A 72,089-nucleotide genomic window follows, 5' to 3' on the forward strand; every position below is an offset into this window, starting at 1 on the left:
ATCTAGGAATCTAGAAAATCAGGACACTTGGGAGGTAATTGAGTAGGTTCTGTCTGAACTTCCAGTTCACTCTAGAAAAGCCCTATGGGAGGGACTTTATTGTTTATGATCTCTGCATATCAGCAGCATTGTGAACTTGAATATGAGCACAGCTTTGATGGCCTGCTCTATAAAAACTCTAAACATCTCTGAGGATATAACACTCCAGGATATAATTATTACCCTGTTGTCACAAAGACCTCCTTACAAAAAAGAACATCCACTCAATGAATATGTCAATGGAAGACTTGAATAAAACCTTAAAAAAGACAACTTTTTTTGTTGCTACCAGTCTACCTCCACTTATACCTCCACATGCTGAGTGTTCACCTTGAGTCTGGGATGGAACTAGTATGTGTCACTGTCAGATGTCCACTCATCACTCTGTTGCCCCCCACCCACTGCCAACATGCCTCCAGATAAACATAATCTTTGGTAATTAGGTGTATATCACCTTTTTCTTTTACTTTTCTTATACTAACAATCCAGTATGGACATTATTTATTCCACCTGTTTATTCCAAATATCTCAGTAAAATATATATACATCATTCCTGGCAGATAAAATATTTATGCTCTTTTTAATAAGTAATGCATATAATTAATATAACTGATTAAATTATTCCAGGATTTTAATTTTTTTGCATATGATTTAAGTATTAGAAAATAGTGAAAGTGTTTGGTTTTTTTATCATGCACTGTTGAGAATATGGTCAGCAATGTGCTTGACAGCCAACATGGTTTCTTCACAGGTATCTTTGATCTGGGACTCTGGAAGTAAAAAGCCATATGTTCCCAAGTCACGGAGCTCAAACGTGTATGAATATTTTATACCTACGTCATAAGCCCAGTCATCTGAGCATCCTGATGAAAGGTCTGGTAAGAGAAACAATGAAATATTGTTAGGACAGATATAAATATCTTTGTAAATGTCAAAGGATTTAGCATGTTAACAAGATCAAAAGGTTCAGATAATATATTATAAATGTATTATAAAATTAATTCTGCACTTGTGCTGCAATAATACTTATATGTTTGTATATATATATATATATATATATATATATACATATATATATATATATATATATATATACTGTATATCCAAATAAATCATGCACTTGTTGCAAAGATCAAAGATCCACTGTATGGTCCTAGGAATAAACTATTAATCTATGTGTGAGGACCTGTGAGTGCGTGATTTCTTCGGATAGTACACCACAACCACATCCAGCCAGTTTGGACGGATCTACATCAAAAGGCTGAGTTCAGAGATTTTGCATCTTCGGTTCTTTGGTTAATAGGAGCTTCTTGGGATCCACGTTTCATTTTTTGTTTGTTTTAATCCATTATCACCTTACCCTGGGTATGTCAGGTGACTTTTACAAACATTTGCAAGTTGCAGATGAATAAATCTGCAAGCTACGTGCTTTTTTGTAACTCTCATCCACTCTGTAAGTGTGGAAGTTGTATTGGGTGTTTTACAAGTGCTAATGCGAGTTGGCTAAGTAAATTTGTCGACCTTTTTTACAATCAGTACAGGTTTGCCGCTGAGCCCAATTTAGTAAATAAATCAACCAAAGAAACATCCACCATAAAAAAACATTGAATTTGGCAGCAGATAAAACACCTTATTTTGTTCTTGGTGTTGTCTTATATTCGGGATTTGATACAAGGGCACTCAGATCATACAGATTTATTATATAGCAAAAGCAAATATAAATATAATCATTACAAAACAGTGTTTATGATAACCGCTTAGTGAGCAAGAAAAAAAAAGCAAAAACACCACCTTAAGAACATTGGGTATGCATGGAGATCCTGGATACCTCCCTATATTTCGGCTATTAGTCTTTGTCAAGGGAGTATCCTTTATATTATTCATGAATGTTTAAATTCTGTTGGAAGGAGGTTCCACTTATCTTCCACCCACTCAAGAAATAAAACTTGGGGGGGGGCGTGGCCAACTGAGCTCCAAGATGGACGCGTGAGTTGTGAGCTCCGTGTACCCTCACTTTATAATCCCACCGTTCAGGTCATTTAATTGAGGATGGGCAAGCCTAACAGGTCCGCGGCAACGCCGAGGTCGCAGGGGGCTAAGGACAAGCAACCACTCACCTCGGTGCGCTCCTATTTTCAAGGGGCCGTCGACCAAGACTTGCGGGACTCGTTCCCTAGGCCTCTCTCCGCTCCCGGTAGCCCGCAGAGTGGCGTATCAGAGGACATCGGTCCGGCTCTTCCACCCGGGGACCGTTCTACCCCTCCTCTGGACTCACCTTGGCAAGAGGCTCTTAAACACCTGCCGTCGAAAGCAGATCTTATGGAGGTCGTCGACCGTGCGACACGTGGTATTCACGATGTGCTCACTGAGATCAGGTCAGATGTGAAGCACATTGGCGACCGGGTGGCCACGCTTGAAACGGACACAACCAAGATCTCCTCCACTGTCGATCTTCTATCTGCCCAGCTCCAGGATCAGGCGAGTACTATTGTTGGTCTTACTCGACGCCTCGACGACATAGACAATAGAGGCCGCAGAAATAATTTGAGAGTGCGGGGTGTCCCTGAGACTGTGGAGCTACCTGACATTATTCCCACTCTGCGTAAGATTTTTAACACCCTACTGCAACGTCCGTTGGACGCGGATATCAAATTTGACCGGGCTCACAGGGCCCTTCGACCGCGATCGGATGATACACAACCGCCTCGTGACATCATTTGCCGACTGCATGACTTCCCTGTCAAGGAATCCATCTTGGCACGCTATCGGCCAACGAATTCCGTCTCCTGGGAAGGCCATAAAATCTTGCTCTTTCCTGACCTCTCACCGCAAACGCTGCAGTTTCGGCGTCATTTACGCCCGGTTACTGACCTGCTCCGTCGCTCGGCGACTCCCTATCAGTGGGGTTTTCCTGCGGCTCTGCTGGTTCGGAGGGATGGCCGTACCTTCTCCATTCGGCGGGCGTCCGATGTGCCGGACTTTCTTGATCGTCTGGACCTCCCTCAGGTGCAGGTAGAGGATTGGGAGTACAGCTTTTCAGCACCGCCGCGCTTGTCGGATCCTGCCCGGGCCTGGACTCTGGGCCCCCAGCGCCGTAAGCGTCAGCGCCATCAGAAGGCTCCGTCACCGGCTTGAAGGACCTCTTCTTCATCGTTCCTTTGGAGGAGCTTCCAGTTCTCTCTGTTGGTTTTCTGCCTCGTTGCTGTCGGTGTTGCCGGGACTTGGACTATCTCCGCGTCGCTTCGTTTTTCTATTATTATTTCTATTGACTTACCTTATTCCGACGTTTTGCTTTTCCGTCTCGTCCCGTATCCGTTTCGTCCGTTCCGTCCGTTTAGCTCTTGATACTGCACCCCTGTGGGGGTAGGTTGCGTCTCATGTTGCCGTGGAGGTCTTTTTTTTTCCTCCCTGTATTGGTGCCCTCTTCTTTTTCTTTATTTGATTTTTATTTGTTTTGTTTACCTTTTTATTTTATCCCTTTCTCTTGCTTTGTTTACATAATTGTGTTCTGTTGTACTTATGTCTCCCTATACACTTTAGTGCCCTTGGGCCATATTTCTGGTCCCTCACGCTTCCGTCACGCATGTACTGCCCCCTACTGGCGGTTGCAGTACTCTACTCGCACCACACTACACTACAATTTTTTTTTTTTTTTTTTTTTTCTCGGTTACCCTGGTCGGTGGTTTTCCTAACCTCCTATTATATTTTCATGAGGGTATCTGCTCTGAATGTGTGTTGGTTTTTTTTTTTATTTATTATGATTACTCTTGGTTTGTTTGTTGGCCGTTGCTGCCCTGCCGGAGCCTGCCGTCCCCGGGCGTCTTGCCTGGTGGTCCTGGTTTTGGATCGTCTTTTCGATCTACTGGCTCATTCTTCAATGCGATTGCATTTGACGATTGCTTCGTCTTGGTTTGGTTATTTGTTATTTTGTTTCTGTTTTCTCCTCACTTTTTTTTGTTGTTGTGCGGTGTCGACGTCATTGCTGAGGGGTCCCTGCCATTCTCTCCATGTCTCCTGAGTTGATCCGTTTTACTTCTCTCAATGTTAGGGGGCTCAATAAGCCGCAGCAGCGTTCCAAATTGTTATATGTTTTACGCTCCCTGAAAACTAAGATTGCTTACATTCAAGAAACGCATTTTCTGGCCTCCAAACAGTTTAAGTTGTCTGATAGATATTTCCACTCGGTCTACTTCGCCAGTAGTCCGGACTCCAAAACTAAGGGAGTCGCTATCTTGATTCACAAAGACATTCCCTTTAAGGAGCTGGAGGTATGGCGGGACCCTGAGGGACGCTGTCTGTTTATTAAATGTTTTATTGGTCAACAAAAGGTCACCTTGGCTAACCTCTATGCCCCAAACCAGAATCAAGCTGCGTTCATAGTGCAAGTTTTAACTAAGTTGTCTGCCTTTCAGGAGGGCCTCACCGTCCTGGGGGGAGACTTCAATATGGTCCTAAATCCTGCCATGGATTGCTCTGCCTCGACTTCTCACATTTCCTTTTCTAGCATTAATAAGGTTAAGAGGCATTTGCACCTTGGCCAGTTGGTGGACGTGTGGAGGGCGCAGCATCCCCGGGATCGTGATTATACTTACTTTTCTGCTCTACATAAACGCTACACCAGAATTGATATGTTTTTTCTTTCCCACCATCACCTGTCCCTTCTTTTTAAGACAGACATTGGTATCCAATCCTTAAGTGATCATGCCCCTGTCTGTCTTTCCCTCTCCCTCCCCAGCCTGCCTACGAGACTTTGGTCGTGGCGCCTGAATGACAATCTTCTGGGGCATCCTCAGGATGTTGCGGACCTGTCCGGTCATCTTCGTGCCTACTTTCAGGAAAACACCTCCCCTGACACCCCCTTCCCTACTGTGTGGGAGGCCCATAAAGCGGTCATTCGGGGCCACCTGATCAAATTGGGTTCTCGGTACAAGAGGTTGGAATTGGCTTCTATTTTAAGTCTTAACCAACGTATTGCCCAATTGGAGCTGCGCCATAAGCGCACTGGGGATGATGCTCTCCTTCTCCAATTGCAGGCACTTCGCGACCACCTGGCTACCCTTTTAAATGATAAAGTTAAGCGTAACTTCCTGCTTCTGAGGAAGCACTTTTTTGAGCTAGGGGATAAGCCCGGTAAGTCCCTGGCCAGGGCTCTTCGACATAAACGCTCGGCCACGTATATACCTAAAATCCGTGACGCGCAGGGGACCCTCCACTACCATTCTGAGCGAATCGCTCAATGTTTTCGATCCTTTTATCAAAAGTTGTATAACCTGCCATCCTCTTCGGACAGCTCCGTTCGTGATGCCATAGATACATATTTATCCAAATATCAGAGGCTCAGTATTTCCGGAGACGATAGGGCGGCATTGGACGCCCCTATTACCTTGGAGGAGGTGGATCAGGCCCTGAAGCTCCTGCCGCGGGGCAAATGCCTGGGGCCGGATGGTTTCTCCCCGGTCTATTACCGCACATTCTTCCCTGTATTAGGCCCGCATTTGTTGAAGCTCTTTGGGGTTCTGTCTGATGGATCCCCTTTACACCCTTCTTCCAACACTGCTGTGATCACTGTGGTCCCCAAGCCTGGTAGGGATAATGAATGTTGTGGCAGCTATCGGCCAATTTCGCTCATAAATACTGATCTGAAGCTGCTGGCCAAGATACTTGCGCTCCGGCTCCAGCCTCTGATTCCCTCCCTTGTCCACCTTGACCAGGTGGGCTTTGTTCCTGGCAGGGAGGCACGGGATAATACGATTCGTCTACTTAATCTCATGGCGTACTCTCAATACCATAAAACTCCCTCTGTTTTGCTATCTATGGACACGGAAAAGGCCTTTGACAGGGTGGCCTGGCCCTTCCTATTTGCGGTGCTGGCTAAGGTGGGTCTGGGTCCCGTTTACTTGTCCCTCGTTGGGTCCCTGTACACCAATCCGTCGGCCCAGGTTAGAGTGAATGGTGTCCTTTCGGGCCGGGTCGCCCTGTCGAATGGCACCCGTCAGGGATGCCCCCTCTCCCCTTTATTGTTTATTTTGTCCATGGAACCGTTGCTTACTGCTATACGTCTTAACCCCAATATCTTGGGCTTGCGGATAGGAGGCGTTGATCATAAAGTTCTGGCCTATGCAGATGACGTGCTCTGCTTCATACAAGACCCACTTCTGTCCATTTCTCACCTGCTTGCTGAATTGCGCGCATTCCAGACCCTGTCTAATTATAAGATAAACCTTCAAAAGTCAGACGTCCTGGGTCTTAATGTAGACAAATCGCTCCGTGTCCGCTGTTCTGCTTCCTTCCCCTTTCATTGGCGTTCCGATCATATTAAATATCTTGGTCTTCTTTTTTCCCCTGACCTTTCTGACCTCGCCTCTCTTAATTTCATCAGACTCCTCCGCTCCATTGATTTTGATCTGAGGAGATGGTCGTTCCCCCATCTCTCCTGGTTTGGTCGAATGGGGGTCCTTAAAATGAATGTCCTCCCTAGGTTACTCTATCCCATCCAGTCCCTCCCCATTTTCTTGCCGAGGTCGTTCTTTAGGGCCTGCCAGAGGCTTTTTACTGGTTATGTTTGGAGGGGTAAGGCCCCTAGGCTCTCTTATTCTCATTTGACTAGACCGAAGTTGTCGGGTGGTGTGGGGCTCCCTAACATCGAGCTTTATTGGATGGCCTCCCATCTCCGGCGGCTTGTAGAGTGGTCCATCTTTGCGCCTAAACTCTGGGTTGTTATGGAGCATTCGATTTTTGCCCAACATATCTCAGTTGTCCCTTGGGTTCCTGAGCCATCTCGCCACCTGCATATCCCACGTCACCCTACCGTCTCACCTACCTTGAGGGTTCTTAAGAGAGTCCTATCCAGGGGTCATCTCCTTACTCATCCTGGTCCCCTCACGCCTGTCTCGCATAACCCGGCTTTTGTCCCGGGTTTGTCTCTGGCACACCTGGGGGCATTGCTGCCTGCCGGGTCGTCTGTACTCCGGCTGCATCATGTCCTCGCGGGTTCCTCTTTGCGCCCGCTCCTTGACCTATGCACACTCCGTCCTGTTCCTAAGCACTTTAATTTTTTTTATGTCCAACTTAGGCATTTTGTTTCAGGCTTGCTCCGCGATCCCCGGGTGCTGCGTCCTCTCACGACCTTTGAATCTCTGTGTGATGTTGGCAAGGAGACCCCTCATCTTTTGTCTCTTTTGTATGCTGCCCTGCTGGACACCACTTGTAAGACCAAACCGTATTACTATAGCTTCTGGGAGGGCGAGTTGGGGCTTCGGTTTTCGGATCAGGAGTGGGGCAACATTGCTTACCTTACACACAAGGGGTCCATTTCTAGTAAGACGCAAGAACTGGCGTTTAAGATACTCACCAGGTGGTATAGGGTCCCTGTGGAACTCCATAAGTTCTTGCCTCAGGTTTCTGCGTTGTGCTGGCGCTGCGAGTCGTCTGCGGGTTCCTATGTTCACATTTGGTGGGACTGTCCCCGGGTACGCCCGTTCTGGTCTGTGGTGTTTGCGATTATTAAAGAGGTTTGTGACCCGGATTACCAGTTGACGCCTCAGCTGGTTCTCTTACAGGCCCCTCCCATTCCGATTGGTCGCTATAAGCGTTCCTTGACCCTACACTTTTTGAACGCAGCCAGGGCCCTGATTCCTCAGCTCTGGAGATCACATTCCATACCTCCGATTAGGCTGTGGGTGCAGAAGGTTAACTTTCTTTGCCAGATGGAGTCCCTGGTTATGGCTTCTAAGGGCTTGTCGCATAAGCATGAACTGCGCTGGTTTCATTGGAAGACCTTCCTCCTGTCTCCGAGGTTCCCTGCCATAGTGGGTGTGGATGCCCCACCGTCTCTCTGAGTGTTCTGCTCTCCCTACTCTGCATATGCCCACTCTCCTGCACCTTTGATTACTTACCCCTTATCGTTCCTGATTTTTTCCTTTCATTTTTGTCATTATTGTCGATGCCGCTCACGTTTTGTCGTTTATTGTTTGTTTGTTCTGATTAATGCCTCACATTCTGTGGTTTTACGCGCTGAGGCGGTGTGCGCTCGCAAATTGCCAGTACCTACTCGATTCTCATAGGCCTTTGCATACACTGCTCTTGCTTTCTCAATTGAACCGCATATTGTGCTACTTACCTGGTGTCATTCTATCGTTAAGGTTACGGGTACTTTGTATTGCATGCCTATTTGCCTATGGCATTCTGCTGTGGTTTCATATCATGTTTTGTATATCTGGGTATGTCTGTACCTGTGTTCCTCGTATGTTCACTCACTTTGTGACTGTGTACCGTTGTGGTTCTCTTTGCAATAAACGGAATTGATAAAAAAAGAAATAAAACTTCCATATATTACATTGAAGCCAGTATTTGTTTGCCTTTGTTGAAGCTTATGTTATCATAGTTCAGGCTTGCACTGGTACTGAGACAACTTGCACTAAAACAACATACCATATTGGCTCGGATATGGGCCGCCCCCGTATATAGGCCGCACCCTAAAAGTTTGGTGCTTTTTTAAAGAAAAAGTTTTTTTCTTTAAAAAAGCACCAAAAAAACATGCTGCCACTCTGTCTCCTCCCCCCCGAGATATGCTGCCACTGTCCTCCCCCCCGAGATATGCTGCCACTGTCCTCCCCCCCGAGATATGCTGCCACTGTCCCCCTCCCCCCGAGATATGCTACCACTGTCCTCCTCCCTCCCCGCCCGAGATATGCTGCCACTGTCCCCCTCCCCCACGAGATATGCTGCCACTGTCCTCCTCCTCCTCCCCCCCGATATATGCTGCCACTGTCCTCCTCCTCCCCCCCCGAGATATGCTGCCACTCTGCCCCCCCCCGACTTACCAGAGCAGACTCCCGGGTGTCTTGCAGGGCCGGCTGGGGACATCTACGCAATACGCGTATACACGTAAGTTGTATACGCGTATACACGCAATACGCGTAAGTTGTATACGCGTATTGCGTAGATGTCCCCCGCCAGCCCCGCAAGACACCCGGGAGTCTGCTCTGGTAAGTCTTGGGGGCAGAGGTAAAACGCATCGTGCGGACGGTCACCGGCTGCGGCGATGCGGGTAAACAACCTCTGCAGCAGGTGACCGTCCGCACGATGCGCTTAGACAACCTCCCGTGCCGGCACCCCCCCCTGCACTGCATGTCCCGGGCGTCGGGCGCTAGACCCCGAATATAGGCCGCACCCCTGCTTTAAAGATTTAAAGTGGGGGGAAAAAGTGCGGCCTATATTCAAGCCAATACGGTACTTCAGTTCCCCAGACTCTAGTATTTCCCCATTTGACTTTTTTAGTAACTTGGATACATGCTTGATTTCCAAAAGTAGATATTTTTCAAAGAAATAGAAGTACAAATTCAAAACAATGATAAGTGCCAAATAAATGAGATAAAAAAAATAGATGCACTTACAAGCATGGTGCATCTGCACTGAAATGCTGGCCATTATTCACTAAACACTAACAAGTGCAAATGTTTCTTACTCATGATATGCCAACAATGAAAGTGTATTCTTTAGAACACTGAAGACTGTCAGAATGGTCTTATCACAAACATAATGTATTCTAGTTCAAGGATTTTGCTTATTCCTTTGGGTTCTTTGTACTACCTTAAGGCAAGGCATCAGATGTCCTGAAAGCTTATGTAACTTTGAATCTTTTTTAAAAAAATCCCACTTATCCAATTAAACCGAGCTTTGAGGAAAGATGAGAGGGGATATGATGGACAACTTCAAATGCATTTAAGGATTCAACAAAGTACACAAAGGAAGTGTATCTAACAGGAGAAGAGGAAATTGGACAAGAGGCCATAGTCTACAACTAGGGCATCATCATCAAGTTTTGGGAATGTGGAAGTGGAATGGCCTTCCGACAGGAGTGGTAAATGTTAATACAGTCATGGAATTTAACCATTAAAAAAATATATCGTCATTGTAAAACAAGACTACAGACCAAAAATTTTTTTTAAACAACTATAAAAACACCCGGACTGGATGGACAGATTGGTTCTTATGTGCAGACAAATGCTGTGCTTTTGCAATACGTAATAGCCATGTAGACAATATAACCAAGCATCACCCCAGACCATGCTTCACACATTTAATTTAATAAATATGAAGAAATTAAGAAGACTTACAGATTGTTTTCCCACCAGGGCCATATGTGTATGCAGTTCCATAAAGTGAAGCCAGTTTCTCAACTGCACTTTTGGCAAGGCTGTCCTGGAATAAACAAAACGTCAAAAACAAGACCATCAGGTACACAGTGCCTACATGACTCTATGCACTGCGTATGTCCAGACGTAATATGTCTACATGCCAGCCATAAGCCATGATGAGTGATACATGAGTATGCATTCAACATTGAGTGTGCATGCCCCATAGACCCTGGTGGTATTGCGTTCCAGGGGGTGCCAGAAGCAACAGGGAAAATAAACAAGTAATGTTACTCCATAAAACAATCCTGTTTCACTAAAAGACTGTTAGCTTCAATGATGCCTGTAGACAGGAAATATGTGTTGTTGCCCCTGCAATTAACTCCACACTCACCAGCTCTGTGTAATCATTGGGAAGGGTGTTTTGGTATGAATATGGATAGAGTAACATCTGCGAATAGGAATGGATTGTCAGATAGCCCTTGATTGAAGAGAGGTTGCTTCGTATGAAGTCAGCCAGAGCCCTAGTTTCACTTTCAGATTCAGGAGCAGAACCACAATACACATCGCTGCAAGGGCTTGAAGAAGATCCAGCAGCTTTAACAAAATAGCAAAAAAATATAATTTTCTCTTTCATTTTATGTTTTATATCAATTCATATATGGATTGTTGATGTGAATGGAAATACTCACTGCACCATGCAGCAGCAAAGTTTCTGTTTGGATCAGTACCAACACACTTGTCATTCCTGTTGATAGAACGGGTCTTCCTCCACAATCGGTTCTACAGGAAATATAAACTAATTTAGTGGAGGTTATGTTATTCAAACCCTCAGAGAAAGCCATAGCAACCCAAAATAATACATACGGTTGTCCAGGTGTAAACATATCCATCCACATTCAAAACTGGTAGAACATAGAAGTCCAAGTTGTCAAGAAGATTGGTGAACTGAGCATCAGAGCCATACGAGTTCACAGCCTATGGTGAAAGATAAAAAAATCATGTACGTAATAAAGACATTATGAGTGAAGGTGAGATATCAAGATGGTTCAGCCAGCCTGTTGTGCCAAACTCAAGCTTAGCCAGGCTTTGTCCCGACTCACTAGGCCCAATGCATTTGTGAGCTAAGCTGGCTTATTCACTAAACATGAAGTTTTAGCTAGCTGGACTGAAATGATGGGGCAAATAGTGGTGCAATAGGCAAATGGTAATGTTATGAATGAAGGGGCAATGTTTAAACATTATGGGTAGAGGTATAATAGACAGAATTTGAGATTTTTGCTACATATAATTTAATTCCACTGAGGTTTTGTGGTGGAATTAACGGTGCTACTATTACTAAATCTCTACAGATGAGATTCATAAACAATGTTTTAGTGTTATATACTGTATGTTTGGTATTTTGGTTAGTGTTGGTGATGGCAGTTTGCATATTGTCTAATGGTGGTGTTTCTATTGCTTACAAGGGACTAAATTAAATATTTCATTGTGTATTATGGTGTTTTATTATTGTTGATTCTGGATCTGTCCACTGCTTTTCTTCAGCTGACATTTGGCTTGCATAAGAAAGTATCCAGGAGGCCGGAGCTCAATGGGGTCATGAACAGCAATGTCGCAAAACCACAGACTACCAGTGTAGCAGCGCTGTCTGGGGTAGTTTGAGTTTGCATTCGTTTTGCTAAGGGTGGTCTTATTAATCAGTTGTCAGGTAAAATTGATTGTGTTATCTCTTAATTGACAGTATAAAAAGCTCTTTAGAAAACAATTACACAAACCTTGTTTCTGTCCTTGCGGGACAGCAACAGTGTCTGAAACTTTAGGATCTGATAGTGTGTATGGACATTGTTGGCCCTGCCCACAAGGACAGAGAAAAAGGCATGCAGCATCGAGTGATCAGTAGAAGGTAAGCAGCTTTGGTTTTCTATTTAATTTCTTCACACAGCAAGTATGCAAACCTCACTTTCAATATAAAACAAGCCTAATTATCTTCTCAAGAGCTAAAAAACCTTTACAGTCATTTTTAACTACTACTACTACTACTACTGGAGATGATGGGGTTTTTATTATAGGGGCTAGGACTCAATCCAGCTCAGGATAACAGAAGATAAAAGGTCCATCAAGCAATGAACATTTTAAGCAACATGTCAGTTTATCTGTGAACATCAGCCCTATATCTTTACATCTTAATACAAGATGGATACAGGAGTAATACATGGTGATAGATCTCGTATTTCTGTATGTGAAAAATGTAGCTTTAGGTATTCACTCACCTCTTTCACAAACCACTGACAGAAAGCAGGAGTGATCCATTCTCTTGCATGGAATCCACAGTCAATGAAAATAGCCTTTTTGTTTAATCCACTTTTTCCAACCTAAAAATAATAAAATAATAAAATAGAAATATTACCGGCTCTGTAGCAGTTTCACACAACAGTACAAGGGATTCTAGAATTAGAATAATGCTTTTTTAACATTTTCTGTCAGTCATCTGTCATATTGTCATGTAGCACACTTATATACCAGTATTTTTACTTAATTAACCTTGAAAGTTTGTGTTAATTAAAGACAACATTACGATTGCCATATTTCATTGGCCATTAAACATCACATGTGGGTGCCCAGTAGATGATGTTGCAGAGTTTGAAATCTAAGTGTGAGATCCATTGTTGATAAAGTAAAAGTATGAATAGCTTCAAAATAATTTGAAAACTAAAGGCAACTTAGAAATGAGTGAATTGGATCTGGAAATAGACTCAGCCATTAAAATCATAGCTGACTGGGCCTAGTCAACAAAAGTTTAAAGCGAAGATAGTAGCAATCAAAGATTTGAAACAAATTTTTTATTTTTTTATGTACGTGTAAAATATTGTCTTGTTTTTTTCTTGCCCCAAAACAATATAACATAACATCTATTATGGAATTTTAAATAAAAAAAAAATTATTGACAGAACAAAACAGCCTTGAGGCATAAGGAGCACTAGCTACTCAAATGCAAGTACATATTTTTAGTGAGCCTTTCTCATTATCGCAGTACATTGAGTGCAGAAGTCTAAAAGCTGTGTGTTTAATAAGATCAAAGCAAACATCCGCCAATACAACTAAGATCAAGTCATTTAGAAATGAAGCTCACTTATGTTAAATATGCCCTATGAATGTGTAGATATCCTTATTAAGTTAATCTTACTAAAACTAAAATGTGTGAAGCTCCTTCGACAAATAAAGTATTTTTTACGTCGCCCCACCTCAATTGAAATAACTACTTTAATGCTATTTTATTGAATAACTTTCAACAAAATAACAATTTTCATTTATACATTTTATATGTGTAACAAGAAGTCCATATACATAGCTTGCGAAGTGGGGTTTCACCAATTAGGCTTTATGTCAGAAATGTTTCAATCTTAATTGATGGAAATGAAGCAATTCTATTGAATTGAGCAGTGATACTTGTGGCATTAAGCCAAAAAATATGTCTGAAGTCTATTAGATAGTCTTATCCTGTGACTGGTTTACACAGTAAATTTACAGTAAGATATGGTTTATATGGTTATACCCTTTCAAAAACCCTGGTGGATATTTAAATGGACAATTCGGTGTTCCAGAAAGCCCCCTAAATAAACAATGCATATGAAAATATAATATAAATCAGTGGCAGGAAGGTGGAGCACTTTCCACGCATGCACATGTGGTCTTAATAGACCCCCGAGCCCATATATCATGTTCCAGGATATCTTCTGCAAAGAAAATAGCTGAGAGTTTCTGCATGATCCCCCATGCATTTAGGGGGGCACCATGTAAATTTAAAGGGAACTCTCAGCTATCACATGCATTAAAGTGATTATGATGGCTGAAGTGTCCCTTTAATGTTTTGGCTATGAAGTTTAAAAGGTTAAATTAGCCACATTATACTGTCTGTACGCTCTTTTGTTCATGTGCTAATTAATTGGTTGACCTTCTACTGTACATTTATTTAGTTCAAACCTGTCTAAATACTTCTAGATAGAGTTTTTGATTGTATAGATATTACGAGTAAAATGTATCAGTTTATGACCTGGAAATACTCTGCACGTCTCAATTAATTGATGATCTGTTTGTAGCTTTTTAAGCGGTCTACACTTAACAACTGAAAAATTATTTGTAAACTTGTAGTTGAACCTTAAACAAAATATATATTTTACCTTTGTTAACACCAATGTAGGTTTAGACGGTTCACCTAAACTGTAAATCACTGTAAACCAGTATAGCTGTATTTAAAGACTTAAAGCTTTAATACAAAATAAAAGAACATGAATATCGACTTCAAATTAACAACAATAAATTACTTTATTGGTATATATATTGTGACAAAAGGTGTGGTATAGTGATAGATGGCAGATATATTAGACCAGCCTTGGTCAATAGTAGCCTACTTTAACCCCTTCGAGACAAAGGCTGATTTTACTTTTTGTACCCTTTGTGACAATGGCCTTTTTAACATTTCTGCGCTGCTCGTGTTTAGCTGTAATTTTCTTCTTTCCCGTTTACTGAACCCACACACATTAGATATTGTTTTTTTCAGGACAAGAAGGGCTTTCTTTAGATGACATTGTTTTGATTGTATCATATTATTTACTATTAAAAAAATTATAAAATATGGTGAAAAATTTAGAAAAAAATGACTGTTTCTAACTTTTAGTTGAAAAATCTTTTACTCATCTATAAAAGGTAATGAAAAAACCTGCTAAATAGATTCTACTATTTGTCCTGAGTTTAGAAATACCCAATGTTTTTATGTTTTTTTGCTTTTTTCTACCCATTATGGGGCAATAAGTACAGGTAGCGTTTTGCTATTTCAAAGCCATTTTTTCCAAATCTGGTAATTCTTCCCCCCATGTGCCATTTCGGGTATCTTTGAACCCGGCCAATGCAATTTACCCCATCAAGTCATATATTTTTGAAAACTAGACAGCCCAGGGTATTCCAAATGCTAGTATTTTAACTCTTTCCATGCACCATATCTACCACCAGTCTTTGTCAAACTTTATGGTAGTCATTTTTTTGCATTTGTTTTGTCATACACATTTTACTTCAGGTATGAATTAAAATGTTCTAGTTTATGTCACTATCACAAAACACCCCAATATGTGTTCAGCAACATCTCCTGAGCGCAGCGATACCCCACATGAATGATTTTGCCTGGCTGTTTGGGGGCAAAAGGGCCACATTTGGGGCATGCGCATTTTTCAATGTTGAACTTTGGCATTTGGGGATCCACTGCCCATGCCCTATTTGGTACATCTTTGAGCCGGGCCATTTCAGTGTGCCCAATAAACCCATATATTTTTGAAAACTAGACACCCCAGGGTATTTCAAATGCTAGTATTTTAACTCTTTCCATGCACCATATCTACCACCAGTCTTTGTCAAACTTTGTGGTAGTCATTTTTTTGCATTTGGTTTTCCACACACATTTTAATTCAGGTATGAATTAAAATGTTCTCGTATATGTCACTATCACAAAACACCCCAATATGTGTTCAGCAACATCTCCTGAGTACAGCGATACCTCACATGAATGATTTTGCCTGGCTGTTTTGGGGCAAAAGGGCCACATTTGGGGCATGCGCTTTTTTCAATGTTGAACTTTGGCATTTGGGATCCACTGCCCATGCCCTATTTGGTACATCTTTGAGCCAGGCCATTTCAGTGTGCCCAACAAAACCATATATTTTTCAAAACTAGACACCACAGGGTATTTTAAATGCTGGTATTTTAACTCTTTGCATGCACATATTTTACCACCAGCATTTTTTCAAAGTTTGCAGTAATATTTTTGTGTGTGTATTTTTCCCACACACACCTACTTTATGTATGAATTTACAGCTCCTGGTATATGCCGCTGTCACACGACACCCCATAATGTGTTCAGCAACATCTCCTGAGTGCAGTGATACCCCACATGCATGGGTGTGTCATTTTTTGGGGGAACTAAAAGGCCACATTTGGTACGTGTGCATTTTTCTAATTGGAAATTAGATGTGTGGCCATCCTTCCCCCCGTGTTAATTGGGACGTTGTTGAACCTGGCCCATTCAATTTACCCCATCAAATCATACATTTTTTTAAAGTAGACACCCCACGGGCATTTAATATGCCAGTATTTTAACTCTTTCCATGCGAGAATTGTTTTAAGCTAATATGCTAATTTTAGGACTTGCTCACAAAAATATATTTTTTATATATATATATATATATTTTTTTTTTTTTTTTTTTTTTTAAATTAACATTTTTTTTCAACTTGGAGGTTCCCCTGATAGTGACATCAGTGGGAAATGATTTTTACATTTTACTGTTTTTTTACTATTTTTTTCTAATTATTATTAATTTTATTTTATTTTTTAATTTATTTTTACTAATCACACTGTGATTCGAAAGCTGGGCTCCATTGACTTGCATGGTGAATGCAGTACCTGTATTCAACCTGCAAGTGGAGCCAAAGTTCTCTAGATGGTCTGGACTATCTAGCGAACTTTTAAAATTTGTGGTTCCTGTTACAGGACGGCGGCCATCTTCCTTGATGGCGAAGATTGCCGGCAGCTGCGGCTGTGACCGCTCTCCGGAGCGGTCACAGCCCATCAAAAGGTTAGTGTTTGGTGTCGCTGGATGCCTCCTGATCGAGGCATTCCAGCGACACCATTTAAGTTTAGGAGGCGATCGTCAAAGTATGGCGGATGTTGACGCCCCGTGGAGGGGCCAGAGATGGCCCCTTCGTGCCGATCGCAGCGTTGCTGAATGCCTCGAGGTCGAGGCATTCAGCAACGCTTTTTGGGTGCAGAAAGCGATAGTAGATCGCTTTCTGCACCCGTTTAAAGACGTGCCGGTCCTGGCACGTCAATTGTCGTAAAGCACATGCTTTTCCGTGCCGTGCCAGGACCGGCAATTGTCATTAAGGGGTTAAAATATGTCCCAGGGAAATATGTTGTTTGTTTACAAACTGCACTACTGGCAGTTTGCAAAACATGGTAAGGGTCCCTGGGGCGGAGCATCTGGAAGAGCAGGGTGGGCCAGTGCTCCAACAGCACTACTTGCTGTTTTGATCCAGTCCAAAGCCTGTATTCTGGACAGGAGCTCCACAGGTGTGGACTAAGTAACAGCTCACCTGTGGCTGATTAATTAGCAGGCAGAAGGTTAAAGGGATTGAGCCTGATTCAGAGGGAGAGACCAGTGTTATTCCAGCTGGGAGAGCTGATGAACTGAGGAGTGGTTTCTCTCTTAAAACCGTTTTGATGATAACTTGTGACTGGTTAGAAGGTGAATGTTTGGAGCTGTTTTTTACTAAGCAAGTGCTCAAACAAAGACTGTTATCCTGTGCTACTTATAAACTGCTGCTATCAGGGCCGGCCCTACAATGGAGCCGACTGGGGCAATTGCCCCAGGCGGCACTTCAGAAGGGGCGGCACTTTGCCGCCCCAAGCGTTTTTTTTTGTGGTTTTCGCTTACCCGCTCGGCGCCCCTCTCTCCTCTGCGGCGAGTTTCCCTGTTCGGTCTCGGTGCCGGCTTGTAATGCAGAGCGCCGGAAGTGACGTGAATTTCCGGCGCTCAGCATTACAAGCCGGCACCGTGGCAGCACAGGGAGACTCGCCGCAGGACTGTTTAAGGGTAAGTACCGGTCGGCGGGGGGCGGCATTTTAAACTTCGCCCCAGGCGGCGTTAAGTCTTCGGCCGGCTCTGGCTGCTGTTTATTCCTTTAAAATAAACATTGAAGCTGAGCTGGATGTGTCCTGGACTTCATTTACCCTAGAAGACTGTGGTTACAGCCAAGATCCTTGACAAAAATCCCAAGGAAAAAGGAGGCCTGTCACAATATATAAATATATATATATATATATATATATATATAAAACTTCATATCATATATCATGAATAGTTTGATCTGTGTGTATGATGTCATAGATATAAGGGAAAATGAATACAGCTTACCTTAAGTAAATAAATAGGGCGACCTTCAAATGAGTTTCCAATCTGGGAGCGAGACACAAGGTTTGGATTCTGAGCGGCGATGTTAGCTGACCATGCATAAATCTGTAGGACAGAAGCATGCTTAGAAAAAGAGTATTTTAGGACTCCATGATATGTGGTGGAATGAGAACTCAGATCATACCGTATCAAGGTCGTTGTACTTTTCATAGCTGTGGACAGATCGGATGTTGCTATCCTGTTGCTTTCCCACAGCTAATTGCACATCATCAATCAGAATTCTGCAGAGAAAATACTATTTTATCAATTTTAAATTTCGTGAAGTGACAACTAATGGCACATTTTAAATTCAAATTATCCTTAGTGTTGTTTTTAGTACAATTGATTAAAATAGTATTTTTATAGTAATAGTAATTTACAACTAAATTTCTCTCTCTCTTCTCTCTCTTTCATTGAGACATTGATACAATTTAACTTACTGTAAGGGCATCCCACTGTGCCTAATAAGAGCCTGTACATCATAAGACACGACACTTTCAACACGGAAATCAACCTCTTTCCCTTGTTCTATGCTTGTGAGTGAATCTGGGACCCAGAAGTCAAGCTGAAAAAGAAAGTAGAAAATTTTTAAACATTTTCTTTAATTAGAAGATGGGTAAGTATTGTCTATAAGAGATAGGCTTATGGTGGTAGCGTTTCATAATTGTTGGTTAGCCATGCAAACCTCAACAAGCCATCCTCTAAAATAAAACTTAGCTTGAGACATATCATCTCCCAGTGAGCTATGTTCACCCCTCGTTTGCATCCCATATAACTGCTGTAGAGGAAGCTGTAGTGTCTCTTTTACAATTCTCAAGTAATACCGTTTACCCCAAGGTAGTCAGTTAACCATGGGGAAGATGGTTGAACTTGTAAAAGTCATTGAACTGACGAGGGCACTAAGGCCAAGCAAGCGTTTCCAATTAGAAAACAGAAGGTCGACCTTTCTTGCAGGCAGGGACCAATGGCCATAATTTATTATCGTGCTTCTCCATGGATCCTCTACTGAGCCAAGCATGGGATTCTTTCCATCAAACTTTCAGCAGCATAACTAGTTTCTGAGACACTGAGAAATGCCATCTCCTTAAATGGTTAATATGCTTATAGTGGACTCTTTCATAATATTTCTCTGGTTGATCTTGTAGATGTTCACTCAGTGACCTGTCTCTATTATGGTCTCTGTGGTTAGCGGAATCTTGGAGAAGTATGCGCTTTGTCACAGTTGAGTTTCAACAGACACATACCATGCTAAACGAAAAACTATTACAGTGGAACATTGCTGTGATAAAATGTCATTCGTATGATCATAACCAAATTATGCAAATCCCTTTGTGTTACGTTTTCAGTGTACATCCATGGTCACTTCTTAACCGTGGTATTTCTAGAGTGCTGTGAGATACTGTAGACTGTGGTAATTTGGGAATATACCTAACTGTGGCATATTTAAACATGAATTGAAGGTGAAGAGCTCCCTTTTCAATACAATTTATACTCCCACATGCACAATTATTATATCATATATAAATGTTTCCAGTCCTCTCCTCCCCCCATACATTTACTTAGCGTATGCCAATTTCCTATAGACAGGGATGTGGTTAGTGCAGAGAAAAAGGGACAGCAGACCTTGGCCTGGTATTAGCAAAGGGAAACAACTGTCTACTAGGGTGTGGAGGTTTTTAAGACATGGTAGAGTTCTGGGACGTTATCAACAGAGACCTCTCAACTATTGATTCTTTCCTCACGGTTTTTCCACATCCCCCATGTTGCAGATTTCTGGAAAATGATGTCATATATATAGGAGCCTGACATCATGAGGAGCACAAGCCATGAAGGAGGAACCTATAACTTCAAGATCTGTGCTGGGGGCTGCAGAGATCTCCACCGAACTTCACCTAAAGAGCCTGGTTGGGACACTGTGGTATGGTCCACTATGACTAAAGAAGGTCCTGTATAAAGCAGGAAAATACACATTGATCAAATATTGTATTTTGTTATAAATGTATGAAACTTCCAACGATGATATAAATATCTTTTCACATAGGAAAGCAGTCGACTTATACATTTCGTACTTATCACAGTTTTTTGTACACATTCTGTGATCTGTTTGTAATAGTACACACAATTTCAGGAATGAAGATTGTAGGAGTAAATGTAACGAGTATTCCCTCCTCTAGCTCGTGACCACTGCCCTCTACTCCTACAGAGATAATTAAAAATGTCAAATTGCAATTTCACGTTTTTTTCCATAGCAATGTTTTCATACCGCTCAGGAGTTTCATGTCTAAACATTACACTTGCACCGAATAGTTGGCTGGACAAGAAAATATTTTATTTACAGAAATAACCTAGATCATTTAAATGCAAATATAAACTTCAAGCTTTATGCCAGCTTTGGGAGAGTGCATGCAGTGCAGTTAGACAGCATCTGAAAGGAAATGTTTGGATCCTTAAACCTTTTTCTTTTTTTTTTCTACAGACATTTAGCATACCTTTGAGATACCTTGACAACCTGTTCTTATATTTTTGTTCATTGAAAACATTTGCACATGACAATGACAAAGATAAAATAAATAACCATTAATGTTAAATTGCTGTGTTGTCAGAGCAGGTGAAAGTGTTTTCTTCTGTAATAACATATGTTGGTTGTTTTACTTATGGAACTGTGCTACCATAACCCACAGCATATGCTGGGAGAACATTCAACCTTCTCCAATGCATAGAATTTATTACGATATATTTCAGTTTTGATGATCTAAATGGTACCACGGAAATGTATCCATGTTAGACATGCTAATAATCTGCACACCCCATTGAACTGCTTAGGGTGTAATTGTTTTCCTTTGATTTCAATGTAGAATGTTTTAGTGATCACAGTCCAAAATCTGCAACCCCATATTGGAGCTGAATTGCAAACCATATATTTTCCATCACAGATTACACTAGGTTTAGTGGGATCACATTTTGTATAAATATTTGTCTGTTTTTTTGTGCCAAAGAAAAAAGTTAACCTATACATGCTAAGTAGTAGTATTATGTCTGTATGTATAACGGTTGCTATTTGCATTAATAGAAATCATTACTTTAAAAGTATTGTGCAATGTCTTTACAATGTCTTTACCCATACCCTCTAAAGTTTCTGTGCATGGAAACTTAAATATCAGAACAAGTTGTTGAAAGCATTGTTTAAAGCATACCAGTAACTTTAAATAACTTTAAAGTAACTTTAAATATTAAGAAATACTATTCCTTAAAAATTACAAGTATTGGAATCTTAGCATCTACATTTGTTCGTATTTATTCATTTGTAATAATATATTGTAATTATTTGTGTACATATTAAATACGATCTTATGGTTTGAAAATGTGTATGCAAAAATTATACCAGCCTGTGGCTAGAATAAATTAATGCAGGTAAAAATTTTTTTACTAATTAAGGTTTTTTTGTAATTTGAGTAAATTTACTAGACAAGTGTGACTGATGAATGCCAGAGGAATGAGCCAGCCAGCTTTACCTGATTAACACATTGCAAAATTAGGAAAGGCAAAATTATGTTAATACTTTTGTAGGTTTAGATCTTTTTTTAATGCATGACCCCATGTTGGCATGAAAAGATGCCCAAACCATAAGCAAACTCATATTTTAGTTTTTGTTGATATTATATTATTAATTTATATATTATTACATTTATATTTTTCTGGGCATGAGACAGATTTCATTTTTTACAAGCTAAATGAACTAATAAACATAATATAAACCTCCAAATCTGATCGCTTAGCATGGTTAAAATAATAGGATGTATTATGATTGAATGAACACATCAAATAGATTGTGATATTTGGGGGATTTTGCAAGAAAGACTGTGTACATTTTTAATAATAACATTTATTAGTTCATATATTAAAGTGTCAAGAAAAGTATTTTTATTACTCACAAGATGATGAAAAATATGTTGGCACTAAAATTACCCTTAAAATATTAAAAGACCTTTTTATGGATTGCTCTCAGATGACTTAAATCTGACTTTTCATTTTAAAAGGTATAAAAACTAAAACATTTAAAAACTAATAAAACTAATGTAATGGGGCCTTAGCTTGTTCTGTCATGGAAATGGTCAACAAACATTATTTTGCATTTGAGGAACAATCAATCCAAAACTCATATTCTTACTAAAAACCAGAAAAGATCACCAAACAAATACTAATTTGTGGCAGAAAACTGGAACAACTATAGACCATGGATTTCAAAAAACTACTGGCCAATCTTTTAAAACATACATACGTAAAGTAAGAAAAAAAGTATGTGCTTATTAGCTTAGGACACTTTAGATCATACCTGAATATAGCTGGCAATGTTCTTGAGAAGTTCCACATGTTCGGTGTTTTGTGGTACTACCCTAAACACTTTATCCCTTGCGAAAATAAGAAAAAATACATACATATGTATATATATTAGTATTGGGATTTATTCAGTCGAAAAATCTAAATTTAGTTCTTATTATTCTTACCCATGAAAGTCCTGAAGCTCAGCAGAGACTACTGCAAAACACACTAAAATAAGTGTTGACCACATGTTTTTATTTTTAAAAGGTAGATGTACAGCTCCTTATATACATTGCTCTGTTTGTTTTTATAGATTATTATTTGCAGTACATAGAATTTCAATATACTGCTGTTTAATAAATTACAACAATGACCTTGCCGTATTTAACAATGTAAACAATTTGACCTATTTTTGTGTATCTATGCATTTTGAAAGTCTAGGTTAAAGCAATGGAAATACTTAAAAAAATCTCAAAGATTTGGATGTCCATTCAGCCGTATGCATTGCTAAAACACACACAGTACACACAGTATATATACTGTATATATATATATATATATATATATATATATATATATATATATATATATATATACCAAAATATACCAGAAACATGCTAAATTGGTAAGTACTGCTGCTGTAGTTCTACCTACCTATTTCAAAATGTTTTTCAGTTATTGCAGTGACTGCTTATCTAAGCTCAGTTCATCAAAACATGACATTTCATATCTTAAAAATATTAGTTTGTTTATTTCCATACATAATTTCATTGTTAAAGCTAATGTGAATGTTTCCTTTCATTTCGTGGGGGGTCTGGCCTTCTTTTTCGGAGACGTCACCAGAAACTCCGCCATTTTGGTGGTGTTCTCAGGGAAAAATGGTGGCGTCCTCTACCCTGACCCTCAAATCAGGGAGAGAGCACGTCACTAGGAGATCTAGAATTTCGGCAAAAGTTCACCGGAAGGTCATGTCTGTGTAGATGAGGAAGAATAGAGAAGAAAGACGAGAGAAAAAGAGAAAGGAGAAGAAAAAAAGAATGCAAGACACGGATGCGAAGCTGTGAGCCACAGAGGTGGAAGCAGAAGTGGTGGGCAGAGAAAGTATGAATAGATTCAGAGAGCGTGAGTGAATGTGGACAAGATCATGAGAGAATGCGGATGAGAGTGTGAGAGAGTCGGAGCAAAAGAGTGAAAATTCTGAGCTTTTTGCTTTGTTTTCGTCCATTTCAGGGGGGTCTGGCCTTGGCAAATTATGTTCAATTTCCCGTACTAGGTATTTCTTCTTTGTAAAGAAGGAGGTGAAATCCTTCTTAGTTCTAACAAATTGACAACACTTGCAAACTTTGTGCCCACATTGATACATGCCATTATCGAGACTGCTTGCTGCCTTGATGGTTTTGTTCCAACCTCAGAGAAAGATTGTTGCTTTTAGTCTTGGCAACACCCCTTTAGACATCACGTCTTTTAGCTTGAGGTCTGTATACAAAACTTTATTATGTTTATTAATAATATTTTTGATGGCCCTAAACTCCTGACTATAGGCAGTAATAGACGTAATGTCAGAATTCTCTACAACATTATTCTGAGTCGAAACATTACTGGTAGGCCTAGGAAATAAAAGTTGGTCTCTTTTGTTTTACTCTGACTAACAAATGTAATGCAATGTCCAGCTGCCTGTAGCAGAACATCTCATACATAATTTGATTTCTCTCGGTCTCCATATAAACTATAAGTTTCCATTTTAGAAAAATCAGCATTTCTAAAATCTGAACTTTAAGTGCAGCGCAACATCTGTACTTACATACAGAAGAAGAAAAAAAAAATATATATATTTGTATTTTTAGTTCATATAAAACAATACTAGGACAGGCCCAGAGAACCAAGTGGAACCGAGTAATCAATTTGGAATATAAAGCAAGCAGATGCCGAGAGAAAACTTATCTGATGGAACATCCTGTAACAAAGAACTTTTTTGGGAATGTGACACAATTACCTAAATTCTGACTGCATGCTGTTCTTTATAGAAAACAAATCACACACATTCTGACTACATCTTGAAGAACTTTTTTTTGGAATTGTTCTGGACTTCAGAAAATAAAAATATATAATAAACTAAAAAGTGCTTACAATCGTATTAATTGATTTAGATGATACTTCTGTGATGATAAATTTGTTCAGTGACAGTAGTTGTTCAGTTCATGACAACAGTATGGCTTAAAAAGTTTGAAAAAAGATCCAGAGCACTCTTGACTTCTCATATAAGGTATCTATTGCTAAGATGATCCAGAGCTTACTAAAACACATCAAACTGGAATGTAAAAACTAATATAAAGCAGTGGAGTGTTTTACAGAGGTCTCTGTATTTGCAGCTTTGCACTAGCTCTTCTCCCAGGGAGAAACTGTAAACTCAATACAATGAACGGTCTACACCTCAATTCAATGACCTGTGTAAAGTAAAAGCTTTCAGCCATAAAATCTACACTATGACTGCTACAACAAAGCTAACGGAAACATCTGTGCTTAGAAAATCAGTGCACTGTAAATTCATTATATTTTCTGAGACTTTCTACATGGACAAAAAAGTAGTCAATTTGTAGTCAAGCTGCAAAATTGTATTCATATTTCCAAAATATATGCTTATAAAAGTTTTTTTTTAATCACAATCATATTACCTACTGTCACGGAGCTGGCTAGTCCGACCGACTGCCTCCGCTGTCTTGTGCTCCCTTAGTCTGGGACAACACTTTCCCCGGTTCCCCAGTCACTAGCCGAGACTCAGTGTAGGGTAAAACCAAATGAAGACTGATTTATTTTAGACACACAGAGCTGGATATATCCAGCAAAACACACATTAACATAAAACAAGATATTGGGACACAAACCGCCCCCTTAATCTGCCTCTCAGAGACAACAGGGGTAGTAACGGGATTAACAATACAATAGGTGGGGGGAGACTGATTTATACAACATTAAACATCAAAGAATGGTGGTCACTCCCTGGTGACAGATCCTGGCTGTCTGCTGGAGATAATCTCCTCAGCCAGTGATGAGAGGATACTGCTGGGGGTAGCCACAGAAGCCTTTACAAACCCAGGGCCCATAGTCAATAGGGAGGAGGCTGGCAGTCAGGCTTCTCCAGTGGTCCCAGTGATGGAGGCTTCCATCACAATTCTCCCCCCTTCGAATTGGACTGACATAGGATGAGACCCCAAACGGGTTGACTCCGTAGTCAGTCAGTTTATTTGGCCCATTAATGCCCTCCCAAAATTGGTGCTCCTGCTGCTGCTGGGGAGATGGGCCGGCTGCGCCATCTCCCGGGTACCGCTGGGGAGTGATGCCGCCTGCATCCCCTCCCTGGTGCTCCTGTTGCCATTGAGGAGGGAGTTCCGGTTGATCCGGTCCTGGAATTAGGTTCTGCTGCTGGGGGGGCGGGTCGGCCACGGTATCTCCCTGAACTCCTGCAGCTTTGGTAGGTGCTGGGCAGAGGTCAGCGATGCTCTGCCTGGTTGCCAGCACTTCAGCTGGGGTTAGGGAATCTTGTGGGTCGGCCTGCCGCTGGGGAGGGAGGGCCGGTTCCTCTGCTCCTGGACATGTGAGCTGCCGCTGGGAAGATGGACCGGCTGTCACATCTCTCGGTTCTTCCCACTGCCGCTGGGGAGGAAAAACAAAATCCTCCGCTCCCGGACATGTGAGCTGCCGCTGGGGAGAAGGGCCGGCTGCCACATCTCCCTGGATCCCTGTAGTCATTGCAGGTGTGGGGCAGTAGCCAGCAGCGCTCTGCCCTGTTGCCAGCTCTTCAGCTGGGACTAAGAGATCTGGGCAGACTGCCCAGCATTCTGAGGCCCCCGGTGTGGAGACGGCAGTGTTATCCACCCCTCTTGGGTTAACATCCTCAGATGTAAAATCAGTTAGATCCACAATCTCTGGATCTGGTTGTGGAGCACAGTCGCACAGCTCCAGTATCGGATCTGGATTAGCTGCCCAGTATCCCTCTGACTCAGGGGTGGAGACCGCAGTCCCATCCACCCCGCCTGAGTCAACACCCTCAGCTGACCACTCAATCACATCCACAAAATCCACACAATCCCTGGACACCGGGGCATTCTGTTGAACGCGGTCAAACAGTTTTTTATACTCCTTTTCCAGTTCCCACTCCTGTGTAATTAAAAAGTCTAAATCACCTTTAAGTCCTAGCGCATCTGGGAGGTCCCACTCCCTGAAATCCCGGATGTCCTCAATCCGCCACTCCGCTGTACTGCCGAAGTCTGGATCCTCCTGAAGACTATCCCATAATAATCCCGGGCCACCAAAGTCATAGCCCTCTGGAGAACATTCTTTCGCAGTTCCCCAATATGCTTGCTCTGTATACCACTGCAGAGCCCTATAGTGATCTTCCAGCTCTACCTCCTGTTGGACCAGCTTGTCCAATTCGGATACCCATTGCTCCTGGGGTTGCTGTCCCAGGAAAGACATACGTAGTTCCCGCTGGTCTCTAATCTTTTGTTCGGAGCTTGGAAGACACTGACCCCGGCGTATAACAGCCCTCTGCCATACTGACCGTCGAACCACTTGCCTCAGGTTCTGGTATTGTTCTGTAGGCAAAGCAGTGGTGTAGCAGGAGAGGATGACCCGCAGCAGTCCCTGGAATTCGGATACCACATCCATGTCCTTGTCAAGGCGACCGAAGTCTGCCGTCCTGACGGTCAATCCCGGTAGAGTGTCCCTCAGACTAAGAAGAAATCCCGCCGCTTGCCACCAATGTCACGGAGCTGGCTAGTCCGACCGACTGCCTCCGCTGTCTTGTGCTCCCTTAGTCTGGGACAACACTTTCCCCGGTTCCCCAGTCACTAGCCGAGACTCAGTGTAGGGTAAAACCAAACGAAGACTGATTTATTTTAGACACACAGAGCTGTATATATCCAGCAAAACACACATTAACATAAAACAAGATATTGGGACACAAACCGCCCCCTTAATCTGCCTCTCAGAGACAACAGGGGCAGTAACGGGATTAACAATACAATAGGTGGGGGGAGACTGATTTATACAACATTAAACATCAAAGAATGGTGGTCACTGCCTGGTGGCAGATCCTGGCTGTCTGCTGGAGATAATCCCCTCAGCCAGTGATAAGAGGATACTGCTGGGGGTAGCCACAGAAGCCTTTACAAACCCAGGGCCCATAGTCAATAGGGAGGAGGCTGGCAGTCAGGCTTCTCCAGTGGTCCCAGTGATGGAGGCTTCCGTCACACCTACTTCAAAGGAAGACACTGATTCTAAGTGCGTGACTAGAGGCATGGCTAGGGAACAAGAAACGTATGCAGTTTATGACAGTTTGCATTTTGATGTTAATTGAGGACTTTGAAAATACAAATTGATGCTCTGTTTCTATAAAGCTAGTTTGTGAAACGTACTACTGTTCCCTTTGTTGCAATCTTACACATCTATTTCCAACTTCTAACAGCTCCTTTAAAAGCAGCACTTCTCGTTTTAGTGTGCATCAGGGTACAGTTCTGAGGCCTTTGCTCTTCTCTTTCTACACCTGACACATCTTAAGAAAACTTCTACTTTTTTCTCGCCCTCAGGAGTTCTAACTCACAACACTACCTCAACATCTTCAAGACTGAGTTTCTGGATATTACCCTATCTCCCTTATCCACAATTACTTATATCTCATCTCTGTTGAGAATTCCACAGCCTACAAAACAGAACAAGATTTCTGGCTTTGTATTACACTTGACTCCTCTCAACCCTTCTCCCCTCGTATCCAGTTGTTCATCAAATCCTGCTGCCTTTACCTGAAAATATGTCTGGAATGTTTCCTTTTCTCACACAACAAACTAAAATACTAATTCATTTCATGTGATATACATCTGGATTATTGCAACTCTCTAGTGACTTGCCTCCCCCTCGCCTGCATTTCACTGCTCCGATGGATTCTGAGCATCTTTTCCAGTTTAACTTTCTTCTATTTCCGTTCTTTACCTGCTGCCTCATGGTGCCAGATTTTGACTGGTTTCTCATCCACTATAAAACTTCTAACCCTTACATACAAAGCTATGAATCACACTGTAGCCCAATATCTCTGGTTTTATGTCTAGATAATCTCCTAACTTCCCTTTCAACTCTTCACAGAATCGGTGTAAAGGAGGAGTTGTGTTTCAGCATATTGACTTCAAAATACATTATGAAGTTCCACCAGTAATGAGCTGCTACAGGAAGAGCTTGCCTGGCCCTGTATAATGTATAGTTATTCAGTGAGTTTTCTTTTAATCTTCTCTATCATGTTTTTTGATGCATTATGTAGGACCATCTTATTATTTCTTGATTAAGAAACCTGCCAGTGTTGGTCCTTCATAATTACTAAGGAAATGGTGGAGTTAAAAACACAAACTTTCTCTTTAGTGAATAAACCCAATTTTTAGCCATTATCACTTTTTCCCCACTCACATATCCAAGATTCCATCTGTGGAATGCCCTGTAAAGGGTCTGTCCCCTATGAATTCTAACATTAAAACCTCTGTAAAAACCCAAATAATACAATCTATCCTAATCTCCACCTTCAAGTCTTCTATGTCACTGACTTCTCCACATCATCCTCTCCGCAACCAAGTCATCCTCGCCCTAGCAGTCCCTCTCCTTCAATCTCATTCTCCCTTAAAATCCTAATAGATTGTAAATTCTCAAGGGCAGGGATCTCTTTACCACTTGTATCAGTATCTCCTCATCTGTGTCGACAATATTTCCAGTTTTTTATATTATCAGTTTTAATGTTATTGTTAATTTTCACTCTCCCCTATTGTTTTAGCATTTCTGCTAGTCTAGAATCTGCATCAACAAATCTAATGTGATTCTGGATTCATTGAGCCCTGTAATGTTGTATGAAATGAAACCAAAACATGGCTTATATTCAAAACAATTTCTTTATTGTATATTTGTGGTTTTTTTTCATTGATGAAGTCATTTTACATAAATTATTTCTGAAATGATTACAGAATTCCAAGGTTTTCAAGAATTACTAAATTTTAAACCTTAAATAAAAATGACCATTGTTTAACATTAATAATATTCTTTCCACTAAAAAAAACTTTCTTATGCGTTGTTCAAAATGTGGTTGGCAATGGATTTGACTGCAAGCATGGTTTCGGCACATGTAGGCCTGATCAGAGATTCAGGGAGAGCAAATCCGTATCTTCCGGTGTCACGGAGCTCGAATGTGAATGAATATTTCACACCTGCATCGTAAGCCCAGTCATCTGATCCTCCAGCTGCAAGGTCTGTAGCAAAGGAAAGCAGCTAATTAAGTATTGTATATTTACAATACACTGTATGTAAGTGATCATTTTAGGCAATATCATTTTGTCAACAGACGTTTAAAGAGCCAATTACTAGTTTGAGAAATGGGTGGGGGCAAAATGTTCAAGTTAAATATTTAAATTCTACGTTATAAAGAAAGCAAAATAGCAAAAGAAAACGTAACACTTTGCAGGGCCTAAAAAATCAAACTTTTAAAACCAAAATGAAATATATGATGCAAATAGAGTGTAGACATATGTAAAGTTATCATTTTTAATGTCTAAAGTGGGATCAAATGTCTTTGTTTGAATGTTATGTTTTTTCTCTACACCGGACGTTGTATCCAGTTTAGTAGATAATAAGGGTTATGTATAAAACACTATTTCCCTGTGTACTATCACTATAGAAACCAAGAGAAAGAGCAAATCTGCAAGAAGCTCTACACAAGAATATTTACGTACATAAACCTTGGATGGGACTTGGATTTTAGTTAATCATGAATTTAAGAGACCCTTACTCCAGGTCTCAGCATATGACAGCGATAGACGCTTTAAGAATCACATATTTACTGGTGACAACTTAGGTGATCAATTCACACAATCCTGAGTGCCTACTTTTACTCTTCTTTTTTCAAATTGCTTTGGAGATGTTGCATTTTAATGTAAGGCATTATGCGTGTAGAAATATTAGGTAACTTACAGATGGTTGTGCCTCCGGGTCCATAGGTGTATTTGGTTCCGTACAAAGAGGTCAGCTGAGTTACAGCATTCTTGGCAACGGTGTTCTGAAATGAACATGGAGAGTTCATTTTATTTAAAACACAACTTATTATATTAATGTTCATTTTTCTCAGTTTTATAGTGGATTGGTAAAGTAAATGTAAACATACGCTGATAATGTTATATTACAGTGTATACTCTTATATCACTAAGATGAGTAGAATCAGAAAAGCTGTTGACGGTTTGATTGTGCCTTATTTGTTGAGCAGATACTAATTATCTCTAATATTTGGACATGATTCAGCTTTGCTATCAGTTTCTGTTGTACCATACCTTACACCTTGTTTTATCTATTTAAACATTACTATGTTTGTTTAGCAATTTCGGCAATGTACAAGTAGCAGTCTTTTACTATGACGTTCCTGTCCCAGGGATATATATACCTATTGACTCAAAAAATTGCATTAAAGAAACAATTTCACAAGTGTAGATCACACTGGCATGAGGGAAGGGAGAAATAAATGGAACACATCATGTAAATTAATGATCTTTGAAGCTTATATATACCGTACTTGCTATACTAAGTGTTTTGTATGGAAATGAATCAATATACAATTATGAGTTCAGTCCATGAATGTCTAGCTATACATTACATTCAAATATATCGGAGAACGCGGAACAAAGTCTCAACCTTTACCATGTATATCTAATGTGGCACTAAATAATATTTTAATTATTTCTGCTAATCGGACAAGACACTCACCAACTCGGTGTTATCCTTAGCAAGGGAATAAGTGTAAGAGTAAGGAAACAGAAGCATCTGGGAATAGGAGTGGATTGTCAAGTAGCCCTTGATGGAAGCAATGTTGCTACGGATGAAGTTAGCAAGAGCCCTGGTTTCGATTTCGGATTCAGGAGCAGAGCCACAATATGTATCATCACAAGCTCTTGAAGAAGCTCCAACAGCTTTAAAAACAAAACAATGATTAGTTTTATTTGACATTCGCCATAGAATAAAAAAATAAATGTATAGTTACAGTCCCTTGAAATCTCAATGCACACTAGCCAGTACAATTTTGGTGAATATGATGGATAAGACTGGCTAGTGTGCATTGAGATTGCGGGGGACTGTGTGCGTGCATTTAATAGTTTTGTTTGTATATCGCTTTAGCTGGTCCACTGTAAGGAAATTAATGAATGTCAGATTGCCTCAAATTTTTTTTTAAACTCCCCACACACTCCTTTGGGAGCTGATTGGAGTCACACCAGCTTTCAGTGCGTATGTTCTTTGCAATTATTATATATATATATATATATATATATATATATATATATATATATACTTGCTTCCTGTATGTTTCCTCCTTTCCTTCTGTTGACGAATGAATTAACTTGATTTACAAAAAAAATTAAAATCACTTACTGCACCATCCAGCATTGAAATTTCTGTTTGGATCAGTACCAATGCAACTGCTATTCCTGTTAACTGAACGTGTCTTTCTCCACATACGGTTCTGCAACGGTAAATTTCCATGGTAAGCAATCACTGTAAATTACCAATATTAATTTTACGTTATCGAAAGGCTACTTACGGATGTCCAGGTATAGACGTAGCCATCAACGTTCAGAACTGGCAGGACATAGAAGTCCAAGTTGTTGAGGAGATTGGTGAATTGTGCATCAGATCCATAAGAGTTAACAGCCTATCAAGAATAAAATATATCTTGTCTGAGCATGACTTATCTTTTTTTTGTATTAGTATTGAGTTACTTATTGTTTTGTAATTTTATGGCAAGACAGGAGGCTTCATATTTGCATAACTTCTTTACTCCAAAACCTCCAGCAGCAAAGAAACAGTTAACATGTAATAAAAAGTGACCAATAGGAAAACAGGAAAAAGTTCATAAATATCACTCCAAAACAATCCCACTTCCTCTTCTTTGCTGCTGGCCTCCAGGTGAGCACTCTCCATGCTAGACGTGCTACTCTGTACGGCTGGTTTTTGACATACATATATATATATTTATATATTTGCTGTTCATTTCTTTCACCTGTATAATTTATTTTTTCAATATATGTGTGTTTTTTTCTCTATTTCTATACTTTGGTTTTATTCCCTTGGTTGTTTACCCATCTCCTCTTTTTTGCCATATCATTAATGTTTTATGTCCTATTTAAACTTATTTTTCTTATCATTTGGGTTTTTCTACCTTATTTTCTGTTTATTTACTGTGTTTCTACTGTCATCCTGCACCTTTTCCAGAAAATTGCTACATCCACAGACTCCACTTCTAATTAGCTGTAAGCATGTTTACCCTATACCTATAAGAGTTAAATAAATTTTTTTCGTTCAAAACTATAGGGCCACTTACACTTAAATCATGTTCCATCACCAAAGACCACTGTGTACAGTAGCGCTCATTTCCTATAAACTGGGCAAAAAGTTTTGCCCATTCCCAAAAAGCAATGGAAACTCAGCAAAAAAAAACCAAAAGTAGTTATCAGTTGGAAAACACAGTTATCAGTTGCTTTCCAACAATCTCTAAATTCTCAGTTCTACTCTGATTCCCTTTAACACTTCTAATTTCTAACTAATAGCAACAATGGTAAAAATGATAATAGACATCAGGATGATAATTCTATATTTTAATAACTTACCTCCCTCACAAACCACTGGCAGAAAGCAGGGGTGATCCATTCTCTAGCGTGAAATCCACAGTCAATAAACACAGCTCTTTTGTTTGTTCCACTTTTGCCCACCTAAACGCACAGAAACGGATCCACCAAATGCACAATGTTAACAGAACAGACGTCACATGCAATAAGTGTACTGGCCTGTGGAATTAGTAGGTTGTATAATATCGCAATTGTCAACAATATAAATGTTACGTAGGTTGTTTTCTAAAGAAAAATACTGTAAAATAATTAAGAGTTCAACACCTTTACAACGCAATTATTACAAATCAAAAATGGCACATGAGAAGATCAGGCCTGTAAGGCCTGGAGATTCAGAAGAGGTTTTAGAACCTCAGAGGTGTTTTCTTTAGATGGAAACATATATATAGTTGAAAGGTATGCATCCAATTTATATAGCTGGAGTTTCTTGCAGTGGTTACTATATATTTTTGTGTGTGGGATATAAATTTTGGGGCATTGGTAGACTTAATTACCTTAAGCAGATAAATAGGGCGGCCTTCATAGGAGGTTCCAAGTACGGAGCGAGACACAAGGCCTGGGTTCTGAGCGGCAATGTTAGCTGACCATGTGTTAATCTGCAGAGGACATGCGGTTTAGGAACATGTTCATTTTTTCCTAATCATGTAATATAAAGACAAGCGTTCCACAACCATACCGTATCAAGGTCATTGTACTTCTCATAACTATGGATAGCACGGATTTTGCTGTCACGTTGGTTATCAAGGGCTGCCTGCAAATCATCAATCATAATTCTGTAAAAAAAGTTATTAAAACATGTTAGTGAAACACAAGAGAAATAAACATATATTGTAAATTTTAATCCATGAATTAAAGCCTTGGATAGATACGGGATTTGTCAAATATGGCAATTGTGTATGGATAAGGTGAGCAACGCTGAAGGGGTTTCGAAGCTTATAATACTTCATTGGAATATGGGAATATTCTTAGATCCCCTGGCGACTAAACATTTTTTCTTTTGCTTTTGTTAATTTAGAACTTGATATGCTGGAAAAATCTTAGATATAAAGAAATTAAATTACATTACATTTATTTATAAAGCGCCGGCAGATTCCGCAGCACTGTTACAGTCAGAAGAACAATTTAGAAACACATACAAAAACACATACAATAACAAACTGATGCAAAGGAGCTTACAATCTAGTCGGTAAAGCTAAAAAAAAGAACCAATACCGCTAAATATATAATATAAGCATCTGTTTTCAGATATTCTCACATTTATGAAAAAAATACATTACATTAGAGGACTACTTCTTATACTGAGGCACATACTTTATCGAGTCTTGATTACACCTCAGTTTATTTTTATAGCAATTAATATCATGCTATGAAGTTATACCTCTTAATTTTAACATATGATGGGGGTTTATCAGGAACTGGACCTTTCCTAATCAAGCTACTGTACGTACCACTGTGATAACAGATGAGATGTTCTTCAAAAAATAGTAATCGGTTCATCTCTTCAGAAACAGCCTAGTAGCTAACTTTGCAGAAACAAATCGAAAGGAAGAGCAGAAGCTCATCCAGGGCAGTCAGTATTGTTTTTTGGGGGGCTCAGGTAGGTTATATTGATGTACAAGTAACTGTATAGCATTCTGAATATAGAAGTAAAAATGGTTAATATATTCAAACTTACTCGAAATGCATTCCACTCTGTTCAAGGAGAGCCTGAACATCATAGGAAACATGGCTTTCAGTATGGAAATCGACAGGTTGTCCGACTTGAATAATATCTGCAGACTCTGGCCTCCAGAAATCAAGCTAAAGAGGGGACCAAAAGTGTACTAAGTAAAATATTGATCATATGAATAAATATATATATTGCTTCTATCTATATGTTGGAAAAAAAGGTTTTAGAAAGTAGGACATACTTATTAAGATATTAAAAAAATACAGTTCATTGGTTTCCGTGGTGACTGCTCCACAGTTAGAGCATTGGCCTTAAATTGGTCTTTATATGTCACTCATTTTTCAATAACTCAATGAAATAAAAAAAAATTACTAGAAATTGCATTAAAGTGGTAAATAACAATAGGTAGTATGGTATACTGTGTGATAAAATCACAGCTGTCAACTTACATAGTGAACAACTTCAATTCTGAAATATATTATTAACTAAAGTGAATGTATTAGACTCTCTGAAGCTTTAGCAATATAAATGACATTATAGTTCTTTTGGCCTAAAGATTACATGGAAATGATGTCCTCCACTGCTGAAATGTCAAATGTTATCCAAATATTGTGAGTGTGCTGTGCAACTGATGCTTTGAGTAAACATCAGTTAAATTCATTTATAACAATAAATGGGTAGCGGAAGAACTAAAAACAATTAATAACTTCAGTGCTGCCACAGGAATTATTATTTTTCCAAGGCCCAAGGACACATAGAATTGACGTTTGATAGCACGCCAGATAAAGGCTTTCGGAAAAAGTTTAAAGAGACTCTTGGATGAAAGGATGAAGGTTAAAGCAATACCATTAAACTCGTGTAACATCAAAGAAGGCAAATGATAAAGCAACATTTCCAGGTATACATACAAAGTATGGTTTCTAGTATGTTATCGAATATGCATATCATTGCAGAAACAAGTTCTGATTTGCGTACTCAAGTCCAGTATAGCAGACTTATTAGTATTTCAGAACACTAGCATAATAGACTTTGGTATATTTTAAGAATAGAATTTCAATAAAAGTTAGAAATAGGTAAAGAAACAAAACAAAAATATCAAAATTCCTAGCATGCTAGTACAATGAACATTCCGCTTGTTCAAATTCTACCTTCCATTTTGGTCTATGGACACTTTTAAGTCTTCAATCACTACCTACAAAACAATTTACCCCATGCATGTGAACTGGATAAAGAACATTCATTGGTGATAAAACCACCAAAGTAATTTATTATATGTAATATTTTACTCATATACAGATTCCAAGAATGTATTTGATTTATGTATTTATGCTCATTTCACACAGACTATTACTAAATAATAATGAAAAACATATTAATAGATTATTGCCAAATTATTTACCTATGAGTCACTTTCTCCTTTAATGATTTTGAATGACAACAAATTACAAGCTATGATACGGGATTAGAAACTAATAAAAAATAATATACTATTTTTAATGTGTTCCAGACAAATAGTTGAGTTCTAGGTTAGATATTGGGCTCATGGGGCCTATGGCTCACTCGAAGCAAAGTTTACCAAAATGATATGGTTGTATCAAAAAACAAAATAGGAAGAATGATTTGTTGCCATAGGTGTATTAAAGAGTTTACAAAGGCATTGCATTGCATTGAAACCTGCATTGAATAAAACTTGGCCTATTTAAGAGGTAACAACCCCCCCCCAACATTTATTGCTCTCATAGAGTTCTGAAAGTCATACCTGTGTATTAAGGGCAATAGATTTTAGAAACTCCACATCTTCAGCATTTTGGGGGAATGCTCGAAACACTTTCTCCCTTGAAATAAGAAGAGAATGCCTTAAGAACAACAAAAAAACAAAACTTTGCCTTAACTTTTAAAATATGTGCATTGGTCTTTTTACCCATGAAAGCTGCGAGGTTCTGCAGAGACTGCAGCAAAGCTGACAAGGAGGAGTAGGAACCACATTGTGTCTGGATGCGGATTTGGTATTGGTGCTGTTCCTTTTTATATGTTGGTCTGCTGCTTGTTTTCGTACCTCATTATTTGCTGTACGTGTCAGTTAAACCTATTGCATAGTGATTAATTATAGCCCTGGCCTTGTTGTAACAGTGGCAAGAGCTAAACTTGTTTTTTACACCTGTCTTTTTCTAAGTTTCATGGCCAACCTGAGGTTATCACAAGAACGTAGTGGACATTGCCCCCAATATTTTAAAAATATCCTCACCTTTATTCGCCGATATGTAACAAATGTAAGATATTTCAAATGAATTCAACTTTACAATACAGGGCTCTGTGTGGACCAGTCAAACCAAACAGCTTCGGTTAAATGCATGCCAATGATCAAACACACACTGGGTGATAAGGTCACTGGCATATCCTGAGCACCTGTATTAATAAGATTGACCTGCTTAGGTATAAAAGACCTAGTAGGCTTCCTTAACAGTTCCCTGTTGCCCCAATAGCATCATGTAGTGTCTCACTGTATGTAGTCTACTAAGCGTAGTAACATTCAGTGTCAATAACCAACTGCATCATGAGTATAGCTACACTATATGGACAAAAGTATTGGGACATTTTGTTTTATTGAAAGGATTGCATGTTAGTGTGTATGAATATATATAAAAACTTATTTCAGCTTGGTCTTGCTCTAACATTAAAAAGCAATTCTAACTTTGTGTAGGTTAAGGCTAGGTTGGTGATTTATGGTGATTTATTATTATTATTATTGATTCCAGGAATCTGTGTCTGCCCCTTTGACTGTATGGATCATTAATAATGTAAAATGGTGTGGTACTTTGTATTTTTGACTTGTAAACAAAGAGTAACTATACATGTTCCATTTAACTCTTAATGTGAAGGTTTTTAACCTTACACACCATCTTGTGGTCATTAAATGATTATATTTTTAGATAATTCCGAGGTTGATAAATGAGTGCCATTGTTAGCTTAGACTATGAGGGTATATGCACCATCCAACTTGCAGGAAAGTTGGATATTTCAATTCTCTGACCTCATTTTATAAAGGGCTAAATTCAGTGACATTCTTCTTCAAAGAATCCAATCCAATGTTGCATTATGTGTTATACAAGGCCAACTCGCCTTTCTTTCAGTGAATAGTGAAGTTGAGGAGTTCCAATATGTAAACTGTTTTAGGATGAAGGATGAAGGATGATGATCAAGTTTCACGTAGACCTACCTGTCTGGATCCTGCTTCATAGTCTCCAGGTTAAGACTTATATTAACTTATATCTTCAAGAAGGCACATCATACATTTGACCAGAGCACCGAGTTTTAACCATTTGCAGCCTTGTTTGTTGCCTTGCCCCTATCTCACCCTAAGGTATATAGACAAAAAAGATGTTTTTGATGGCGAGGTTCACTTCTATGATACCATTTATAAGCACCACTTACTAGTAGCCAAGGTAGGGACAGGGTAGAGGTTATTTTAACATTTTAAGTAAAAATAGTTGGTAATGTGAAGCCACAGATTTTGGTTGTTATGGAATAACTTAGTAAATAAACAAAATAAATCGATTGAAGTAAATTGTTTTTTGTACAGACATATTTTATTTGGCAAAATACTGAAAAACAACTGAAATTAGGAAATCCCACAGACATGACTCACAGAATACTAGGGAGCAATTCACATGTGTACATTAACTATTTTAATGCACGATGGAAGTGTAGAGTACACATGTTTTCACTGAAGGTTTTCAATAAATGTACATTAAGGCAAAATACTTGTGCTATTTTATCATTTATAATGTAATGTTGAAACATAATTTTTCAGGCAGGAGGTCCCATGTGCTGGAAAATGCTGCGTTCTGATGTTTTTGATTTACAAATGGTTGCTAGTCAAGCTTTAGAAAATTTGTGAACCGGTACTAGGAGACAGGAAGAAGGGGTCACGGGGGTCGCACCGGGGCCCCTAGAGGCACGGCCTGGACCCCTGTAGTTACGCCAGTAAATGTGCAGTATGCTATGGTGGCCTGTGCTAGCAAGGCACAGTCCTCCGTAATTTAAATGGAGAGGGGAGAGCTCCCTTATAACCGGCCCATTGAGCAGGAGTGATTTGCACTAAGTGTGCTTTGCACGGCACTTAATAGTGCACAATAAATGTGATACTTGTCAGATCTGCTTTAGGCTGCTTCATTACTGGGCCACTTGGTTGGACTTGCCTCTCTGGGCATGGTTAGGGCATTGTATGGTGAACTTATGACACTTTTTCAGGATGTATGACTGGAGTTACCTTAGTAGAGGGGGTTTGTTTTAAATAGAATCTCATAATCTTATTTACCAGGCTAACACAAAAAAAAAAAATAATAATAAAAAGAAATAAAAGAAAAAAAATACTGTAATGCATTATCATAGTTAAACAAACAAAATGCATTATGCAAGAAATAAAAATGAAAAAAAAAATCTAATATTGTGAAACTATATTTAACAATTTAAAAAATTTGGATCATTAGCATTTCATACATAACAATAAATATAACATTACCATAAAAATTGGATCTGATAGCTGACAAGCAGATGTAGTTTTATTTTATGTTTATTGAGCCCACTGGATTATGGCTGTACTCCTGCTATTACATCAGTTTTTGAAGTGTTGCCTCATTAAACAACCTTGAAGCTGAAGAGATGAGAGAAACAACGGCTGCTTCTGTTAACTATAAAGACCATGTACTGCTTTATATATGCCTGCTTTGCAGGTTTCATCCTCGGCAGTGATTAAATATTTAAGACTGACCACTCATAATCACATCCACCAACAGAATAACTGTATTGGTAAGGGTTAATGTGTAGGAAATAACTACAGCCATTATATGAACTAGACTTGGGTGCCGGCCAACTCTTCGGGTTCGTCTTCGTGGGGGGGGAAATCTTCGTATTCCACGAATATTCACCGGTTCCTGTGTTTGGTGCAGGCGAATATTCGTGTATATTCTTCGTGTTCTTTTTTTCTTCTTCATTTTTTGCTGTTTTTTTAGAAGGGGTTAATACGGGGTTAATGTGGTATGCACTATACAGCAGCTTTCGCGCCAGAATTTTAAGGGTGCGTACGAGCAACTCTACAGACTTTTAAAATCCTGGTGCCGAAACTCGGGCTGGGGAGACCACCAGGGAGACCTTTAACTCCTGACGCGGAACTTGGCCTGGGGAGACCATTGGTCTCTCTGCTCCAAGAGTTAAAGGTCTGTACGCGCAACTCTATTGGTCTATTGGCCGCATACAGGTTAATGAATGCCTATAAAAGTACTTATAAAGTACTTCATATGTGTTCTTCATTGGTGGGGCTGCATGAGACAGTAATCTGTCCTTTAAATGAATAAGGTTTGCTTATTTTAAATACTTTGTTGGTTGTTTTCCCAGAAAATCTTTTGGAAATTCACATGGTTTATGTAATTACTAGAGAAATTGTCCCTCTCGGATAATATATTTATTTTGGGCGATCTACTCTGCCCATTACGAATGGTACAAGCTATTAAAGTCTCTCAGTGCGTCTGTATTCTTTTTGAGTTGCACATGATTTCCAGTGATCTGACATTTGGAACGTCATTGTAATATTTTCTTTGTGACAATGAGAACAAGCTGAAGAATGTAGAAGGACTATTAGTAGATTGTTTCAAAACATTTTGCTATACAACAACATTTTCAGTAAGAGACACGTACCTTCGTTATTTTATTTCTCACAGGAAAAAAATTATGTGTACTCCATTAAAGAACTAACAAACCATGGGCTGTAATACCTTTAAAAAGTATTTTCCTTTCATTCAAATTATTTATTTAACCATAGATAAAGTTATACTAGATGATAAAGCCAGTGATAGAAATAGTATTAACAATATAGTAATACATCAAAAATATCTAATTGAATGCCTCCCATGTTTTGCATAATTACATGCTTTATATGTATCACATGCTTTATATAATATAAAATACATATTATCAATAATCAGACATATAATAATGTACCAACATCACATAATGATGAGCAGGATCGACAAAAAAATTACAAAAAAAGTATTTAAAGAAAAACGATACTTTCCAGACATATAGTATATACCTAGACCACAATCGTGTTAATGTTATTAATGTGGCGTTCACACGGTCTACCAATGATTTGTCACTTGTTCCTTTTTATACTTCTATACACTAAATAATCTAATGTAAAGATTTTTGCAAACTAAAATAAGCAATGTAGATGTATAAAAACCCACCTAATAAGTATTTTATAAGATTTTGTTTTCTCATGAATTGCATTAATATTCAACTATCACACCCGCATTGTCAGAGATGTATAAAACACCAGTGGTCCCTGACGTTCAGTATAGCATTGCAGATTGATATTCCATGAATAATTACTATTTTTGTTGCAGTCTTTTAAAAATAAATGGCTTAGTCAACACTAATACAATTTAATATGGTGCCTCAAAGGGCAAAACTGTATAGTGATTCCGACCTATTAACTAAATCCAAGAATTGTTATTTTATTATTTTTATTTTATTTGAGGAACATTACATTAAGAGCTGCTCATGTTGCATTGTTTCTCCTGGTACTTGCAGGCTTAGTTTATGTGAAATAAAGCTCATTTTTCAAGTATGAGCCACTGTCAACAACTTCTTGTTCTGTTATTTCCTCTGGACATTACTTTGAGGTGTGTGTTTAAACCAAAGCCCATTGTGCATTTTCGATCCCTTATTAAGGCAAAAAGTAAGACTATCAACTGGGGGCAACTAGGGGAGCTGCCCAGGGTCAGGCCTAGGGGTAGTCCCAAAGGTAACCACACCCCTGAGGATCACATAAGATTCCACTCAGATATCATATGCATGAAAGTGCATTTAATGACTGGGGTGTCTCTACAAAAATAATGTCACAACCAGGCTACATTTTAATGTTTGTTTTTTGTTTGAACATCTGTTATGTAAAGAATAGTTTTCTATGTTTTATTTTTTTAATTCTCTATGCATTGATATGAACCGTAGAAAAATAGTGAACCAAAAATTATAAAAGTGCCCATGAGGTCCACAATGGATCACCGCCCAATGGATATGTGGCCCCTTTCTTCCCTCAACAGGTCTACAGGAGGACCACATCTACTTCATTCCCCCTCAAGGAAAGGCAGGAGCCAAAAAGAGCAACCTAATGTCACCCCCCAAAAACAAATCTTCTGAGGATTCGGTTCCACTGTGTTCATTTCCAATGATGACTGCCATGCGGAATAAATTCAATACAAAAATCAAGTGGTACATGTGCACAAAAAAGAATGAGAAGTGCAATGGTGAGGGCAAAAACAAGCAAACAAAAATTAGCATTATCATTTTTTTCCACTGCTTGGGGCAAGTGAGAGAGATAAAAATAAAAATAAAAATGTGCTGGAAATGGTCTGGAGTGAATTTAGTGAGCTTACCAATGTGCTGACGGTAAAAAAAACATACCAGAAGATCCAGTGTTTCCCCTTTTCGCAGGTACATCCTCCAATTAAAGCATTGAAGAAAGGAAAAACGAAAGATTCAGTGGTTTAGAGTTGTCTCCTCCTTAAACCAAGATCCATGAGTATCCTAATCTTTCCCAGTCCTATGCCTGAGGGTTAATACAACCCAGCATGCTAGAATAGATCAAGGGGACATAAAAATAAAAAGCTTGTTTTTATTTGCAGCTTGATATGAAAAGACACTGATGGGAATGGAAACACAGATATAACTGTTTAATTATTCTGGGAATGGTCCAAAAAGTTTGATTTGCATTCTGCTCTAAGTAAAAGTAGTTTAACCTACAGATGCTTTTTACTAGTAGGCTTCTCCACCTCTTTATTTTTCTAGCTCTGTAAAACATTTTGGTAATCTCTTTATCTAAAAAATAATGATTTAATTACCCTGGACATAATATAATGATATAATAGGTTGGGTTCTCATTGTTAACTATTGTATTTGAGATTATCACTCTATAAATGAGGTGTCTTCATTTTTAACTTTGTTGCACTGTGGTTTGTGGTGTTTTCACCATGTTTTAAATAGTGTCCTCATACTAAAAAAAAATCCAAAGTTATCTCTTCTCTGAGATCTGCTTGACCAACGTTGTGAAAACACAGCTTAATTGGCCCACTGAAGGTTTTCTTTACTTTAACAAACATCTTTCCAGTGATAAACTGCCTTTGGAAATCCTTATAAATGGGTCTGATAATTACAGATCATATTGTTACACTAATTGTTACACTGTTAATTTTATCCTAAAGTGTATGAATTATCATCAAGGTACTCTGTGAGCATTTTAAGACAACTGGGGCTCTTTTAGGTCTCACTAATCTATGCGTTATTTGCAAGGGAATGTGACTTTAAATTTTGCATGCTGTAGGTGAGGGCATTCACTTCAGCTCACAAAACACCTAATGACACATTAAACGTTTTTTGGGTAATTAAAGAACCTAGGGGTCCATTGCCCTATACACCCTCTTAGGGGTTACATTCTCAATTCTTTTCTCTCACATACTACCTAATATTGTTTTTAGTTGTTTATTAGGAAGAGTAAGTATCCCTCCACCACTCTCCCCAATTTTTTTCATGCATATATCTTCCTCTTCTCATTCCCATCTTTACATTCTCATTCTTCCCATCTTTTTTTTATAGGATTATGTCATTCCCATCTTTAGAATAAAACCTAATAGAGGTTGTATATATTGTATTTACAACTGCATACATCTGGGGCAGGAAGGACCGATCCAGTCTTTAGGCTTTCCTGCTCGACCCCATTCATGAATTAACGCATTTGTGTGAAACGTGGCTGTAACAGTAACTCATTTTTTGGGGAGGTTATTTTGCGTTTCTGTCAAGTAATGTTTAGGCACAGAATTGCTGTTCTCATTTTAGTTCACTTCATGTCAAGTTAGGTTACATGACGCTGCACAGCTGGTAATTACAAAGTTCCTCTGTGAACATTTTCTTCTGTAATAAAGATTTGGCAGCCTATGCTGACAATGCATTTTTGATCCAATATTTACAAAGAGCTTTATGGATGGCTTTATCATTCTGGCCCGGGGAACTCACATTATGGGTTATTAACCTCTTGGGCCTTTACAAAGATCCAGATTTTTCCGCATTTTTCTTCTCCTCTAAGTATTTCTCCAGCTCAGTATCATTACTTCTAATCAATACAATATGTAACAGGAGGCAAGGTTACACGTTTTTCTTAAATAACCATAACTGTACTGTCTATAAAATGTTGTGAAAACACGTCCTTTAATTATAAACAGCTTATGTGTAAGCAAGTATGTTTATTACAAGATGATAGTGTGAGACTCTCATTATGATGCCGTGAGCTATGTATTAAATGTCATTATCGTGCCAAGCTAATGGGACTTACATTATTATCACCATGGCAACCCATGGAAAAATCCAATCAACAGGAAGGTTCAATTGATTGCTTTCGTGATGAGGCCACATTAACTCTTCATATCAGAATCACTTTCTATACTTTAACAACCAATGTAGCATTATCAGTTAATCCGGTCTTGGAGAGCCATTGCAATAGGCAGTCTATTGACTATGCCAACATCCTTAGAACATAAAATCCACCCAAACCCTACACGATCTTTGTAAGGGGTACACCCTGCAGTGCCGGGTACTACATGAAAGGAGTGCCCTAACAGAAGCGGAGCCACTTAATTTTCTTTCATGATCATCAATGCAATTGCTGGTATATGAGCACATCCATAAATACCCCAATGGACTAATTTATCTAAAAAACAAAAAGTACCTCTAACTACATGTTCAGTCAACATTATCTATAAACCTTATAATAAAGCAGGTTATGTATAAAAAGCACTTCTGATACAAAGTTGCAAAATCAGCAGGGGCATCCCATTTGAGTGATTGCACCACTTTTAACACTTTCTATATTTCATCATAGGTCCTTATCTCCTGGCTTTCTGTATTAATTTTGACTGTTAAAAAAATAAACTCTACTACAAGAGTCACTGTATACAAGATAAAAACTAGCAGCTGACTTAAAAAAACCTCTTACTTATCAAGAACATGAAAAAGTACAATTATGGTGCACATGGCAACTGCTCTTTTGGTTAAAGCTGTATTGATAAGCAAAATATCTTCCCTTTGAGTTCATTTCATTTACAAAGCAGTGATTATCCTTTTACTTGGATTCTCATAATCCAAAAAATGTATCTGCGGTAACAACAATTGAATTTTTTGGCATTTGGGAGGAAGAAAACACCAAAAGCCATTTATTTTTCTATTCAAAGAAGCAGTTTCAATTTGTGTGCAATCCTGCGGGCGATGCTTATTGCCATTAGAACCTCAGATGTTTTAGAACAAAATTGTTCTTTCTTGGATGATCGTCAATGTTCTGGAGAGGAACCATTTAGCATGTGTTGTTTTTACCTAGTTACAATGATGCTGAAGAAAGCAAAATCTACTATTTCCAATTATTTTTGATTCAAGATTTGAGTTTTTTATTTTAAAACTTCAAAGTACACAAAGTCTAGGGGTGTATGAAATATCCCCAGGTATAATAGCCACATGTCTGGCTGATGAGGAGGTAATTGTGTTCCCTATGGCCTGCTTACTTTGCAATCCCCCATTTGCTTGGTTGGTAAGGAAGCACTCATCACAGAAGCCGTACTTAATACTCACAATGCTAGGAGGCTTTTTAAACCTGACCATTTTAATCTCAGTGCTATTCTTCTGCTAAATGTGTCCTTAGTGTATAGTCACAATAATACCTGGTGGTAGTATTGTTAAGACATTTGTCATATAGAAATAGTGCTGGGGCTGAACCAATCTCCTGAGCCTGAATGGGAACTGAACAGGACTTACTCACAACACAATGGAAGTACTCAGTGTAAGGAAAATGTTGAGCATCTTCAGCTCTGGAACACACTTCTCCACTCTTGAGCAACATTGAGGCAGACATTATGATTGTCCCAACTTTACTTCTAAATTTATGGAACGTGCATTCTAACAAGATATTTCATTACATGAAGAAGGACTTACCAAAATGTATTACTTGTTTGATCAATGTGTCCTGCTTTTTGCAGAAAGTGCAATTTTAAACTCTTTGCCCAATATGTTTATATATTAATGTTCTTTAGCGTTATAACATCATAGCCAATATTTTATATATAAATATATATTTATATATGATGAAAATATATATTTTAAAATTAATTTTATTAAAATTATATTGAAGATATACAATAAAAATAAATAATCATACTAAACAAATAAAATTATCATAATTAGCTTGTGCAAGGAAAGAATGGAAATACATAATACAGCAGTCTTTTAAGATTTAATGAAAATTCTGTACATTAACACAATACTTTACACCTGTGATGACCAAAACATTCAAAACAAAATGGACCTTTTCGAATTGTATTTGCCCTTGATACATTCAATTGACAATGTAACTAAATATTGTAGGTAATGTGGCTAAAATAAATGTGCTCACCGTAATACATAGTGTTTTTAAATACAAATTGAACAAAGTTTACACCATTGTACCTTGTCTGTGTTAGTGATACAAAAATACTAGGTTTTGCTTTTACTTCTCAAAGTTAAAAGTTTTATTTCATACCCTCTACATAACACAAAAATGTAGAACAGCAAAAATATAACCCAGATATCATATGGCAGCAGTTTACAAAATGTTAAGCACAAATTCTTACATCTAGTAACGTTTTCCATTTATTCATTAAATATTGTAGTAGCACTTAAATTTTGATTTAACCCCTTAAGGATAATGGGTGGCCCCTAAACCCATTGAAAACAATGCATTTTGATCCCGTACACGTATGGGCTTTGTCATTAAGGGGTTAAAATTATCCCCTTCCATACTGAAGAAGAGGATGCTAGTGCATTACTGAATGCCTGGACATTAATGATGTGAGGTCCACTTGATGGTGTACCAAGAGTAAGGAGGTAGCGGGCCTCTCAAACCCTACATAAATATTCCATGGTCAGGAGCCTATGATTAGACTCTGACCAGTCATACCTATAACCATCCATCCCTCACAAAGGGCAATGGGTGAGCTGTTGCAGCCAGGGCTGTGCTGCTGATCATGAGGCGGCCTTGGCCCTTGAAAGTCAATGGTCGCATGATTTTGTAATTGCGTTTGACAGCTGGTTATTTGCTGCCACATGCTACGTTTTTATGCTCACAGTGTGGGCAGTGTGCCAGATGGCCAGTCTGGTTATTTGCTGCCACATGCTACGTTTTTATGCTCACAGTGTGGGCAGTGTGCCAGATGGCCAGTCTGGGCCGTTCTCGGTCATAAAAAGGTCTAATTGTAGTCAGATCATAGATTTGTTTTCTTAATTGCTTCAAAAGAAACTGAAGATTGAAACAGTGTATGTTAAGATGGAGTAGAAATGATGTTAGGTAATATTAAAAACCACTTAACTGCGTCCAGTTTAATTACGGGGATGTTCTTTGTAAACTAACATATTTTTTTTGCGGTGCTATAGCTTTGTAACTCTGCCTGTTTAGATCTGTAAGTAGATACAACATCTTCATTTGACTTTGCGTATGTATAAAGTTAGTCAATGTTAATTGATGCATTTAACTATTTGACATTTGCTCCACTTTTCCCAACAAAATGAGCATACTTAATAATTAATAATAATTAACCTATGCAATAGATTAAAATAATCAATATACCAGTATATTTATTTAATAACCACCTGTGTATACTATGGTGAAATATGTTTCAACATGATTTCTTAACGTGATGTTTTATTACTATGTATTAATTCTAGGGAGCAATGCATTAGATCCACTGTATGAGATAATTCAGATGGAATCACTTAAGATTTTTGACATTGTGATGAAATGTCATATGCTGTTCTAGCACAGCTGTAAACTCATTGGAACAACTGTGCTATTTCTCTGTTTTTCTCTCACTATTTTGAGCAAGAATAAACACAGGGTTTGAGAGAATAAACACAATAGTGAAAGGAGAATGATAAACAACAAATAGAGAGAGACTACTTGGAATGGTAAACACATTGTTGGGGCCAGTTATGTATCAAGAAAGATTTGGGCCCCCTAAAACCCAGGAGTTGTTTCTGCACCAGAATTGCTGCGGGGGGCTACATTACACCCATATGGGGTTTATTCACTAAAGGGAGAGTTGGAAGGAAAATGTGCTAGGGAGTTTTGGTTACATCTAATTTCATTATTTATTATGGAGAGCCAAGAATGGAAAGTTTCTCTAGTGCCAATGGCTGAGCTGGCCCTACATAATGCATAATTCAATAGGTGAGGAGACTGGAGATGGTCCACTACTCTCCTCATTAATCTTCCATGAATTACAGAAAAAAAACCCCAATCCATATAGGATTGTCTAACTAAAACGAGTTCTGCCCCATGCTCATAAATAGAAATTCAATGTTCTGCTTTATGATCATCTCACAGTTACACAGGAATTATGCCCATGGTGTTATCATAAAATATAGTCAAAGAAAAACAAAATGTCATGGACATGTAGCATATATAAACAAAGATAAAGTAAGAAGAATGTAAAAAATATGTGCACTGATAAATACAATATATCCTAAAATGTTATCTTTAAATAAACTAAAATCTATACTAAAATATTTTATCTCTATATTTTTTTTAAATATTCTGCAAATTTGTGCAGTAGATTGCAACACTTTCGATTTGTGGGAGTATATTGAGGAAAACGTCATGTAATTTGTTCGTTTACATGGTTAATATACTATATTTCCTTGAAAAAAATCCTGTATCAACTGTTGCTCTAACTGCTGTAGACTGTAACTACCAATCTGACTGGCGGACCGTCAATTACTTGACAGTAATGATATGTCGCCTATCCCAGCATATACAAGGGTTTTTTTCCCCAACATTTTAAATACGCAGTTTTTATATTAGTTACTCTATGGGACACATGTGTGTTCGTCTTTCACTTGGTTACATTGAATACTTTGTTTTTCATTTTTTTAATGAAAATAAAGTAAGCTGTATCAAAAATTCGCCTTATGATCTGCCTTATTCCTATTTTGTAACAATTCTTTTCCCGATAAACAAACCATCCCTTTGATACACTAAAATATTATGCTCTAAATAACCATCAAACAATATACTGTAAGAAACACTTTAATACAATAACTCACAGGCAAAGAAACCTAGAAAATATATATTTGATTGCTACATGTTGCACATTAATGCTAAGATAGATAAATATAAAAATATACTTAGGAGTTGGTGGCATCTTACAAGACGGAGGTTACAACACATTTTTCAGATGGGCACACAACTTGTAACATTTCTGCTGCTTATGATGCTTTGCTCATCGTTTTGCCAATCTATGTAATATGATATTGTGCACCAGAGACTGTACAGAGAAATAATAGAAGCCAGGGAAGTTTAAAGTAAGCTAGAGCTGTTATAATAGTCAATGCACCATTTATTACATCAGCTACCTTTATTATTATTATTATTATTATTATTATTATTATCTTTTATTTATATAGCGCCAACAATTTATGCAGCGCTTATGATACATGGAGCCCATACAGATGTCTGAATAATTCCTGTGTAGGAGGCAGCGTCTTAGATTTATGTAATCAAGCAATCAAGTAAAGCAATCAAGTGGCCAAACACTGTTTTAGAAGTCTAATATAGCAGAAAAAAGTTAAATTTCCTCCTCACCATAAGTGGAACAAAAACAAGTATGGATTGGAGAGATTTCATTAATATTAGAGACACTCTCCAATTTATAAATTATCCAAAACAGCCAATGTAGACAAAAAAGTGTAGACACACAGTCTCTATTAGAAACATTACGAACAGGAGGTAAATCGGTATAGTATAATATAGTATATAGTCATTTATACAGTGGCAGAGATTATAGGCCTGTGAAAAAACACTAGTATACTGCATAATGGAATTTACATTAAATAATGGATCAACGTGTCTTTAAATCTCCCCTGTAGTGGATGGCCTTACCCACTGCCTTCAATCCTGGTCAAAATGGTAGTCCGATAGACAGAGCTGGGTTTCAATTTGGTTTGATGTAAAGAAAGCTGTTATTACCCATCTTGCAGTTTGTTTTATAATATCATATTTTGCACTTGCTACTACTACAAGTTAATGCGCTACGAAAAATAAATTTCCCCTTAAACTGCAGACTTAGCAGTAAACCCTGGAGAAAAAATGGCTGTATAAATTTGAAATGGCTGATATAATTCTATATATTTCATATCCACACCTGGGGTATTAACAGTTAGAGGCCAATAATTTAGTTGCTGAATTAAGCAAAGGTCTGGTCCAGGTGGACAAGTTATGTTCATAGGAGGAAAGGGAAGAGTAGTTAATACAGTTCCAGTAGAGGGGTCTGTTCATTCTTGAGCCTCAGGCATATCCTTTGAACCCAAATCTATGAGCACATCTGTGTCTACATTCAAAACAAAGTAAATAATAAACAGCTGTAAAAACTCTTACTACATTCTCAGAATAGAACATTAGCTTTATTAACTTGACCCAATACCAGAGATGAATCTCAAATTATCAACAGTTTTTGAGTTCAACTACTACTGCCTTCTGTATATCAAGCTTACCTCATCTATTGTTTTGGAAATATAGCATTTTATATATATATATATAGCAAATCTCTTGTTCTGAAAAACAATATATTGTACATCACATACATTTAACCTAACTAGTGTACCATAACGCTGTATATATTGTGTTCTACAAAAATAGTTATTGACATGAATAACCTATTGGTAACGCCTCATTACTAAACTGAAAGAAATCATTTTATCTATGAATGCCACTGCTCAACATTTACAAACAGTTGAAGAATACGTGAGGTGCAAAATACTGTAAGTATATCAAAAGAATACTGCAGGACACTGTATAAACCAAAATGATTATATGTAGTGACATAATATACATACAGATACGGTTTGTATGTGATCACACCAAATAAATTAAAGAAAAATTAGTGAAAAGACAGGCTCCTTAAAAATAACATTTTTTCATACTAAATGAGGTATACTAATGACTGACTTCACACAGGTGAAAAATAGATACATCATGTTACAATAGGATGTTTTTGAGTGTTTGATCAGCAACTGTGCTCCGGACTGTGATGTAGGTAGACTACCTCACTAGATGGTGGTAACAAAATAAAATGTTCAACATGCAACTAAAGGCATATCATTATGAAGAGCGGTCATTTCCACTCTGTCTTAACTCCTTTTTTTTCTGTTTTCCAGTCATGAGGACTTCTGTTTGCCTTCAAGATTGCAATTGGTCAAAAATTTTCCCCGCTTCCTTCTTAATTGATGAATTTGCATGAACTTCGCACGTAATCTCAGTCCCAATCCAAAATGGAAAACCAGCCTGACAGTAAGGTTTGTGTGGCAGAGTTATGTTTTTTTTTTCTTGATAATTCTGACTTATCATTTTTCTGCAAGGACAATGTTAAATGCTTGCATTCTGATGCTCTTCATTTTCACTGGACCTTGAAGCATTTTTGATTGATGCATTCTGATTTTCAGCTGGACGATAGGAAAGAGTACTCATTTTGGTACTGAGACTTGTATGTGTCCTTACTTTGGGTGGTATGTATTTCAAAAGCTGCAGGAAATGTTTCCTGAAATTCTTTCCAAAAAAACCATATAAGAAAGGATTCAAACAGCTGTTAAAGTAAGCTATGCATATGCTAATGGGCATCCCTGTGTCCACGACATCTTGGATATAACAGTTTCCGATTACTTTTAGTTGAATCAAAATATCCAAAAATGTAAACACTTGATGAGGAATCCAACAAAAGAAGAAAACCAGGACGATCACTACAATCATCTTAAAAATATCATCATTTCTCGCAGTGCCTCTGTGTGCATAACATGTTTTCTTCAGTGTTTTGCCAATTAGTGTATAACTTGTTAAAATGATGAAAAAAGGGACCAGGAAGCCAATTATATTCTTGGTTATGCCCATGCCAACCATAAGTGAGCTACTACTGTCAGTATACATAAAACCACACACTGTTGCATTTGCTTGTACAATAAAGATTAGTTTTCGATATATTATGTTTGGCATGCTTGCCAAAAAGGCAACAAGCCATATGGCAACGCATGTTATTCTGGCAATCATCATTGTACGACGAATGCGGGATCTCATTGGGTGGACAATGGCTAGGTAGCGGTCGATACTGAGGCAGGTAAGTAAAAACACCGTGGTGTATAAATTTAACGTAATGGCAGTGGAGGCTACTTTGCACAAAAATGTGCCAAAAGGCCAGTTATAATGCATGGCTGTGTAGGCGGCCCACAATGGCAAAGTGATCACAAAACACAAATCAGCCAGTGCTAAGTTCATCAAGAAGATGCTGGCCACCGTTTTCATTTTCATATAGCAGTAAATGACAATCACAACAAGGCTGTTCCCAAATACCCCTACAATAAATATCAAGCTGTAAACTATTGGAACAGCTATGAAGATGTAGTTGTGTCTTCCTGATTTCGAGCAGTTGACTTGGATCCTTTGATCTCCGCTGTCTTGCTCTGAGGATATGTTCAGCAACATCTTGAGCAGTTCTTGCTGTATCTGTTTATACAATAATCTGCCTTTTACCTGCAAGACATAGTAGAACAAATTTTACATTAATATACAAATGGACAGCTGTCAGTAAAATAGGATGACACTTAAGTTGTAGTATTGATAGCCTATCTAGTTATCGAACTAAATCATTGCAAATATACAATCTATTGAATGGAACAAATTCTTTCTAGCTGTTGGCAAGTTAGTCAGTACAAAGCAATGATACATAAACAATTAGGTCATATTTAAAAGGAAAATATACAGGTTAAAAATAAATGAATTCTGCCAGCGATTATTATTTTTTTGGACAGCATCCCTTCTAAAATTCACTAATGTTAGAAAATATTTAAGCCTGAAAAAATACACGTCCTTGACATTTACCATTGAACATATCCTTCTTGTGAACTTGCTACTACTACATCTGAGCCAAATAGTACTAAAAACATGGTGAATCATGTATTAAAATTGAATAAAAATCTAAGTTAAGATAATTAATACCAGTTACTGATAAAAGAACATGTGTTATCCCATTTAACCAATGTCTTTTTGGAGCTCTGTCGTGACTAAGTTCACAAAAGTTGAAAAGTCAGGGGATAAATTTAAAACACACCTTGAACACCAAGCTATACATTGCCCTATTTTAAACCTGAAGGACTGCTGGAAAAAAAAGTGAAAGTCTGGAGAAAACTATTTTTAATATACAACTGGGTAGACCAACGGCAAATGTCCATAAATTATGTGCTGTTCAAATTATCTCAATATAATTTGCAATCTATTACAAAGTGTAGAAACACATCAGTTGAAGGTATATTTAACATTAGGTACACGTGTTGTAGTATATTCATTCAAATGTGAGTTCTTGAGAGTTGACAAAAAATGTCCAACTTGTCAACTCAATAAAGCCAATTCATTGATTAATTGATCACCCCAAAACTTGCAACTGTGGGAGAATCAAGTGATAAAAGTTAAAAAAAGAAATGTACAAATACACTAAAGTGTTAATTTGCCTCACAACCCCAAGGAGTTAATTTTACTTGGAAGTTCATCCGCTGAAAAAACATTTAAAAAAGAAAACAAAAACAAATCATATACCCAGAACCCTCTTTTAACCAAGGGTGTGCTAAGGATCGTGCCTCTCTTCCCCGACCCTGTAAATGGTAAGGCAGGAAGTAATTAATTACATAGGTGTCATACTAGTCAAGTATACCCCCTCACCCCATCACTTGCTCAGAGGAATTAAAATGTATAAAATTTCCCTATGGGGGGCACAGGCCCCATACTGAGAATAGCATGGGGATGTTGAAAATAAACTAAATACCTTTTGTGGGACACACTCTGATCCCCACTATATGCCCAGATATGTGAAGAGGTAATATGTTTTAATACTTTGGAATGGCACAGACCCCATCTTGTACCCCCCCCCCATTCTTCTATCCCTGCACTATGGGATAGATGGAGAAGTTTAAGGGGAAAAAAAGTAAAAAAAATATAAAAACATAGATAAAAAAATCTTACCTATATTCTACTATCTATAAGTCACCAAAGATGGGGCCCATCAGCCAACCAGCTGTGCAGAAGATGACAATTTTTGATAACGATAATATTGTGTTGGGTTTTTTTAAAAAATAGTTTAATTATTTAAGCACATTGTAAGGGAATATTCATAAGGGACAATATTAACACCCCCCCCTACAAAAAAGTGAAATATGATCCTTATTTGTCTGCTGAATTTTCAGTTTACATACAGCCATATGCATTGGTTTATATGTCTAACTAAAATGTCTCAATTGAAACAACTTTATGTAGATGGACTTCTGTTGCTTTTTCGTGCTCAAGAAATGGCAGAAATATTAAGGAGCCTATGTAACAATGTATACATGACATAACATATGTCGTTATCTGGATGTATTGGTGTAGATTTCTTAAAGTGCATTGGAAACATTGCACATTTTGAGCATTGACAGAAGTGTGTTTTTTATTTTACTATTTTCTGTAAAGTATAATCCGGTATATTTGTGTGCAGTGTCTTCTCATACCAAATGGTGCTGCAAAATATGAGGGCAATTTTTATATAATGTAAGTATATCCTATATTGCCTTGCTTCGGCATATGTAACTCATGTACTTCACATTCGAGGAATTACTGATTTCAGCTCTTTATCTTATCATGTCACACTCGAAAGGACTAAATATAGCACAACAGAAAATAATAAGGCCTCATCCGATGTCTGCATGGATCCAGATAGCCTCATGAGAAACAACAAACTTGAGAACAGCTGATTAAACCTAGCTTGAAATCAAAAGTGAATGAAGTACCCTCATATGTAAAAAAACAAATGTGATTATTAAACTGATGACATTTCAAATTTATGAGACACTGTGTTTTAGCTAAAACTTTTTTTTAAAATAAACTAGATTCTTAAATTCAATGTGTGGCTGTACAACTGGAGACCTTTACCATGAATAATTCCATAGAAATGTATCATTGAACCGTAACAAAGACACTGAAAATCCAAGCAGCAGATAATTGTCTGAAGACCTCACTTATATGAGAATGTAGACATGAAGAGAGTTCTACTATTAGACTACCAGAATGCTGAATGGTTTGCAGCATAAAAATATCAATAGCTTGGAAGAGATAAATTAGAGATTGGTATCAGAGCCGGCCCAAGACAAAATGCCTCCTGGGACGAAGTTTAAAATACTGCCCCCCCCATTATCTACCCTTCCTCTCCCTGCCCCCCCCATTATGTACCCTTCCTCTCCCTGCCGCCCCCCCAATATTCTACCCTTCCTCTCCCTGCCGCCCCCCCATTATCTACCCTTCCTCTCCCTGCCGCCCCCCTCATTATATACCCTACCCCCCCCGTTATTACCTTTCAGCAGTCCTGCGGTGAGTCTCCCTGCTCGGTCTCGGTCTCGGCTTGTAATGCTGAGGCCTGGCAATGATGTCATCTTCCGGTGCTCAACATTACAAGCCGGCACCGAGACCGAGCTAGAGGGCTCACAGAGGAGAGAGTGAGGGGCGCTGAGCGGGTACTGACAACTTGGTAAGATAAAACCACTCGGCGTCCTCTCTCTCTCTTCTCGGCTTTAAAAAAATAAATAAAAAATAAAGGGTTGGGGCGGTTGCCCCACTCGGCTCCATTGTCGGGCCGGCCCTCATTGGTATGATAGAAACATTGAAATACACAAAACATCCAACAAAGTGCTAGAGGGAAGTATGCATCAATGGAAGAGAAATCATAGGAGTTCATAGCCTAAAACCACAGAATCTTTTATCTATATAGCGCCAACAATTTATGTAAGGCTTTTCACGCATACGTTTAAAAGATATGACAAAACTAGAATTTATAGACTAAGACAAACCCACACATTAAGCAAAGAAGGGTCTTCTCACAAGCTTACTGTAACAAAGTTTTATTTTACTGAGAAGGTGGTAGATAAGTGGAACAATCTGAAGTGGTAATGGTAGTGGTAATGTTCCATATTCAGGGCTGGTGCAAGGATTTTTGCCACCCTAGATAATTTTGCCACCCCTGGCTCCACCCCTACAAGCCCCTCCCCTTTCCCCACACCCAACTATGTCCCACCCCTTTTAATGCTTGTTATGCTGGGCCGCCCCCAACCAAGTCTCAGCAGACAGCAGCTCAGCGTGAGCCTCTCTCCTCCTTCCAACATCTATGCGCAGGGCAGGAGCGTAATTACTATAGGGGCGCCGCGCAAATGTGCCGTGGTGCTCCCATAAGGTCCTCCCCATAGTGACCGCGAGCCGCCCTAGGCGGGCGCCTACTTTCTCTATAGGTGGCACCGGCCCTGTCCATATTACATATCAGTGTCAATGTCACTGGCCAAGAGACCTCAGAACACGGTGCCTGTGGTAATAGAGCATGCCAAGAAACACCCAATGGCGATAATTTACTAACACACAAATCATAAAAAATCAGTGATCCACCTAGCTAGGTACCGATGACTTCTAGTTTGCCTATAAATCATTTAAGACCATATGAGACAAACATAAGTGTATAATTTTACTACAGATTGGAACTATTGAACACTTTTAGAGTAACCATGTTGTATCCAAAAGCTACAGACTTGTTTTTAATGCAATTTTAAACATAGGGCAACCATATGCTTGTCTTACACATTGTGAAATTGAAATTAATTACAAAAATCCAATTTTGCAGGAAAACAATTTGATTCATTTTGTATATATCTGTGCAATCAGCTGTTTAGGGGCCTATTTTCTGAACAGACATGGTTGACACAAAATAATAATTGTTTTCATTTTTTAACAATTACACTTGAATTGTACAATTAGCGTCTGCAGTCCTTTTTCAATTATTTTTCGCTATAGCTTATATGGTATTGCCATGTCATGGATAAGGCTGGAGCTGACTGGCACTGAGTATACCATGTGAGGGGGCAGGCACATATGTGAACCCATCGGGGGAAAAAAGACAAATGCATGGGGTTACTCCACGGAACGATTTATTGTAAGAATTCTTGGAAACTGTTTCAGAATTCTTGGCATATGATTGATAGTCTTTAGATTGTTTCTAAGCAAAAGGCACAATGTTGTTATTTTGACGGTGCCGCCAATGTATGACTTTTATCCTTTAATTGTATAAATAACATTACAACAAAACAAACACAAAGCAAAAAAGTAAATTGATATGCACACCATAAGGAGTCAGAAAATAAGTCTGCTATGCTTTGTCATTGTTGATTTGGGTTCCTGTTTCTTATACAGCTGGCAGTGAACTAGCAGACATGTAAACTTATGCTAATAACCTTTTTGTTGCAGTGATAAGATTACAAAGAACACAAAAGCACATGCAGTAAAGTTTTTAAGGCCAGACAGCAGTCTGCACAGACTATACAAGAATGTAAGACTTAGACATTGCCAAACAATGGTGTCAAATCCAATGTCGTTTTTAGAATCTCAGTGAAAATTATAACGTCTATAATAAATTCCAATTATTGCAAATTTCCAAATTCTGGTTTACATTTATATGCATATTTTGAGTCACTAAACCCAGAATATCCATATAATTTCCATGCAGTTGCAAAATAGAATAACAAAACAAAACAACTAAATTCCCAACATGTGAGAGAAAAAAGGAACTGGATAAGAATAACAATGAAAAAAAGCTACAGCACATTTGCGTTTGGCATTGCAGAACTTGTAGATAGTAAATGTATAAACCGATTGAAACATCTCTGCTTTGCAATCAAATGTGTTTATTGCACATATTATTAAAATGTTACCCACCAATAGGAGTGCAAGTTGAAGGATGGCCTGCAATCCGGTAATTATAATTTACTCTTCATGTGAAACCAAGGTACGGTTTACTACAGTGAATGGCAAAATCTTTACCTTGGTAAGTGAAATAGAGTGTTTTAATATAATAAATCGGCATATCTTCAGTAAAAACTAAAGGGTGATGTTTGCTATGACTGAGCATTGAACAGCTGATATACACAGCGGTTATTAGCAGTTCTATCTATCTGGCAAATAAAACAATTGACATACACAAAGGGCATGTTCAAAATAGAAACAGATGAACTGCACACAGAGAGGCACACAAACAAAGGCTGCCGTCCGTGACGACTTTATTACAAACAATAATATAATGTCATCAAGACAGCGTGGTTTTAGAGATTACCATGGTTTGCAATACATAGATTTATTAAGTAATGGCCCTCCTCAAATCCACTTATCCAATGATATATTGGGAGTAAAGGAATAACTAAAGAATGCGCATGTGTGTTAATCCCTCAAACATCTTCTATTTTTTTCAATTATCACTTCAAACTAATCAGGTTTTTGTTTTTTTTAAGTAGGATAATGATAAGTATGAGTATGAGTATGCCAGGATCATACAAACATGGTTTCGCTAGGTTCCTGACTCATCTTGTGTCAAGAAGGGGGGAACACAAGCTATACTGGTATGAATTCCAGTCTTGAAGATTTGTTTAATGAGAATACACAGCTAATACTAACAAGACTATTGAGTTTATGGGGTAGGGTTAAGGACTGCTCCACGGACCATGTTAGGAGTACTATTAGGAACTCAGTGCAGAGTATATGAACTTTGGAAAACTTCCACTGAAAGAGAAATGAGAAAGAGAAGATGCCAGAAAATGAGATCTTGGCATGGAATGCAACCAGAATTTTAGCTCATGTTTTTACTATTTCCTTTGCCGGTTACTAATAATAGAAATATCATTATAATGTTGATGTTCCTTTATATTTTGGTTCTTGTTATGAAGACAGCCAGTGATAGTGGATTAACATAACACCTAGTACTTATAAAGCGCCTTTCCAAATCTGCAGGTGAATAATAGTTGTTATTATTATTACTCAATGAATGGTACTCATTTATAAACTTCACAAGGATGTAGGGTTGAGTTGACTATATGATATGCTGGGCTTTATTAAGTGAAGTCTTGTTGGTTTTGTTACGTACCGATGGCGTGGTTCATTTCAAAATATTTATTTAAATTGGAAAAATAATGCATGCATATTAGGAATATTAGGAACAAAAACATATATGTTTTTAGATATGTGCTTACTGCAGGGAGACACACAGCAGATTATCAACTTGCCTCCTTTTGGCAATATCAACTTGACTACTTGCTACAAACCCATAAAAAACCTAATCTACTATGACACATACAGTGCCTCTGGGAATACTCCTCAGATGCCTTAATTCACAATAATAGTCGTTTCACTTGAGACCGTTGTTGAACATAAATAAATAACAATAACCCAGCTGTAAAATCCTGCGATGATGTAGAAACAGACATTTCTATGTTTCTAACCTAGCCCCAATCAATACATTTCTGATAATCCTCTAATTTGATCTGTTTTTTTTAACCCTTACGGTGACTTATTGATTTAAATGAGCACATGTAATCTGGTTTCCTCTGGTATAAACTTATATGACCCATTTCCCAATCAAATAAAGAATTGATGATGTTTTGATGGGCCTTTCAGTCTTCAAAATTAAATTACTTCTTACAAAGCCACCAGGCTATAATTGGGAAGAAATACTGTTTTAAATCCAAACTCTCATTCACGTATGCAATAATAAGTGTCACACATACAAGATGACAAAATCCAGGAAATTCAATTAACGGCTAAAAATTCACCTTGCATTCTAATTAAAGTGCTGAGAACAAATGGAAAGTCATTGTTACTTGGTTACTTCCTACTTGATTAATACCTTTACAAATGCATCTAAATTGAGGGGGGGAAAGCTCAGAATACATTGCTAATAGCTTTTTGTTCTTTAATCAGTGGTTGGAAAAAGGAAATCTGACCGACGTTATAGACATTAATGTAACTTTCAGAGCATTGAGAAAAACAGCGTTTCTAAAAATGATGGAAAGTATCATTATAAGAAGATCTTAAATTGCTTAGAACGTTTGATACAAAGATGAATAAGCATCCCAACAGAAATGCAATGTTAACCTGCTGAGTGCTTTATGAAAGGGTACAATACATTGACAAACTGTGGGGCACAGAAGGATTTATTTGTGCTTTTATTATGGGAGAAATGGTAGGGAATGAAAGCTGTTGTGCATGTACTGGTGGAAATATAAACTAAATATCACTTCTATATTTCTTGATCGCTTGTAAGCCCACCACTGCTCCAACATTTTATTAAATGACCAGAGAGGTAAAGTAGTTTTTTAGGGGTGTGGGCAGAGGTCTGTATAGGGAGTAGGCCTTTCATGAGATGCTAAAGCCTACTGATTGGAGTCATTTAAAAGAAAAACAGTGTTTTTATTTAAAATGAAAAGATGCTTCTAAAAGAATACAAGGGACCTACTTATTAAGATAAATTCTGAGACAGGGTTCTAAACATTGAGCAACCATTTTGGAAATCAATTGGATATACCAACTCATTGCCCCATTACCCTCTAGAAATAAATGAAATAAATACATTTAATCAATCTAAAACATATAGTAAGAAAGTAATATTAGTGTCCAAAGCAAGGGCAGAGATTTAATGTGTAATATGTCAATCTGACATTTGAAGAAAGTAGTGCTTTCTACCCTGAAAACCTTGTTCTTGAGTCTTCTGAATCTACATATTGTGAGGGTGTCAGAGGAAACGTAGTTAAAGAAAGGTCTCTCACCTAAAGCTTCATTTCCCAGCAGGCACATTTCCCATGTACTTGAACCTAATTAAAAACATGTTTAGAACAAGGTCAGAACAACAAAGGTTTAGGGCCTTCATACCCAGGTGCATGAAATTGCACACAACTTCACCAAGCAACATGTCCCACAGTGACACCTTTGCCCAAAAACAGCTTGTGAGTGAATTTGCTCCAAGCAGCTAATCAGTGCTATTCTAACCCCCAAACAGCCCTTTGTGCCATCATTGACCCAGCCTGTCAGTGCCCCCAACAGCTTATCTGTGCCATCTTTGCCCAAAATAGCTGGCCTGTGTCATCACTACCCTCAAACAGCTTGTCTGTGCCTTCATTGCCCCTTGCCCCATCCAACATACATGTAAACACACTTACACAAATCACACACTCCGTCTCACCCCACTTACACATAAATACTCATATACACACAATTATACATCCATACTCGCACACGTACACATACAGAAATTACACATCCATTCTCACACACACACACAATTACACATCCATGCTCTCATCTTATGGTACAAATTTAAAAGCTCTTATTAAGAACAGAGTTCTGTCACATTTGGTGGTGTGGAGTTTGTGAAATTGCTTCAACCTTCTCTTTAGTGGTATCAATACCATCCACCATGTGTACAGATAGCTCCATAAATTTGCATTTCTGGACATTGATCTTAAGTCAATAGTCCATAAGCCTACGTTGCTCTGATGTTCATCAGTGCATCCAGTGACCAGCATATCATCAAGAATGCTCTGCATAAAAGGCATTTACAGTAACACCTGGGACAGGTTTTATGGAAAACAAAGAAACATGGTCTTTTTTGACTTCCTGTTATGCTATGTATATGCCTGAATTAGTTAGTACATGTACCTTAAGAAGAGGCGCTTTCTTTGTATCCGGTTTGCATTTTACCTTTTAATACACCACTAGGTTAGCATTCACATATCAAAAGGCAGAAGAAAATGTAAAAACTGTCTTTTGCTCTTGCTGTTTTAAAACCTAACATAACTAAAATTCTCAAAATATCAAACATGTTATTTTCTAACACTAAGCTGATTTTTAAATTATACACCACATGTTCCATGTCTTCTAAAATGTGTATCCTTATTTGATAAGATAATGCAAGTCAGTAATAGATATAATACACTATGTTATCTATGTATCCAACTGGAGTTCACCAAGTTCATTATGTGGAAATATACACAAACCTGGCTTTACAAACATCAGTGATTAATAAATCAGTAGAACGAACTGCAAAATCCCATGAAGCCAGATTTTCTTATGCAATATGGCCGGCAATAATTGAAAAGTCATCTTTGTTGCGGAGTGTTCTGTTTCTCTGTGAGAAGCAGCAGATTTCCAATAACCTTTTGTTCCAGTTATAATTCCAACTTTTTGAAATATATTTATTCTTGGAATCAAACACTTTTAAGTAAGAACAATTAACCAAGAACATTTAACAAATGTTGATTTTTTTTTATTGACTGTGTTTTATTGACGGTTTATTAAATACCTCCTAGTACAACATTTTTGTAAAATAAATGAATAAGAAGCTTTTTTTTAATTATATGCACAATTTGTTCTGAGTCTACCAGAAAACCCTTCAAAATATTTGGTGTTATTATGATGAAAATAAATGTAGTATCTAAGTACATTGTACATTTTTATACTGGATTGCAGTTAAGGACAGGGTGTCTTTTAAATACCTTCATAAGAATTAGACTAAAATGTAAAACAGACTCAGGAAAATAACTTTAGTCGCATAGCCCAAAGAAAATAAATCAGAGCTTTATAAATAATTGTCCAGCATTTATGGACAAAAAGGTATACAAATGGGTTCTATAAGTATTTTATCATTTTTATTGCCTTTTATTAGATGAGCAGGACAACCGTGTCATCTAAAACCATGTTTATTTATGCATGCAGCCATTAAAATGTTGGATTATCTATGTGTCAAATTCTCCACTAATTATGCCTTTTTGTCTTTCATTATAAACTTCATATGGTATTTTCCCAAAGGCAAAACTGCTAACTTTAGAAGAACGTCTTAAGCAAACAACAGAGATTTTATGTGAAAGTCTTAGAGTCAACATAACTTCTCATTGCTGTCTCTAGTACTTTAAATTTCTGGGAAGTACTTGCTGCGAAACAAACAAAGCAGATTTATGAGTGTTAATGACTATGGACTTAAATTCCTAGAAGATGACAAGACTTTGGAATCTACAGGAAAGGAGATGTGTGAATCTGAAATAGCTGAATTTCATTTTAAGATGATTTCTAAATACAAACGGACCTAATCATACATCTAGGATGAATTGCCATCAATAAGTAACACAAAGTTAATTTGATCAATTTGGAATAATATGTATTTCACAGAATCACTCCAAGATGTGCATGAATATTACATTAAAATGCTCATCTGAGGAACGGGGTATTCCCCGAGACATATTTTACAAGATAAATTATCAATTTTCCCTCATTACTGGTGACCTTATGTATCTCAGTTACAGATGTATTACACTATAAATCCTACGCTAATAAAGATATTTGACATGAACGTATGGAGTAGCCACCATAGCTCCTGGTAATATCTCTGATAGTAAGTATGTGTGTACATTTGATCAAGGGTGATATTAACCTCAACAGGCATGGAAAAAAAAGTAATTATGCTTAAATGAATATCCTGCCTAGTATTTAGTTATCAGGTGTTGTGAATCACAGCTGTACAATGTTCACCGTATCACCAACAGACCTTATGTACATTTCCTATCCCCTATGTAATCTTTCTTAATCTCTACTTGCTCACATCAAGCATAGTCTTGCACGCTCTTCACTTTCCACAATTTTTAAGAAAATGAAAAATCAATGTCCTTTAATTCATTCATTCATCACAATAAGGGTTATGTATGAAAAGCTTTAAAAGTGCTCATAACACCATATAGACCAATTTAAAGTCTCTGCTGATTGGACCGTTTCATTTGTTGCTAGGAGAGAAGATCATTTTATAAACTTTTCACAATTTTTAATACATAACTCACTTTTTTCTGACTGGGTATTTAAATAGATGTGCAGCATTAAATGACTTTGTCTAGTTCATACATTAAAAACTAGGCCCTTGATCATTGTAGAACTTTCTGAAGAGGTTAAGTTATTCAGGACTCTGTTTGTCCCCTAAAACAGGACAGAAGATTTTTTGTGAAAATCTAGCAAGTCTTTGTAGGGCATAGACTTCTGATGATTAGGAGACCTGTTTAGGAGTATTGGTTTGTCAAGAATTACCAAGTTTAGCACTGCTGGATATACATAGGTCTTTTATTACTCTTACTTAGTGAGAGTAATGCTTCATAAACTTGTTTTTTTTACACTTTTCTTTTTCTTTTTGGCTACAAATTAAAAACCTATATCTTGGTTGTTAAGGACTTTCAGAAGCAGAAAGGCATACTGGTGGCTTTAATTGCTTCCTGCAGTTCAAATAACATATTGGGCTGAATGTAATGCTAAAGGTAATATCACAAGTTACTGAATAGTAATCCTTGCACAGATTACAATGGAAAATGCAAAAAACTGGGTACAGAATGTTATGGAGGCTTCTTCAGCACTGTCCTCCATAGTGTAAATGGGGCAGTTGGGGAGCTCTCCCTTCTAACAAGCCCTCTGAGAAGTGATGTGCTGGAAATCCTGACCAGACAATACCACGACTGTCTTTAACTGGGATAAGATTAATTACTGTTTTACTAGCACTAGATTTATATCCAACTTTGAATCCAGACCATTGCTGTTCTTAATGTTAATAACCCAAAAATACAGTGAGCAATTAATCCAGTACCCAGTAAGAGTGAATCAGTGATAACCCCATCTTAAGATATTTACAGTACTGGAACGTAAAAAATAGACTTGTGTTATGTTTACAATTGAAATATGCGCACTGAGTTACAAGTCTGGTTGTTTTCTTTAGGTGATAGGTCAATGTTTTGCCACTGCATGCATATTTTATAGTATTTTTTTAAATGAATAACTTGAGGTTCAATAGTAAGTAAATAGAATCCTTCTTTCTCCATGCAGATACACCATTTGTATGCAGATTTGCACAGAAATTAATAGAAATAACCTTTTATTTAGTGTTTTGTTTTCATCAATCCCCCACACTACAGTATTGGTAGTGAATCTCTTTTAGTCGCAGAATTCCTGTGTTTTAGCATGGGAACTTGATTGCCTTCCAGTTGGTAAACTTCGTTCTGGTGATATAGCCACTAGAGATCACATCCATGTTACTGTTCCCTTGAGGAATATTAACTTTACTTCCAAAACTGTCCAGGGTCATGGGACAGTAAAGAGCAGTGTTAGGCAATCCCTGGTCTCCAGCTGCTGCAAATTACAACACGCTACAACTATTCCATCCAGGCTAAGCATTTTAGAAGTTGCAGTCTGCAGCACCTGGTGAACATAAACGTGGAAACCATTTTAGCGGTCCACTACATTATTGCAAATGCTACATGCTGCCAAATTATTCTAAAATAACCACTGTAAACTGTACATGGGTGACAGAAAGTAATAAAAATCTCTTCTATATCAATGTGTATATATACCACTAGGGGGATCAAGGTAGATATTCTGGGTTCATGTATCCAAAATGCTTGGGGCAGAAGTATTTTAGATGAGGGATCATTTCGGATATCAGATCTATCTTCTCACCTGTGTCCACTCTGTTGTTCAGGCTTCTTCCCATGGACCTAGAACGGTTCCTGTCCATCGTTCAAGCTTCCCAGAGCACTTCTGGTCTGACAAAAGGAGCAGAACTGCTCTGAAGAAGCCTGAACAACGAACAGGAAGTGTTCTGGGACCGCAGAGGGGAGCCTGAACAACAGACCGTACAGCAGGGAGAAGCTAAAAAGGAGGTGGAGACAGGTTCTACTGACCACAGGAGAGGCCAGACACATCTCTCCTGTCCCTCTCAGTCATGAGGATCCCTTATCTGAATTTCTTTTATCTAAAAAAAAAAATCCTCCGATCATTTTGGATAAGGGATTTTCGGATAAGGGATACTCAACCTATGTTAGTTTTATATTGTATTTATTATTTCTGCAGGCAGTGCCCCTCTTGCATTAATCAATATCGCTGCCTATTAGTGCTGCAAGATAATACAAACGGGTCTCTGTAGTTGCATATTGGAAACAAAACTCACATTATCAGATAGCTACTGTATACAAATGCATTTGCATATAAACAACCTTTAATGGAAATATCCACTGGAGTTTTTCCAAAACAACAGTACCAGGTCTCCTGCCAATCAGTGGTCAGATCTCTAATGCCCATCAAGATCTGATGCAAGCTGTTACATGCCTGGACACATGGCTAGAAATTCTAGCTGTGTTGCATAGAAAGCAACTAATTATTCCAATACCACTCCTAAAACGGATGCAGCTAAAACAAATAATGGCCAATAGCCCAGATTAGCCATGACCACTACCATCTACCGTTTACACTCTATTATGCACTATATTGTTAAACTTGCACTGATACCTGCATAATTTGCCTCCTTTCTCTCCTTCATATTTGTTATCTTGATAGAAAATACAACAAGAACAGATGTACTGAGGTCAATGTTCTCCATGTATATTAAATATAATAGTTTGATTTATATAGATCAACCCTATTGAACACCTTTGGGATGAACTGGAATCAGGGCCGGACTGGCCCACCGGGATACCGGGAAATTTCCCGGTGGGCCGGAAGGTCCGTGGGCTGGGCGGCCGGCAGACTTACCATGAAGACAGCCGCTGAGCGGCTGCAAATGGCAATGAACGCCTCCCTCGGTGCCAGGGGCGGGCTGGGCAGGGGGGCAATTGCCCCCCAGGCTTCCCGAAATCTAATCAAAGCGGCCGCTGGGTGCTGATGCGGCCGGCCGGCATCAGCACCCAGCAGCCGTGTGCGATGGCCGTCTAGTGATGGGAGCAGTGTGAGGGGTGAAAGCTCCGCCCCCTCGCACTGACCTTTCACCCCTCACGCTGCTCCCATCACTATGCGGCCATCAGACTGCTGGGAATGTAATCTGAACGGCCGATGCGTGCTGATGCCGCCGGCCGGCTCTGCTTTAATACTTTTTTTTACTTTATATGGCAAGCCGATCCAGCTTACCATATAAATAAAAAAAAAAGTGTTAAAGTAGCTCCGGCCGGCGGCATCAGCACGCACCGGACGTTTAGATTACATTCCCAGCAGTCTGATGGCTGCATAGTGATGGGAGCAGCGTGAGGTGGAAGCTCCGCCCCCTCGCACTCAGACTGCTGCAGCACCGGATGTCAGGTCAGTGGCATCCTGTCAGCATAGAGGAGAACAGTGTGCAGCTACCAGGAAGTCAAGAGAAGTAGAAGGTGAGTAAAATAATGTATTTTTTGTACTGTATAATGTTTTTTGTATTTGTTAAAAACAAAAAAAATCGGCATGTGTGTGTATGTGTGTCCCCCTATATGCCACTCTGCCTCCAGAAATGCCTTATACCCCCCTATATGCCACTCTGTCCCATGATTAAACCCCCCTATATGCCAGAGTTGCATATAGGGGTATAAGGCATTTCTGGATGCAGAGTGACATATAGGGGGTCAAAAGGCATATCTGGAGGCAGAGTGGCATAAAGGGGGGTTAAAAGGTATATCATGGGGCAGAGGAGCATATAGGAGGGTATAAAGCATATCGGGGAGGCAGAGTGGCATATAGGGGGCATAAGGCTTTTCTGGAGGCAGAGTGCCCCATGATATGCCTTTTAACCCCCCTTCATGCCACTCTGCCTCCAGAAATGCCTTATACCCCCTATATGCCACTCTGTCCCATGATATGCCTTTTAACCCCCTATATGGCAGAGTGGCATATAGGGGGTTAGAAGGCATATCATGGGGCAGAGTGGCATATATTATTTTTTATTTAATATGGCAAGCTGGATCGGCTTGCCATATAAAGTAAACAAAAAATGTCCCATGATATGCCTTTTAACCTCCTATATGGCAGAGTGGCATATAGGGGGTTAGAAGGCATATCATGGGACAGAGTGGCATATAGGAGGGGTTGAGGCATATCAGGGAGGCAGAGTGGCATATAGGGGGGTATAAGGCTTTTCTGGAGGCAGAGTGCCCCATGATATGCCTTTTAACCCCCTTTATGCCACTCTGCCTCCAGAAATGCCTTATACCCCCCTATATGCCACTCTGTCCCATGATATGCCTTTTAACCCCCTATATGCCAGAGTGGCATATAGGGGTATAAGGCATTTTTGGATGCAGAGTGACATATAGGGGGTCAACGGCATATCTGGAGGCAGAGTGGCATAAAGGGAGTTAAAAGGGATGTCATGGGGCAGAGGGGCATATAGGAGGGTATAAAGCATATTGGGGAGGCAGAGTGGCATATAGGGGGCATAAGGCATTTCTGGATGCAGAGTGAGGGTATAAAGAGAGGGTATAAAGCATATCAGGGAGGCAGAGTGGCATATAGTGGGGCATAAGGCTTTTCTGGAGGCAGAGTGCCCCATGATATGCCTTTTAACCCCCTATATGGCAGAGTGGCATATAGGGGGTTAGAAGGCATATCATGGGACAGAGTGGCATATAGGGGGTATAAGGCATTTCTGGAGGCAGAGTGGCATATAGGGGGGTTAGAAGGCATATCAGGGGGGCAGAGTGGCAAGCCTGGGGGGCAGAGGTGCATAACTCGGGGGTAGGTTGTCAAATGAAAGGAAATAAAAACCAAACATGTCTCAATCATAGCTTTTATTAAATATGGAAAAAATAGTCTACATGAATTAATAAAGAAATAAAAGTTTCTTACCAGAATATCAGGAAGAATAATGTGATCAGTGCTTTGTTCCACTAAATAAAATGGAACTCTTTCATCTAAAAATGTTCGCAGTAGTAAATGTTTTGATCCTATTATGTGTAATGTGTTTCATTTATTAGGGCCTTTTAACACTTTTGCTTTCTGGCATTTTAATACAAATAATGAGATAAAAAGAATGGCACATAGTGTGACTCGGGTGTGTATAAATGGTGCGTGTGGGTATAAGAGCCTTCACCGTGAGATAAACTATATGGGGCTGGTCTCCAAATTTTTCCAGGGCTGCTTTTCAGTCCCAGTCCGGCCCTGACTGGAATGAAGCTTGAAAGCCAGACCTTCTTGTCCAACATCAGTGCCTGACCTCGCAAATGCTCTACGGGGTGAATGGGGGAAAAATTCCCACAGAAACACTCCAAAATAATGTGGAAAGCCTTCCCAGAAGAGGGGAAGCTGTTATAGCTGCAAAAGGACTGCAATGTGCATATAGTGTATATAGAGGTCCTAAATAGATGTATATACTGTATGTGTGTATATATATATATATATATATATATATATATATATATATATATGTGCTTGTGTGTGTGTAAACTGACAAAAAGTCTCACTGTAAACAAGGAAAATTTAATGGTCTCCCCTTGAGGCGGTATCTTTTTATTCTACATGGGAGAGCTTCAGAAATCAATCACAAATATCAATCATAAAACTATATTCTTTTAAAGAAGTACTGAAAAATCCATCTTTTTAAAATCTAATGTAACATAAAATAAATAAATAAAACAAGATACCAGAGTATTTTCCAAAGAGTGTTTTCATGGATGTATTTAAAATGTATCCTTATGAAAGTGATTTACTTAGCAAAAAAAATGGATTTCTAAGTAAGGGCCTGTTGCATTCTATAGGATAAAATGGGATTTCATCGATGTAATGCCTCTCCAGCTAGTCTACACTACATCAGATTTGTAAATTAGAAAATAGTAAACTGCATTAGGTTCTTGTCAAAAGGAAATCTGTAAAAAATATGTTTAACTAGATATTCTTTAGCCAACCTATTGAATTACAGTCAACATGAAACAAAGCAGGATTAGCTCAGATAGAAAACACATGTAGTAAATTGAAGAGCAATAACTCAAGTTGAATGCAACGTGATGCATTGGTAGGCAAAAGAATCACTTGCTGTGATAATACAATCAAGACTTTACTTACCAACTAAAACGGAAATGATTCTCCTTCACGTGAAAAATAATATGCATCATCTGGTGGTACAACGTGATGCTGCTGAGCTGAATACAAGGGGAGGCAATTGCCCCCTGGGTTGCTTTTATTTAATGGGCCTCCAATATAAAGCTTTTTTTCTGTTCTTGCAGTGCCTAGAGGAAAAAATACTTTTTTCCTTACTGGATGCTTCCTATGCTCCTTTATTGGCTTTTTGAGCATTCCCTTTCTGTAAATGTGTTTTGGACAGGAGCGGAAGGTACACATTTGGCTCTGTTCACTTAATTGCATGTCACCGTCACGTAACTTGTAAAGTCCCAACCTCAAATGTAAAAAAAACATTTAACCAAGAAAAAAATAAACATTTAACATCTTAACAAAAATATATACAGTACTGTACTGTGCGGTGTGTAAAAATGCTGTAAAGTTAGTATGCTTTCAAAAAATTGTTTATTTTTGTAATTTAGCAAAATGCAAAAAGTGAGTGAACAGAAGAAAACTCTAAGTCAAATAAATATTTGGCATGACTACCCTTTGCCTTCAAAACAGTATCAATTCTTCTAGATACACTTGCACACAGGTTTTTAAGGAACTCGGCAGGTAGGTTCTTCCAAACATCTTGGAGAACTAACCACAGTTCTTCTCTGGATTTAGGCAGCATCAGTTGTTGCTCTCTCTTCACATAATACCAAACAGCCTTGATGATGTTGATATCAGGGCTCTGTGGGGGGCCATCCCATCACTTCATGGACTCCTGGTTCTTCTTTAGGCTGAACATAGTTCTTAATGACTTTGCCTGTATGGTTGAGGTTGTTGTGAAGCTGCAGATTAAATCTGGGGCCAATCAGATGCCTTCCCGATACTATTGCATGATCAATAAGTAGCTGCCTCAGTTAATGATCATGTTTCAACCTACATATTAAGTTGATGATTAATTACACCTGTTTGGTATAATTGTTTACTCATATACCTAAATATCTGCCTACAAAATCTTCGAGATCCTAGATGAATTGATGCTGTTTTGAAGGCATAGGGTGGTTGCACCAAATGTTGACTTGATTAAAAAAAAAATCCTGCTTCTGGGAAGGGGCAGATTTTTGGAGTGGCAAATGCCCCCTCAGGCTCACCTACCCCTGGCTAGGGTGCTGTTCCCAGGGCCAGAATAACCAAGGAGCACATGGAGCAATTAATGTCAGGGGCTGCCAGACAATAACAGAGAAGGGCCGGTTCTATAGCAGGTACGGATATCTCCCTCAGTGTCCATCTGCCCCCAGACAGCAAGAGTGAGAGGGTTTTATGTCATGGAGTGTGCTCTGATTGGCTGCTCAGCCTCCTTACTCTTCCCCTGCATGTTAGATGGGCTTTTGTGCCCAACCACAGGCTTCCCCTGCTGCTGTGTGTGAAAAGTTGGTAGGTTCCTCAATGTGTGCCATGTGATGTATTATTCTATGTTCTCTGCTTCTCTAAAATAATCTCACTTTCATTTTTAATTCATGTACATGTTACCAAATAGCTGTGAAAAATTATACGAATGGCCATTTTCATCACATGAAGAATTATTTTGGTTAATATAACTATTAACAGAATTAACAAAAACTCCTGGAGCAATAGTACAGGGAATTGCTTTATCTCTCTTCCACATCATCCACACATTATGAACTAATCGTTCTTGTTGTTTGATAAATGTGGTTATGGCTATTCTAATTTTGTTTTGTGAGAAAGGGTTATCTCATTAGGTAATGTGAATAAATTGAGAAATCAGTACCTGTCAAGATATATCATCCGTACACTTTTAGCTTGAATAGTCCTTGCTTTTGCTTTGGGGCATTTTTTGTCGATACAATATTAATGAAAGAATTAACAATTAACAATAACAAAGTAACAAAAAGAGCATTGTGCTAATATATATATATATATATATATATATATATATATAATATATATAATCCCTGGCCGTATATATATATATATATATGACCAGGGATTATATATTATATATATATATATATATATATATATATATATATACGACCAGGGATTATATATTATATATATATATATATATATATATATATATACGACCAGGGATTGGAATATCTAGATTCTTCAAGTCACAGAACCCACACCCACCTGCTTTAGCCCTCTCTGTACATTTTTTAATCACCTTCAAACTAAAAGGAATCTTTGCAGTTGCCACCACTCACTATCCAGCTGCCTAGATGCCTCAGGGTAAACATTAAGGCCTCTGCATATATATGATGGGGAGGAAGAATACATATGTCAGATACGCACTAGATATACATGGTACAGAGACCAGTTTTGTCAGTAGGTAAAGAGTTAGTCAGGTTTTTGGATTTAAAAGCAATGGCATAACAAAAAATGCTGCCCCCGTCTGCAAGTTGTCCGGTTGGGCCCCCCAAGCTC

The 72,089-nt window shown here is 38.5% G+C and overlaps 3 protein-coding genes across 3 annotated transcripts; all 3 read right to left on the reverse strand.

Moving 5' to 3' along the window:
• Positions 1–729: 729 nt before the first annotated feature.
• On the reverse strand, positions 730–22,739 carry LOC149300253 (carboxypeptidase B-like). Its single transcript, XM_089485250.1, has 11 exons — positions 22,675–22,739; positions 22,503–22,578; positions 18,610–18,734; positions 18,315–18,411; positions 18,134–18,235; positions 12,446–12,547; positions 11,043–11,153; positions 10,868–10,958; positions 10,570–10,772; positions 10,158–10,242; positions 730–914 (listed from the first exon to the last, which is right to left on the reverse strand). Exons 1-11 carry the CDS (start codon positions 22,737–22,739, stop codon positions 730–732), a joined length of 1,242 nt encoding a protein of 413 aa, XP_089341376.1.
• Positions 22,740–29,581: 6,842 nt separating this feature from the next.
• LOC149300254 (carboxypeptidase B-like) lies at positions 29,582–36,835 on the reverse strand. Its single transcript, XM_089485348.1, has 11 exons — positions 36,771–36,835; positions 36,609–36,684; positions 34,856–34,980; positions 33,857–33,953; positions 33,675–33,776; positions 33,163–33,264; positions 32,097–32,207; positions 31,928–32,018; positions 31,268–31,470; positions 30,485–30,569; positions 29,582–29,766 (listed from the first exon to the last, which is right to left on the reverse strand). Exons 1-11 carry the CDS (start codon positions 36,833–36,835, stop codon positions 29,582–29,584), a joined length of 1,242 nt encoding a protein of 413 aa, XP_089341474.1.
• Positions 36,836–51,335: 14,500 nt separating this feature from the next.
• Positions 51,336–52,442, reverse strand: LOC149300255 (type-1 angiotensin II receptor A-like). The gene has a single exon (XM_089485264.1). The coding sequence runs from the start codon at positions 52,440–52,442 to the stop codon at positions 51,336–51,338; it is 1,107 nt and encodes a 368-aa protein (XP_089341390.1).
• Between the last annotated feature and the right edge of the window lie 19,647 nt (positions 52,443–72,089).

This window comes from Sceloporus occidentalis, unplaced genomic scaffold (genome assembly GCF_023333645.1).
Source record: "Sceloporus occidentalis isolate IW3139 unplaced genomic scaffold, rSceOcc1.0.p SCAF_25, whole genome shotgun sequence".
In the NCBI taxonomy this organism is placed as follows: Eukaryota; Metazoa; Chordata; class Lepidosauria; order Squamata; family Phrynosomatidae; genus Sceloporus; species Sceloporus occidentalis.

Bases quoted from the DNA above. Each gene is read 5' to 3' on its own strand.
- LOC149300253 (XM_089485250.1), bottom strand. From the start codon at position 22,739: ATGTGGTCAACACTTATTTTAGTGTGTTTTGCAGTAGTCTCTGCTGAG. The intron at 12,548-18,133 runs GTAAGCTGTATT...TATTATTTTTAG, and splicing joins GCCCTATTTATTTACTTAAG to GTTGGAAAAAGTGGATTAAA. The intron at 11,154-12,445 runs GTGAGTGAATAC...CTTTCACCATAG, and splicing joins GTCAGTGGTTTGTGAAAGAG to GCTGTGAACTCGTATGGCTC.
- LOC149300255 (XM_089485264.1), bottom strand. From the start codon at position 52,442: ATGTTGCTGAACATATCCTCAGAGCAAGACAGCGGAGATCAAAGGATC.
- LOC149300254 (XM_089485348.1), bottom strand. From the start codon at position 36,835: ATGTGGTTCCTACTCCTCCTTGTCAGCTTTGCTGCAGTCTCTGCAGAA. The intron at 34,981-36,608 runs GTATGACTTTCA...TCCCCTCTTTAG, and splicing joins CTATTGCCCTTAATACACAG to CTTGATTTCTGGAGGCCAGA. The intron at 32,208-33,162 runs GTAAGTTATTAA...TATTCTTGATAG, and splicing joins GCCAGTGGTTTGTGAGGGAG to GCTGTTAACTCTTATGGATC.